Genomic DNA, 72,089 nt, shown 5'->3' on the forward strand with positions numbered 1-72,089 from the left:
TCTTGTACTCTTGTAATTTTGAGACGTTTCTCATCAATAATTGGAACCACTTTGATTGTATTTTGTACTTTTGAGCTTTTTGGTCGTTTGCGTCTTCAATTCGTCGAATCTGTCTTTTGTCTTCACCTTTTATTATTTAAACGAATATTACTTGTAAATAGGACAACTGCAACTAAAAGCTTGTCTTTCTTGAGGAATAATGCTATGAAATATATGTTCGTTTTTAGCATTATCAAATATTCCCACACTTAAGCGTTGCTTGTCCTCAAGCAATATAGTCTTGAAATATACTAGAATCACTTCTTTATTCTTCACACTTTGTACATCAGTGATTTCTTTACGGCGGTATAAACAATGGTAGTAATGTTGTGGTTTACAGTCTCACATGACTATAAAAATTTAGATCCATTAAGGAAATTGGATCTTTATGAAAACATTTGATCTTTTAAAAATTGAATCTAGCTTTTACCCTAGATAAGTTTTCCGGAATAACCCTTCACCGGTGTTTGCAAATTTTTTTTGTGGGTTTGGTGGGTTTCAGATTTGAAAATTTTAGCTCAAAACTTGCGGTTTTGTGTCACCCACTTGCTAACCTTGTATTGGGAAAGCAACACGTCCAATATACTTGCTCTGTATATTACCTTTCGATAAACTACCGTCCGATTGTAAAGGAAAGCGTTGAACAAGCAACTGTTCAGGCAATGTCCCCTGACATGCTTTTAATTATGGTCTATAACGTGTCAGACACAATTACTATCCTTTGTAGGAGCAATAGTAAAGCTCACCCTTATAATTTTTCGGTCTGGCACAAGGTCCTGTCTTTGACCATGCTATACAACCACCGTTCTTACGGTTGACACCCGATTTGGTTCAGGTGACCTAATGAATTCCAGGTGAATTCCTAGGATTTTACGTTCAATGGTAATGAACGTATTGAAAATGGGTTTTCATAAAACAAATCGGTTTGTAATTTTGATCAAAATATTTTCTCGTTCAAGCTCGAGTTTAGATATCATCGAATTCCATGAGTTTGTAAATCTCAATCTTTAAGGTCAATCTCTAGGATTGAGTAATATCAGGCTTAAAAGCTGATTTTTGATCTTTTAAGGACATTATCCTTTCTGGGGGTCTGGTTCATTAGTCTTATCAAGCTAATTTGCACGGCATCCTCCCCATTTTACAAGACAGATCCTCTCATGGTTAGGATAAGTCTGACCACTTGGCGACCCTATTTGATGCTGAGGTCCGTGGATTTCCTGCTACTTTTAGAGATGACTTTTCTAGATTTTTCGTCAACCTACAGTTGGTCTGGACGACAACTTCATGACCTAAATCAAGAAGCGCGTTTCTTTTTCGGAAGACTTTACTTTCTTTTAATGATGGAATTGATTCATCATGTAGATCCATCTTTCATTCAGTAAATCGGGTAAAACTATTTAGTTTAGTCCAAAGCAAAAGTATCTTCAATTATTTGTTACAGAAATATGTGACATATGTTTAAGATAACTTGGTAAATTTTCCCACACTTGGCTTTTATTTTCTTTTATTTGCCTTTTTATTGTCCTCTATTCCATTTTAAATGAATTCTAACATTTTGGTTTGTTTCTCAATTTATGTCCTTTCCGAGGTAACAATAATTTCGGTGTTAACACCTAGTTTTATCGTTCATAAATATGTATAAACATGATTTTGAATTCATTTAATTGAAAATTTTGAAAATTTTTACTAGAAGTGGGTAGTCAGTATATAAGACTAGGGCTGTTCTTTGTTATCAGAGAGCACTAGATTCTAATACAACTACTACGTTACTAGTATTTTTAATGGTAACCAAGTGTTTAAGTTAAAAATTTTAAAAATCCGAAAGAATTTAACCCCTTCCCACACTTAAGATCTTGCAATGCCCTCATTTGCAAGAAATCAGTAACAATTTAAATTATTGAGGGTGATTAGCGTAGAAAAATGATTAAATTTTACCAAAGTTTCCAAACATATCGGCATTTTTTTTTATTTATAAAAAGGTTATAATTTCTAAAACATAAATTAATAAAATTTTAAAAATTTGTTTCTTTTTAGGAGCGAGGGCATTTCGGATCGTTGTCCTAGTCCGTCCCTCGACAAAATTTTAAAATTCGTCAATTCAAAGCGCGGTTTTTAAAAGTAAAGATTTTTGGGTTTTTTTTTAAAATGTTTTTGGCATTACTTTAATTCAATAAGATTAAAAATAATGATAATAAAAGTTCTCGTCCCTCCCTCGGGTAAAGCAATTTCGGTTCAACGACCTAGTCTTCAACTCACGACGAATTTTAAAAATCATATTTTTAACTTAGCGAAATAAAGTAAATTTTTGTTTTTATAATCACACCAAACTTAAATTAAAAATGCATAAAATTAAAAATTCACACCAAACTTATATTATATTTTTGTTTTCATACATTTATATTAAAAATATTAATTTTTCAAATATTTACAATTTTAAAGAAGTTTACAATATTAATTTAATATTTATATATTAATTTTAAAAACGTGGTAAAAATAAAATTAAAAATCTTTTTGGTCTTTTATCCCACTTTAATCAATCAAATATCATCAAAAATATACGCCCCTCTTTTCGGTAAAGTAATTTCGGTTCAACGACCTAATTTAACTCATGACGAATTTTTGAAATATTTTGGGTTGATTGATTAAAGATATTTATACCTTAAGAATAAACGTTAAATTTCGCAGTGATGTAATAAATTTTTGTATGATATCAATAATTTCGATCGCAAGACCTAATTTTATTGAATACCAATTTAATACTTTATAGCGAACAATTTAGCGTTTATTATCAAAAAGTTAAAAATAAAAATAAAAATAAAAATAAAAATAAAAATAAAAATTAAAACTGTACAAACTTACCTGTGAAATATATTTCTTAGTGATATGCTCTAGCCCACTCATAAGATAGTCGGACTAATTGGTTTTCCATAGCTACATAGGCGTAACCTCGAGCATTTATCATTTTTTCTTCTAAACATATTAACGGTCCGTCTCTGCATAAAGTAACAAATTCGGTGTTTGAATAGGTTTGATTATTTGAACATTTACCTTCGTGTGACCATTTTTCGCATTTGTGACATCTTTCAAGGTGCCGTACTCTTCTTTTCGCTGCGGATTTTGATTTTCCTTTACCAAATTGTAACTTATTATCTTCGCATCTGGATTCTTTTCTTACTCCGTCCAATTTACCTCTGATTAAAGATACTATTTCACTTGAAAGTGTGTCATTATTACATTTAGTGATCAAAGCGTGTAGCATTAGACCATGGTTTAGTTCACAGGAAGTCTTCATTTCGTAAAACCTAAAAAAAATAAAAATTCAGAATGGGGGGAGAAGACTAGTTCTTTAGGTCTGCTAGGGAAAGACCATTCGGGTTCCATTTTCGAGAACTACATGAAAACAGAAAATCTAACTCTAACAGAAATACATATTATCCTTTAAAAACTTGATTCTCCCCACACTTAGTTAGCTGTGGTATCGAAATTATGATTAACTTCGTTGTCAACTTCCATTGGACTATCTATGTAATGTTTAACTCTGTGACCATTAACTTTAAATTCAATCCCATTTGAATTTATCAATTCTACTGTTCCGTACGGGAAAACTCTTTTGACTATGAATGGTCCAGACCATCTTGATTTCAATTTTCCAGGAAATAGCTTGAATCGTGAATTGAAAAGAAGAACTCTATCTCCTTCTTTAAATTCTTTTGAACTTCTGTTTCTTTTATCATGCCATTTCTTCGTTCTTTCTTTATAGATTAACGAATTTTCATATGCTTCATGTCTTAATTCTTCTAATTCGTTTAGTTGACTTAATCGTAGACGTCCGGCTTCATGTAAATCAAGATTACATGTCTTCAAAGCCCAAAATGCTTTGTGTTCAATTTCTAATGGAAGATGACATGCTTTTCCGTAAACGAGTTTAAAAGATGTGGTTCCAATTGAAGTTTTGTAGGCTGTTCTAAAACCCATAGTGCATCCTCCAATTTCATGGACCATTCATTCGGATTTGATCCTACGGTTTTCTCTAGAATACGATTTAAAGCTCGGTTGGTATTTTCAACTTGTCCACTTGTCTGTGGATGATAAGCAGTGGAGATTTTATGAGTTACTCCATATCTTTTAAGAACTTTCTCAAGTTGATTATTACAAAAATGAGTACCCCGATCACTTATTAAAGCTTTCGGTGTTCCAAACCTTGCAAAAAGACGTTTTAAAAAGTTGACTACAACTCGTGCATCGTTAGTTGGGAGAGCTTGTGCTTTCGCCCATTTAGATACATAATCAATGGCTACGAGAATATAGAGATTATTATGAGATTTTGGAAATGGACCCATAAATTCAATACCCCAAATGTCAAATACTTCACATACTTGAATGACATTTTGTGGCATTTCATCACGTTGACTTATTTTTCCGGCCCTTTGACATGCATCACAGGATTTGCAAAGAAGGTGTGCGTCTTTGAAAATTGTAGGCCAATAGAATCCAGCATCGTAAACTTTTCTTGCTGTTAGTTGAGCCCCATAATGCTCTCCTGTTGGTCCTGTGTGACAATGGTTTAAGATTTTACTAGCTTCCTCCCCGAATACACATCGGCGTATTATTCCATCTGGACAACTTTTAAACAGATGTGGATCTTCCCAGAAATAGTGTTTTATATCACTAAAGAATTTCTTTCGTTTTTGGTACGATAATCCTTTTTCAAGGAATCCACATACTAAGTAGTTTGCATAGTCTGCAAACCATGGAATTTCATTATAATCTATCTTCAATAGATATTCATCAGGAAAGTTGTCTTGTATGGCCGATTCATTTAGAACTTCTAATTCGGGATTTTCAAGACGAGAAAGATGATCAGCTGCGAGATTTTCTGCTCCTCTTTTATCTCGAATTTCAATATCAAACTCTTGTAAGAGTAAGATCCAACGGATTAATCTTGGTTTAGCATCTTGTTTCGAAAATAGGTATCTAAGAGCAGAATGGTCGGTATAGACCACCGTTTTAGCTAGAACGAGATATGATCGAAATTTGTCGAAAGCAAAGACAATAGCAAGGAGTTCTTTTTCAGTAGTTGTATAATTTGTTTGTGCTCCTTGTAACGTCTTACTAGCATAATATATAGGGTGAAATTGTTTTTCAATCCTTTGTCCTAAAACGGCTCCCATTGCAAAATCACTTGCATCGCACATAAGTTTAAATGGTAGATTCCAATTTGGTGTTATCATGATCGGCGCATTAGTGAGTTTTTCTTTAAGAATATTAAAAGATTTGATACATTCATCTGAAAAGATGAATGGAGCATCCTTTTCTAGGAGTTTATTCATAGGAGTGGCAATTTTAGAAAAATCTTTTATGAAACGTCGGTAAAAACCGGCATGCCCTAGAAAACTCCTAACTCCTCTAACATTGGTGGGATGTGGAAGTTTAGCAATTACATCTACTTTAGCTCTATCCACTTCAATTCCTTCCTTTGAAATTTTATGACCAAGAACGATGCCTTCTTTAACCATGAAATGGCATTTCTCCCAATTAAGAACTAGATTTGATTGTTCACATCTAATAAGCATTCGTTCAAGATTAACTAGACATGATTCAAATGTATCACCGAAGACTGAAAAGTCATCCATGAAAACTTCCATGCATTCTTCATTCATGTCGTGAAAAATCGCCATCATGCACCTTTGAAAGGTTGCAGGGGCATTGCAAAGTCCAAATGGCATGCGTTTGTAAGCAAAAGTACCATAAGGGCACGTGAATGTGGTTTTCTCTTGATCCTCGGGTGCTATTGGAATTTGAAAATATCCGGAAAAACCATCAAGAAAACAATAGTAACTATTTCCGGCTAATCTTTCCAACATTTGATCAATAAAAGGTAAGGGAAAGTGATCTTTTCTGGTGCGTCATTTAATTTTCTATAATCAATACATACACGCCATCCTGTTACAGTCCTAGTAGAAATAAGCTCATTTTTCTTATTTGTAATGACAGTCATGCCACCCTTCTTAGGCACGCATTGAACTGGGCTTACCCATGGACTATCAGAGATTGGATAAATTAAACCTGCATCAAGCAGTTTAATAATTTCTTTCTTCACAACATCTTGCATATTAGGATTTAGTCTTCGTTGGCGTTGCACATATGTTTTATGACCTTCTTCCATAAGGATTTTATGTGTGCAATACGAAGGACTTATTCCTTTAATATCATGAATTTTCCATGCAATAGCTGGTTTATGAGCTTTTAACACAGAAATAAGTTGAGATTTTTCATTTTCAGTAAGAGAAGACGATATTATTACAGGTAATTCAGATTCACCATGTAAATAAGCATATTTCAAATGGTTTGGAAGTGGCTTTAACTCTAATGTTGGTGGTTCTTCTATTGATGATTTGTATCGATATCTGTCCTCTTCTTTTAGCATTTGAATTTCTTCTGTTGTTGGTTCATATCCATTAGCCATAAGTGTAGCTAACATTTCAGTTTCATCAATTGGTTCAGTTCCTTCTCCTAAAGAACATTCTCCTGTTCCTTGTAATTCTGGAAATTCTTCTAACAATTCTGCATGTGATTCTATAGTTTGAATATAGTAACATGTATCATCTGCAGATTGCGGTTGTTGCATTACTCTATCAACTGAAAAGGTAACACTCTCTTCCTCTATACTTAGGGTCAATTTCTTACCGAACACGTCTATCATTGCTTTAGCCGTGTTTAAAAATGGTCTTCCTAATATGAGAGGACCTTGAGAATCTTCTTCCATGTCCAGAACAACAAAATCTACTGGAAATACTAAAGTACCAATTTTAACTAGCATGTTTTCCATTATCCCTCTAGGATATTTTATTGATCGATCGGCTAGTTGTATGCTTATTCGTGTTGGTTTCAATTCTCCAAGGTCTAGTTTAGCGTATAGTGAATACGGCATTAAATTTATACTAGCACCTAAGTCTGCCAATGCTTCTATTGAACTAAGACTACCCAGAAAACATGGAATTGTGAAACTTCCTGGATCTGATAATTTTTCTGGTATCTTATTCAACAGCACTGCAGAACAATTAGCATTCATAGTAACAGCCGAGAGTTCTTCCATTTTCTTTCTATTTGAGATTAGATCTTTCAGAAATTTAGCATATCTAGGCATTCCTGAAATCACATCAATGCAAGGAAGATTTACATTTATCTGTTTAAACATATCCAAGAATTTGGATTGCTCGACTTCAAGTCTCTCTTTTCTCATTTTACTCGGGTAAGGAAGTGGTGGTTGGTATGGTTTAACATAAGGTTTAGCCTTAACTGTGTTATCTTCATTAAATTTTTCAACTACCGGTTCTTTTTCCTTATCTTGTTCAGGTTGTGGTTCTTGTGGAGTAGGAATAGCTTCCTCAGAAATTACAGGTATTTCAGGTGGTTTAAGTGTAATACCACTTCTTGTGGTAATGGCTTTAGCTGTTTCATTTCGGGAGTTAGCATTTGTATCACTAGGTAGACTTCCCGGTTTTCTTTCACCTATTAACCTTGCTAGGTTGCTCACTTCTTGTTCCAGATTTTGAATAGAAGCTTGTTGATTTCTAAATGCTTGAGCATTTTGTTCATTCGTTTGTTTCTGAGATGTGAAAAACTGTGTTTGAGATTCAACTAGCTTCGTCATCATGTCTTCTAAATTTGGCTTTTTATCATCGGTTTGTGGTGGTTTGTTTTGAAAATTAGGTCTTTGCTGGTTGTAAGTATTATTAGATACTTGTTGATTGCTAGGACCTTGTTGGTTGTTGTATGGAACATTTCGGTTATAATTCTGGTTTTGGTTGTAAATCGGTCTTGGCGGTTGATAATTATTCTGATAATTATTTCCAGCCCTTTGGTTTATGTATGAAATATTCTCTCTTTGTTCCATTGTTAGTTCAATACTGAGACAATCTTTTGTCAAATGTGGTCCTCCACACTGCTCACAACTAATTCGTATTGAGTGTATATCCTTAGTCATCTTTTCCATTCGTCTCTCGACAGCATCTATCTTTGCAGAAATGGAATCTAAGTCATGGCTAGAATCGGCTCTAGCTGCTTTAGATGATCTAACGATATCTTTTTCTTGGTGCCACTCATGTGAGTGGGAAGCAGTGTTATCAATAATTTTGTAAGCATCAGTTTCGGTTTTCTTCATAATGGAACCACCAACTGCTATATCGATGTCTTTCCTTGTAGTGATGTCGCATCATTGGTAGAATATTTGTACTATTTGACAGGTGTCTAAACCATGTTGCGGACATCCTCTCAATAACTTTCCAAATCTGGTCCACGCCTCATATAGAGTTTCATTTGGCTTCTGTGTGAATGTAACAATTTCTCCTTGAAGTCTTACGGCTTTAGATTCCAGAAAGAATTGTTTAAGAATTTTTTCAACTAAAACGTCCCATGTATCAATCGCCCCTTCAGGTAACGATTCCAACCAATCTTTGGCTTCTCCCTTTAAAGTCCAGGGAAATAACATGAGATATATCTGTTCATCCTCAACTTCTCTTATTTTAAATAGAGTGCAGATCCTATTAAAGGTACGAAGATGTTCATTTGGATCTTCCTTCGGCGCACCACTAAATTGGCATTGATTAGTCACCATATGTAGAATTTGTCCTTTGATTTCATAATCTGGCGCATTAATGTCTGGATGAGTAATTGCGTGACCTTGGCCAGTGCGTTTAGCTCTCATTCGGTCTTCCATACTTAGAGGTTCCAGATTCTCCATGATTGAATTTGTTGAATCTGAATCACTGGAGGATTCTGATTTAATGGTTCGTTCCTCAACAATCTCTGTTTGAATGATTGGTGGTTCCGGAGGAAAAATTAATGGTTCAGGATCTATGAATTGTCCTTGAATATTCTCCGGATTCTCAATTGTGAGGTCGGGTTCAAAAAATGGATTATCGGAAATTTGAATTGGAGTACTTGGTCGACTGGATGACGATTCTAAAGAAAAATCAACGGCGACAATATTTGCGAGATGTCTTGATCGAGTTACAGGTGGTGAATGTACAAAAGGTGGTGAACGTTTTGCTCAGTGCATTCACTGAATATCCTATTAGTTTTTAAAAAGGAAGAAAAATTATATAAGTTATCCAATTACTAGACTTTTCTGATTTTGCCCACGTTTCGAATAGCCAAAAGATGCAGCAGAGGGGCAGGATTCGTTTGGTCTCAATATAATTGAGTACTGTTTGGCTCCAATAACCCGGTCCACGTACAAATCCAACTGTTACTACGAACCAGAAAATTTTGATGTCTATCAATTTAACCGCTTAAAATAATTTTTCGTTTGAAATTTAAAGAAATTTCGAGAAGAAGTAGAAAATTCTATGTCCTAAAAACTAGAATGGCGAGAAATAAGAAAGAAAAAGAGCGCGTCGGTATTAAAATTGGAGAAATAAGAAAGAAAAAGAGTGACTTATAAAACTTTAAAACACTCGACTAACCCAACCTTATTATTATCACTAACTTAAAATTAAAATTGCAAATTGAGATTACTAATTGGAGTGATAATTGATACATAGGTAAAAGGCGTCGAAAAATAAAAATAAGAAAGTAGCGCGTTGAAACTTAAAAAGGAACTAAAAACTAAGAATTAAAAGTTGCGTCTAAAAATATTAAAGCTTACAAGTAAAACTATATCCCAAATGGCAATATCTTAAAAAGGTACTAAAAATTAAAAACGACGTCGCAAAATTCTAAAGCACATAAATCTTAGTCTAAAGAAAAAGCACTTAAGAGATTTTACGGCAAAGCCTAAAAATCTAGAAATAAAAATAACTATGGCTAAAACTATATTTAAAACTAAAAACGAGCGAAAAATACAAATATTACGCTAAAACAAATAAAAAGAGACAAAATATAAAAATAAACTAAAAGTTGTAAAAAGTACAATTTTTATAAAAATATTATTTTTATATTATTTATTTAATAAAACTATTAATTTTATATAAATTAATTAAACTAATTAAAACTAAATAATACAAAATAATAAAATTAAAACTAAATATTATAATAATAATACCCTAATTAGGGTTTAATTAATAATAATAATAATAACCCCGTATTTAATGCTGTTTAGGGTTTTACTGTGGCGTGCCAGAAGACCTCCGCGAGTGCGGATAGTCCCAGTTCAAAAGCTCCGCGAGTCGCGGAGGGTCAAATTTAAGCTGAGAAAGGGTTCGTTTTTGCACAGGTTCAGTTTTTTTTTGTTTTTTTTATTTTTTTTTATGTTTTTCTGTTTTATCAAATATATATATATATATATATATATATATATATATATATATATATATATATATATATATATATATATATATATATATATATATAAATAGTTCTATAAAACAATAAAATACTTATATTTAAACTCAAAAATAAAAATACTTTTTAAATTTATATATTTTTTTAACAAACTCTTTTTGTATTTTTATATTTTTATATTTTCAAAAACTTATATTTTTATACGAAGAACTTAATAAAAACTTTTACAAAATTATATATTTTTTTATATCATTAGCGTTGCGCTTTCGGCGTTTAAGTTCTCTGGCAGCGGCGCCAAAAATACTTGATGTTATGCGAGGTGTATATGAAATAGCTTAAATTTACTAGAAAAAACTATTAAATATGATACAATTTTACACAAGATATTTATTAATTTATAGAACGGATATAACTAAACCTTGCTACAACACTTATAGGCAGTGTACCTAATCGTACAGTAGTGTAGTTTTTAGTAAGTCCGGTTCGTTCCACAGGGAATCTTTTAAACAAAGCTTAACGCTATATTAGTTTTAATTTATAAAAATACAAATATATATAAGTAATATTATTATTATAAAGGGGGTTTTTACCGTTTAATGACCGGTTTGTCGATTTTTAAAACTTTAGTCGCAGTTAAAACCTAATGTAAAATATTAAATAAATAAAAGACTTAATTTAAAGCGTAAAGTAAATAACGATAATGAAATTGCAATAAATAAAAGTGTGATAAAATAAAATTACGATAATTAAAGAGTACGAAAATTAAAAGTGCAATTAAATATGAAAATAAAGAAATTATGCTTATTTAAACTTCCGTAATCATGATGTTTGACGTGTTGATTTTTAGTTTATTCCCATGGGTTAATTGTCCTTTGTCCTGGATTGTTTAATATGTCCGTCTGGTTTTGTCCATAACAGTCCATCAGTCATAAATATAAAGTGCGAGTGTCCTCGTCAAATTATCCTTATACCCGAAGTCAAATATTCCAACTAATTGGGGACTTAAACTGTAACACAAGGTTTTAATACTTTGTTTAATAATTACACCAGGTTATCGACTTTGTGTAACCCAAGGTTTTAATACTTTGTTATCAATTATGCCAAGTGTCCTTGTACATGATTTCACCCCTGTTTTAATAATTCCATAGACTATTAATCAATTCCCGTGTCCGGTTAAATGAACGATTATTCGTACATATAAATATCCCGCCCATCGTGTCTGATCGAGTGTATATGGTTATTTATAGGTATGTCCAATTGTAAATCTTTATATTTGTGATGACCCGGAAATTTCTGACCAAATTTAAACTTAATCTTTGTATGATTAACATTTCCGACACGAAAAGCAAAGTCTGTAAACTGAATCTCAAAATTTTTAAACTACTTTCATATATTCAAATACCTTTCGGTTGTTCTTGACAATTCGCGAACAATTATATGTATATAGATACATATATATATATACTATAACTTGAAAACGTAACAATGTATTAATTGTTTAATACCGTACATTAAACTTATTGGTTTAAATATTTATTTGAATATATATGATAAGTTGGAATATTAATTGTATGAATAACTTGCGACGTATATTTTAAAACGTGTTTAAAAATATTGAGAATAGATATTAACTTGGTTATGAAACGTTTGATAAATACTATTATATTAATAAATAACGAGACAATGATTTATAGAAGTAAATGACCAAAACACTCGAATGATTAAGATATACTTTGAGTGATATAGTTTATGGATAATTTAAAGAGATAATTTTAACAAAGGTACGTGTCACGAAACGTAAAATGCAAGTTTTCTAAGTGTACGAAAATGCATTTGAGAAACCGAAACCGGGACATAAGTTGAGTAACAACGTACGAGTCATCGGAACGAAAATTACAGGTCAACTATGCACATGAATTTAATATAATATATAATTAATTATATAAATTAAATATATTATATATATTTAAATAATATGTCGACAAACAAGAAAACAAAAGTTTGTGAGCTGGATCAGAGGGCCATGCGATCGCATGACCTTGAAGCACAAATCCCATGCGATCGCATGGGGTGCTTTTTCAAAAAAAGTTCTATAAATTGCACGATTCTGGTTCAGTTTTCTCACACTTTATATTACTCCGTATTACTTATGTTATTTATTTAATTTATTATTTATAATTATTATAATTATAATAATAATAATTATTATTATTATTATTAATATTAAGATTATTATTATTAATCTTATTATTAATAGTATTAGTATTATTATTTTTACGATACAAAAATAATAATATATATATAATATCACGACGGAGGGATGTCCAAATGATTTCGAAACGGGTTTTCGAGCAAGCTAGAGCTAAGGAAATTATGGGTTATTGTCAAAGAGGTTATGGGTAATATTCGGGGGTATATTTGTGAATCAAACCTAGTGTTTATCATCTCTGTTGCATCTACGTAATTTCCTACAATATTAAATCTCAATATTGGTACGTAAGCACTCATATTTTATCTTTTATATATTAATTGTGTATCCATATCTAGTGCTCGAGTATATATATTTATACATGCTTGTATGCTAAATTTCATCGCCAAACAGTTTATAATGATTCACGAATTAAATACATATATTACTGGTAAAAGGTATACGATATACATGTTTTTGGAAAGCTGGCGAAAAATCAATAACTTTTCATTTAGATATCGAATAGTTTCGATGAACGGATTAAAAGATACGATCAACTGAATTATGATTGACGTTAATTGGAATTGCTTTTGAATCTGCAATTAATATTTAAAACAACTTGTTTGCAAGATTGATAAATTGGATTTTTGAATATTACCAACCGAGTAAATGAATCCTTATATAAGGTATGTCTCGTTTTGTTGAACTATTGTCAAAATTGACTTTTTGAAACGACTTTGGATAACTTTTGTATGTCGATCTCGAGCATTAGGATTGTGATACACTATGACCTGACCTAGCTTGATAGACATTTATTGACCAACATATGTTCTCTAGGTTGAGATCTACGGTTATTTGGTAATCCGAGTTTCATTTTGGTGAATGACCTTATGTGCTGCTAAGGTGAGTTTCATTTGCTCCCTTTTTAAATGCTTTTGCAATATATATTTTTGGGCTGAGAATACATGCACTTTATTTTAAACAATGGACACAAGTACATACTAAATTCTATACTGAGTTTGAACCGAAAATCCCTTAGCTTTGGTAACTAGTAATTGCCGGTTATAAGAACTGGTGGGCGCGAGTAGTGGTATATGGATCCATAGGGCTTGACATCCCCGTCTGTTCCAGGTATAGAAACCCTAGCCTGAACTATAAAACAGACGTATGCTATTTGAGTTTAGTACACGTTGGTTTGTGTGTATTGTACATGTTGGTTGCATGTATGTTAAAACAGGGGTACTTATTATAACGTTAAAGTTTAGTTACCAGGGTGCTCAATCTTGTAGAATATTTTGATAAACGTTTCTGGATGAAACAACTGAAATCTTGTGATCCATCTTTATGTACAGATTATGCAAAACATTAAAACTATGAACTCACCAACCTTTGTGTTGACACTTGTTAGCATGTTTATTCTCAGGTTCCCTAGGAGTCTTTCGCTGTTTGCTTATATGTTAGACAAGCTATGTGCATGGAGTCTTACATGACATGTTTATCAAGGAAACATTGCATTCACCAAATCATCACCGTGTATCTTATTTTGACTGCATTGTCAATGGAAGTACTATTGTAAACTATTATTTACGGTGATTGTCTATATGTAGAAATCATCAAATGTAGAAAACCTTTGATTTAAATATTCATTTATGGTGTGCCTTTTCAAAATAATGCAATGTTTACAAAACATATCATATAGAGGTCAAATACCTCGCAATGAAATCGATGAATGACGTGTTCGTCCATATGAATTTGGAGCGATCTTCACAGTTGGTATCAGAGCGTTGGTCCTAGCGAACCAGGTCTTGCATGAATGTGTCTAACTGATAGTTGTTAAGATGCATTAGTAAGTCTGGACTTCGACCGTGCCTGCTTGTTAAAAGTTTTGCTTATCATTTCTTGTCAAAAATTACATGCTTATCATTCTTAAGTCTAGACACGTTTTACTGCATTGATTGCATAAATAGTGTATAGACAAAAATTCATATCTTAGCGTATCTGTTACTGTAAACTTTTCCTGACATCTTCCAAAAATTTCTCCGTGATTTATGGAATTTGGTATTATATATACATATGTAAATTATGTATTGAAGAATACCAAACTAAATTCTATAATCTATTTCATATCAAAAATCATCTATCTAATTATACAAGATGGATCCCGTATCTAGTTCAAATTCCTTAAATTTCGACAGCTATTCCGATATGGATATTCTCCTGAACTCTAAAGAAAGTGTAACTGGAATGGATCAACCAATTAGCCATCATCTATTCTGGATGAATTGGGGATGGGTTCGTAGCCTACTTAATTATTGGAGACAAGAAAAAGGCGATCCCTTCCATCCACCACATTGCCCTCTTGGCAAAGAACCTGAAGCACTTACCGGCGAACCTGTTCGTAATACCATTTTCTCTCTCATCTCCAAAATATCTCGTCATGATCATATACTCTCTCAAATTCTGGATCTTATTCATCCGCTCGTCCAAACCGCCAATCATCCCGGTGTAGTAGAAGAAGTCAACGAGCTTCGCGGTCGGGTAGTGGCTTTGGAGAATATGGTGCAAAGGTTACAAGCACCAGCAGCATCACCGGCATCAACAGCACCACCGACAACAACACCAACAGTACCATTACCACCACCAACAACATCCGCATCGCAAACCTCAACTTCACAATCTGTTTCACGAGCATCAACGTCATACGCACCGTAGTTACCAAGAAATACCAGCAACAATAACCGATGAAGTATTAACTCATTTCCCCTGAAGAAATTTTATGTATATTTAATATATATGAATTTTGAAATCAAAATAAATCTTTTCGTACCAAGTTATTACGTGTGAATCTTAACTGGTAGGTACTACTCGGTTAATTCATATTACTAATATGCTATGATGTACATACTTCGTTAATGACTTAATCATCGTTAACTACCATCTCTGTTTCCAACTCAATGAATTCCATTTCATAATAAACTAAGTATATTATTCAATTATATGGTTGATTTTATACTTTCATCTTCGATGTATTCGAAACTTTCTAGAAAACATCATTCGTACCTTGCGAAGTTAGCAAGAGTTCCATGAGCACCAACATGATTCACTGAGAAAATATCAATAAAACTGAGTATTGATTACATTAGTGAAATACTCCGTAAAGATTATTAAATCTTTAATGTTTTATTCATTTCTAATTCAAGTCAAAAAATCAATTGAGCTTAATATGATATTAACTCATCAAATCTGTATTACATCTGAAGAAAATATACATACATATATTTTCATAAAGACGGTAATAAAAATTCTTTTGTACAAAATATTACTTGTGAAATCTTTAACGGGTAGGTAATTCCCGGGAAATATTTAAGTTCACAATTAATATGTTACACTGTACATTCTTCAACTTTGATTCAAAAATTATTAACTATGCTCACAGCGATATACAATCGTTTCCATACAAATTCAATTACATATTCTGATATTGAAGGATCAGAATCCAAGTTAAGATTTAACGGGTGACATCATTCTTAGATCTCTACATCTTTCAAAGCTATACTTTGACTTCAAAAATGTGAAAGATCCTTTAGCATTGTTATTACTGAAAATAACCTTGCAATTCCTTTCCAAAAGTATCCAGTATTATCAACCGTTCAACCAGTCAACGACGACCTTTCAGACTTGTAACTTTGGCATATACGTTTTTGTTACTGGGGAACCTTTCATGTTCCACCACATTAGCAGTAAATTTACCAACAACTTCATTGATCTTTGACCTTCCGAAAAATCCTTATACTCATTGAAACCGTATCATGTACTCATTCACATCTTGTAACGGCAATTGCCATACCAACTATCAGGAATTAGCAATCAGTATTTTGAAATCTTGTAGCACGTCTATGCCAACAGTTATATGTGTACATATAACGTCTACCTCTTGGACTTACATACTTCGAATGTGAAGTTTCCGAAAAACACCCCAAACTACGAAACTAGTTCTCCGAATTTTGGAAAAATGTTGATGAAGCAGCAAAAACTGTAAACGACCTTAACAGTCAAAAGTTTGATGATAAAGAATACTATGTGGTAAAGCTGAGAAAAAGAGAAAGTTTGGAACTGGAAAACGGATTGAGCAAAGTATGAAAGAGGCTGTGGATAAATCACAAGGACGAAACCTGTCTTCAAAGAATCCAAATGATTCAGTATCTATTGAAGCCATTAACGAATACCTTGCTTCCGAATCTAAACCCTTGCAGACAATATTCTTCATCATCCTCTGATATTAGAAATTCTAAGATATCATCGTATCTTTCATTATAAATATCCTCCATATTTCTGGAGATAATTTCATAATCATTCTTATCGAAAATCAATTTTCTCTTTACGATATCTGTGTTACACCATAAAAGAAACTATTTTAGTTTCTAAATTTTGAAACTTTCAAGTTTAAAATATAAATGTTTTGAAGTAATGTTGGGAATTGAAGCATGAGTTAATATAATATAATGACACTTGATCAACGTGATTATATTACAGTAAGTCATGCTGAGTTTCTAATGGAACATGATAAAGGTTCACATATCATACCCTCATCATGAACCATGTTACATAACTCTTTCATTTTATATAATCTCTAAAAATATCAATAAAATATTTTCTTAATGATTCGGTCTTTTTTGAGGTATTCTGGTAATTTGACAAGTCAGATTGTGCTATTACCATTTCTTTCTTAGAACATTAGTTATGTTCATCTGAAACTTCATACCTACGAATTCTGGACCATTATCCGCTTGACTTAAGGTCGGGAAGAGAAAACGAAAGCATGAAGCTCCGAAATATAATGGAGAATATAAAGCCCGATAACAACCCCAAAATTACAAACCGTATATATCAATGCGTATAGCAATATAAAGACACGAGAGAATGAAAAACACTATAACCCCAAGGTAATAGTAGAAGAAAATAACTTCCTTTGGTGGTAGATGAAAAAGAAGAATGACAGATATGAAAGTTAAAAGTATATCAAGAATCAGAACTGGATGAAGCATTTCACAATCTTTTGAAGTATGAAATGAGGAAGAAGATGTAGGAGTGGTGAAAATAATGAAACGGAAGTAGTTAATTTATAGCGAAATATCAGACATAACAATCGAGGCAGATTACGCATTTAATCAAAGGAAATCATAATTTCCTTAAATTTCGAAGAATCAAATCTTATTATGAAGATTTTCTATTCCTTAAATTTCGGAAACCAATCGATACTACGTCAAAAGATAAGACGAATCTCTATTTCCCTCTATTATGATAACTTCTCTCATACGCTTCGAGTAATTGGATTGTTTTATCCATATTATTCAAACAGTGATAAAACTCTATTTATCGACTCATATACGGCATGAAAACATTTTTATTGTTAGTCATGACGACCTCACTCAAATTTCGGGACGAAATTTCTTTAACAGGTAGGTACTGTGATGACCCGAAAATTTCTGACCAAATTTAAACTTAATCTTTGTATGATTAACATTTCCTACACGATAAGCAAAGTCTGTAAACTGAATCTCAAAATTTTTGAACTACTTTCATATATTCAAATACCTTTCGGTTGTTCTTGACAATTTGCGAACAATTATATGTATATAGATACATATATATATATATATATATATATATATATATATATATATATATATATATATATATATATATATATATATATATATACTATAACTTGAAAACGTAACAATGTATTAATTGTTTAATACCGTACATTAAACTTATTGGTTTAAATATTTATTTGAATATATATGATAAGTTGGAATATTAATTGTATGAATAACTTGCGACGTATATTTTAAAACGTGTTTAAAAATATTGAGAATAGATATTAACTTAGTTATGAAACGTTTGATAAATACTATTATATTATTAAATAACGAGACAATGATTTATAGAAGTAAATGACCAAAACACTCGAATGATTAAGATATACTTTGAGTGATATAGTTTATGGATAATTTAAAGCTATATTTTGACAAAGGTACGTGTCACGAAACGTAAAATGCAAGTTTTCTAAGTGTACGAAAATGCATTTGAGAAACCGAAACTAGGACATAAGTTGAGTAACAACGTACGAGTCATCGGAACAAAAATTACAGGTCAACTATGCACATGAATTTAATATAATATATAATTAATTATATAAATTTAATATATTATATATATTTAAATAATATGTCGACAAACAAGAAAACAAAAGTTTGTGAGCTGGATCAGAGGGCCATGCGATCGCATGGCCTTGAAGCACAAATCCCATGCGATCGCATGGGGTGCTTTTTCAGAAAAAGTTCTACAAATTGCACGATTCTGGTTCAGTTTTCTCACACTTTATATTACTCCGTATTACTTATGTTATTTATTTAATTTATTATTTATAATTATTATAATTATAATAATAATAATAATTATTATTATTAATATTAAGATTATTATTATTAATCTTATTATTAATAGTATTAGTATTATTATTATTATTTTTACGATACAAAAATAATAATATATATTTAATATCACGACGGAGGGATGTCCAAATGATTTCGAAACGGGTTTTCGAGCAAGCTAGAGCTAAGGAAATTATGGGTTATTGTCAAAGAGGTTATGGGTAATATTCGGGGGTATATTTGTGAATCAAACCTAGTGTTTATCATCTCTGTTGCATCTACGTAATTTCCTACAATATTAAATCTCAATATTGGTACGTAAGCACTCATATTTTATCTTTTATATATTAATTGTGTATCCATATCTAGTGCTCGAGTATATATATTTATACATGCTTGTATGCTAAATTTCGTCGCTAAACAGTTTATAATGATTCACGAATTAAATACATATATTACTGGTAAAAGGTATATGATATACATGTTTTTGGAAAGCTGGCGAAAAATCAATAACTTTTCATTTAGATATCGAATAGTTTCGATGAACGGATTAAAAGATACGATCAACTAAATTATGATTGACGTTAATTGGAATTGCTTTTGAATCTGCAATTAATATTTAAAACAACTTGTTTGCAAGATTGATAAATTGGATTTTTGAATATTACCAACCGAGTAAATGAATCCTTATATAAGGTATGTCTCGTTTTGTTGAACTATTGTCAAAATTGACTTTTTGAAACGACTTTGGATAACTTTTGTATGTCGATCTCGAGCATTAGGATTGTGATACACTATGACCTGACCTAGCTTGATAAACATTTATTGACCAACATATGTTCTCTAGGTTGAGATCTACGGTTATTTGGTAATCCGAGTTTCATTTTGGTGAATGACCTTATGTGCTGCTAAGGTGAGTTTCATTTGCTCCCTTTTTAAATGCTTTTGCAATATATATTTTTGGGCTAAGAATACATGCACTTTATTTTAAACAATGGACACAAGTACATACTAAATTCTATACTGAGTTTGAACTGAAAATCCCTTAGCTTTGGTAACTAGTAATTGCCAGTTATAAGAACTGGTGGGCGCGAGTAGTGGTATATGGATCCATAGGGCTTGACATCTCCGTCTGTTCCAGGTATAGAAACCCTAGCCTGAACTATAAAACAGACGTATACTATTTGAGTTTAGTACACATTGATTTGTGTGTATTGTACATGTTGGTTGCATGTATGTTAAAACAGGGGTACTTATTATAACGTTAAAGTTTAGTTACCAGGGTGCTCAATCTTGTAGAATATTTTGATAAACGTTTCTGGATGAAACAACTGAAATCTTGTGATCCATCTTTATGTACAGATTATGCAAAACATTAAAACTATGAACTCACCAACCTTTGTGTTGACACTTGTTAGCATGTTTATTCTCAGGTTCCCTAGGAGTCTTCCGCTGTTTGCTTATATGTTAGACAAGCTATGTGCATGGAGTCTTACATGACATGTTTATCAAGGAAACGTTGCATTCACCAAATCATCACCGTGTATCTTATTTTGACTGCATTGTCAATGGAAGTACTATTGTAAACTATTATTTACGGTGATTGTCTATATGTAGAAATCATCAAATGTCGAAAACCTTTGATTTAAATATTCATTTATGATGTGCCTTTTCAAAAGAATGCAATGTTTACAAAACATATCATATAGAGGTCAAATACCTCGCAATGAAATCGATGAATGACGTGTTCGTCCATATGGATTTGGAGCGATCGTCACAATATTAAAATTAACAAACTATCATTTAGTTAAACAAATATAAAGCCCATTAATAGCCCATAGTCTAATTTCCACAAGTGTCGTTCTTTTGTCCAAACCCCAATTATGGTACAAAGCCCAATTACCCAAATTTAAATATTTAGCCCAACATCATGATTACTTTGGTATTAAATAAGCATAATAATTACTTAGCTACGAGACATTAAATTAAAAAGGTTGAACATAACTTACAATGATTAAAAATAACGTAGCGTTACACGGACAGAATTTCAACTTACACCCTTACAACATTCGCTAACATACCCTTATTATTAGGATTAAAATTAAAATTAAAATTAAAATATAAATATATATATATAAGTTTACGTATGATGAAAAATGAAAAAGGTGTAAAAAATTCGGCCGAATGCTCGGCCTTTTATAGGTGGATTTCTGACTTTCAGGGCTCCGCGAGTGCGGTGTATTTTGCTCTTCAGAGCTCCGCGAGTGCGGAGCTGTGGAATCCAGCTCACACAAGCTTGGCTCCTAGCTTGCCGACAGTTTATATAATATAATATAATATATATATTAATTTTAAGAATTAATTATATATTATATTATATTCATGTGCATAGTTAACTTGTAATTTTTAGTCCGTTGCGTCGAGCGTTGAGAGATGACTCTGGTCCCGGTTCCGGATTTTCGAACGTCCAAGCGTTCAATTTAATATCTTGTATTTTGTGTTTCGAATCTTGTACTCTTGTAATTTTGAGACGTTTCTCATCAATAATTGGAACCACTTTGATTGTATTATGTACTTTTGAGCTTTTTGGTCGTTTGCATCTTCAATTCGTCGAATCTGTCTTTTGTCTTCACCTTTTATTATTTAAACGAATATTACTTGTAAATAGGACAACTGCAACTAAAAGCTTGTCTTTCTTGAGGAATAATGCTATGAAATATATGTTCATTTTTAGCATTATCAAGGTTGGTGATGATGCTGGTGTAGTAAATATAGCTTGTAGATCACGCACCATTCTTGTCAGGGTTTCTATCCTACCCTCTATCATTTCTATCCATCCACTCATCTGATTCGATAGATCTTGATTATCAATTCGAAGTTTCCTAACTTCTTCTAATATTCCCCTTCGATTGGTATTCAGAAGTAGAGGTTGAATATTTTCTGAGATTGCAGTAATGCGACCTTCGAGGTGGAAAACTTTAGCAAGAAGGGTGAATACAGTGTTGCGCATAGGTTCACCGGTGAGTACATCGTTTTCTCCGATGTTAGGAGGTAAGTTTGGTTCACGGTAGGGCTCGCCTTTTTCATTTCTCCATCGAGTGAGTAAGTCTCGGACCCACCCCCATCTCCTCCAGAAAGAAAAATAGCTAAACGGTGGAGACACTTCGGGTTCATTGACTTCGGAGTCTACTTCAATACGCATCTCAAAATTGCTTGCGGAACTAATGGAATCCAAGCTAGGTGTAGGATCCATCTATTATGATCAGTTAGAGGATTTTCGATATGAAATGATTTTCGGTTATCGGATAATATTCTAATTATATAGAATATCTAATATAGTACAGAAGATCCCGTAGATTACGAAGGGAATTAAGGAAACGCGTCAGATAAAGTCTACAGTAACAGATACGCTAAGATATGAATTTTTGTCTATACACTATTCATGCAATCATTGCAGTAAGATGTGTCTAGACTAAAAATAATGAGCAGGTAATTTCCTAAGGATGATAAGAAGATGATTTTCGACAAAAATGATAAGCAAAACTTTTGACATGCAGACACGGTCGAAGTCCAGACTCACTAATGCATCCTACCGACTATCAATTAGACACACTAATGTAAGACCTGGTTCGCTAAGACCACCGCTCTGATACCAACTGTAGAGACCCGTCCTAATCTATCCGGACGAAGTCCATATCGATTATAAACGATTCACAACAGTTGATTACATCGCGAGGTACTTGACCTCTATATAATACATTTTACAAACATTGCATTCGTTTTTGAAGAGACAATCTTTCATTACATCTAAGGTTGACGACATGCATACCATTTCATAATATATCTTACTATAATTGACTTAATAATAATCTTGATGAACTCAACGACTCGAATGCAACGTATTTTGAAATATGTCATGAATGACTCCAATTAATATCTCTAAGATGAGCAAAAGCACAGCGGAAGATTTATTTCATACCTGAGAATAAACATGCTTTAAAGTGTCAATCAAAAGGTTGGTGAGTTCATTAGTTTATCATAAACAAACATTTCATAACTTTAATAGACCACAAGATTTCATATTTCCAATTCTCATAAATAAACGTCCCATGCATAGAGACAAAAATATCACTCATATGGATTGAACACCTGGTAACCGACATTAACAATATGCATATAAGAATATCCCCAATCATTCCGGGACACCCTTCGGATATGATATAAATTTCGAAGTACTAAAGCATCTGGTACTTTGGATGGCGTTTGTTAGGCCCAATAGATCTATCTTTAGGATTCGCGTCAATTAGGGTGTCTGTTCCCTAATTCTTAGATTACCAGACTTAATAAAAAGGGGCAAATTCGATTTCGATAATCCAACCATAGAATGTAGTTTCACGTACTTGTGTGTATTTTGTAAATCATTTATAAAAATTGCGCATGTATTCTCAGCCCAAAAATATATAAAGGGTAAAAAGGCAAATGAAACTCACCTAATGTATTTTGTAATAAAAATACATAGAACGACATTGAACAAGTATAGGGTTGGCCTCGGATTCACGAACCTATATCATTTGTGTATTCATTAATATATAATCGTGATCGAATAAATATATATTATTATTAAAAAAAATATTAAAAGGCTACCTTAATGAAGTAAGCCTAAAAAAAATACACGTCCCGGCACAGCCTCGAATTCGTGACCTCCCGTAAACACACAAACACCCTTACCACCTGAGCTGCTACTCGTTTTCTGTTTTAATACCATCTTATATATATATATATATATATATATATATATATATATATATATATATATATATATATATATATATATATATATATATATAACCCGTATACTATTATCATCTTCTTCGTCAAGTTACACAATCGATCAGAGATCCATCCAGTTCTCAATTAAAGTTTGATTTAGTGTTGAAACATAAATAAAAACGATGTATTTGTAATTAACAGACACAATTTAAAAGAAAAAAATAAACAGATTACAGCAGCTGTATTTATCGCGAAAATAAATAATTGGAACTCAATTCCTGATTTCGATTTTAAAGTAGTTTCAGCCCATGGTTCCTACACAAAATACTTTTTAAAACTTTCCTAGAATCTGTATAAATTCTCAATTTCACTTAACAGACAACAACGAGTTCGAATTTTGTTGAAGAACAGGAGTTGACTTTTTGAAGTTTAAACTTTGACTCCAAAATTCTTATTTGGTACAAAAAATTAGGATTTGAAACCTTCCAGGAAGTTTAAACGTGATATTTAGAACAGAATTGCATTACTAGAATTTGAGATAAAGCATTAATTCGAAGTTTGTAGAAAAAGTGATAAAACAGAGAAGCACGAGCTGCAATCTTAATTTTCTGTTTAAAAATCCGATGTTTAGTGGCTGTAAGTAATGTAATTGTTAGTGATAGTGAAAAGGGTTTTGAAATCACTGGTTTACAACATAAATTGGTTGGTTATACAATGAATGATACTCGATTGGATATAACAGGTCAGAAGAAATAAGACAAGGAAATATAAAAGCAGAAAATGACTAACAACAGATTTTGGACTGATCCTGTGATTTTATTCGATGATTTAATAGTGTAATTGATTCTATTTGAACTATTTTGTAGAAAAAAGTACCAATCTAATATAGTGGTTGGTGATGTAAAACTGAATCTGGTATCCTTTGTATATAAATACATATTTAACTATATTTATATAAACTTATACTGTATTTATATATATATTTAACTGTATGTGTACTGAGTATTTATATGCACCATAACTGGTATATGTATATGTGTGTGTGTGTGTATATATATATATATATATATATATATATATATATATATATATATATATATACGCCTATTATGAATAATATTCATACCAACATTAAATATATTAATAGAATTAATAATAATGATAATGATAATAGTAATGGAGATGATATATCATTAATACTAATAAAAATACTAATAACAATAATATTAGGAATGTTTTATTTAAATGATAAAAATAATAATAATGATAATAATAATAATAATAGTTCTTAATGATAATATTAATAATAATATCTAATAACAATACTAATACTAATCATAATAAATATAATTTTAATTTCACTGCTAGTTATAATTATAATGATGTTAACAATATTTATAATAATAATAATAAGTAATAATCATAAATCAAATGTACCAATTTCACATATATATAATAATATTAATAATACTAATATTACTACTAATATTAATATTTATATAAGTAATAATTTTAATATAATAACTATATTTTAACTTGTATTATATATTATTAATTATGTGATATCTATTAATCATATAACATATTATGTAATAGTTTTTATTGACTCAATATTATTTATATATGTTATATATGTTGTATAAAAATAATTATACATAGAAATTATAAATTTTTTATACATAGATTCATTTTAGAATACATCATATCTATTTTGTAACTTATTTTACATGTTTTTAATGTTTAAGTTATATTTTATAAATTCAAATTACTATATATACATACAATTATATATATATATATATATATATATATATATATATATATATATATACATATATACATATTTATTAACAAATCAATCGTTCGTGAATCGTTGGTAATGGTCAAAGGTCAAATGAAATATAACAGTTCAAAATTTTGAGACTCCACATTACAGACTTTGCTTATCGTGTCAGAAACATATAAAGATTAAGTTTAAATTTGATCGAAAATTTTTGAGTCGTCACATATAGTGCTTTTAATTCTCCCGTGTCTTTATGTTGCGATAAACATTGATATACACGGTTTGTAATTTATGTGTTGTTATCGGGCTTTATATTCTCCCTTATATTTCAAAGTTCCTGCTTCTGTCTTCTATAATTATTGGCATTCCCAGTTAATGCTCTCTTTTATTTGTTGCGATTTATACCCCAATTTCTATTTTGGAGTTTTGTCCCTTCGTTTCTTCTTCTTGTGACTAAGCATTGCTTGTAATGGTCCAGAATTCGCAGATATGAATTTTGGAATGAACATTGTTAATGTTCTAAGAAGAAAATGGTAATGACACGATCTTGATTTGTTAAATTACCAGAATACCCTGAAAATGACCGAATCATCAAGAAATATTTTCTTGATATTTTAGAGATTAAATAGAATACAAGAGTCGTATGACATAGCACATGATAACGTTATGATCTTTGAATCATCACGTTTCATTTAGAAACTCAGCATGAATTACTGTAATATAATCACGTTGATCAAGTGTTATTATATTATACTAACTCATGCTTCAGTTCCCAACACTGCTTCAATAACATTTAAGTTCAAACTTTTCAGATTTTAGAAACTAAAACAGTTTCCTTTCTGATGTAACACTGATATCGTGAAGAGATAAATGATTTCAGATAAGAATAGTTATGAAAATATCTTCAGAAATATCGAGGATATTTATAATGAAAGATACGATGATATCTTAGAATTTCTAATATCGAAAGATGATAAAGAAGATTTGTTCGTAAAGGTTTAGAGTCAGGAGCAAGGTATTCGTTAATAACTTCAGCATATACTGAATCATTTGAATTCTTTGAAGGCAGGTTTAGTCTTTGTGATTTATCCACAGCCTCCTTCATACTTTGCTCAATCCGTTTTTCAGTTCCAAACTTTCTCTTTTTCTGAGCTTTGCCAGCACACTATTCTTTATTATCAACTTTTTACTGTTAAGGTCGTTTACAGTTTTTGCTGCTTCACCAGTTTTTTCAACATTCAGAGTATTGATTCGTAGACTGTTGCTTTTCAGATTTTCAGAATGAAAGCTCATAATTCTAAGAGATGAATGTTATATGTATACATATGATGTTCTAGTACAGTTTTGAATTCAAAGTATGGTATTTGAAAGATGTAAGAATCTAAGAGTGATGTTTTCTGTTAAATCTGGGCTTGGATTCTGATTTTTCAAAATCAGAATATGTAATCAAATTTGGATGCGAATGGTTGTTTTGATTTCTATGAAAGAATGTATATTGTTGTGAAAGTAGTGAGTATAGTTGATGATTTGCTGAATCAGAATCGAAGAATGTAACATATTAATTGTGAATTTATATATCTTTCAGGTATTACCTACCCGTTAAAAGTTTCACAAGTAATATTTTGTACCAGAAAATTTTATTACAGTCTTTATAAAAATATATGTATGTATATTTTCTTCAGATGTAATACAGATTTAATGAGTTAATATCATATTAAGCTCATTTGATTTTCGACTGGATTAGAAATGAATAATCTCTAAAACATTAAAGATTTAATAATCTTCACGGAGTATTTCACTAATGTAATGAATACTTCGTTATTCAATTTTATTGATATTTCCTCAGTGAATCATGTTGGTGCTCATGGAACTCTTGCTAACTTCGCAAGGTACGAATGATGTTTTCTAGAAAGTTTCGAATACATCGAAGATGAAAGTATAAAATCAAACATATAATTGAATAATATACTTAGTTTATTATGAAATGGAATTCATTGAGTTGGAACGGAGATTATGGTTAACGAAGGATGTACATCATAGCATATCAGTAACATGAACTAACCGAGTAGTACCTACTAGTTAAGATTCACATGTAATAGCTTAGTACGAAAAGATTTATTTTGATTTCAAAATTCATATATATTAAATATACATATAATTTCTTCAGGGGAAATGAGTTAATACTTCGTAACTCGTTGATATAATATACGCGTTATTGATTTGTGATGATGTTGGTGATTATGAAATTGGCGGAACTTGTAGTGCTACAGGTTTTGCCGGTGTTGGTGATACTGACGGTACTGTTGATGATATTGGTAAAACAAATCTAGCTTGTAAATTGTGCACCATTCCGATCAGGGTTTTATTTCATCATTTCTATTCACTCAATCATTTGGTTTACAATTAGAACTAGAATAAGTAATCTCTAAAACTTTTAGAAACTACATATTCTCTGCAGAATATTTCTTTGATGAAGTTATGAATCAATACTTCATCGTTTGTTGTTGTTGGTATTCCTTAGTATCTATGGTGCGTATGATGTTGATGTTCGAGGTACAGATTGTGATGTTGAGGTGTGGGATGCGGATGTTGTTGTTGGTAGTGGTAATGATACTGTTGGTGTTGATAATGGTGGTACTGTTGATGCCGGTGATGCTGCTGGTGCTTGTAATCTTTGCACCGTATTCTCCAAAGTCACTACCCGAGCGCGAAGCTCGTTGACTTCTTCTATTACACCGGGATGGTTATTGGTTCGGATGAGCGGATGAATAAGATCCAGAATCTAAGATAGTATATAATCATGACGAGATACTCTGGAAATGAGAGAGAAAATGGTGCTTCGGATAGGTTCACCGGTAAGTACTTCAAGTTCTTCGCCAAGAGGGCAATGTAGTGGATGGAAGGGATCACCTTCTTCTTGTCTCCAATGACTAAGTAGGCTACGAACCCATCCCCAATTCATCCAGAATAGATGATGGCTAATTGGTTGATCCATTCCGGTTACACTGTCTTCGGAGTTCAGGTGAATATCCATATCGGAATAGCTGTCGGAGTTTAAGGAATTTGAACTAGATACGTGATCCATCTTGTATAATTAGAGGGATGATTTTTGATATGAAATAGATTATAGAATTTAGATTGGTACTCTTCAACACATAATTTACATATGTATATATAATACCAAAATTCCGTAAATTACGGAGAAATTTTCGGAAGATGTCAGGAAAAGTTTACAGTAACAGATATGCTAAGATATGAATTTTGTCGGTACACTATCTATGCAGTAAATGCAGTAAGACGTATCTAGACTTAGGAATGATAAGCATGTAATTTTCGATAAGAAATGATAAGCAAAACTTTTGACATGCAGACACAGTCGAAGTCCAGACTTACTAATGCATCCTAACAACTATCAGTTAGAAACACTTATGCAAGACCTGGTTCGCTAGGACCAATGCTCTGATACCAACTGTGACGATCGCTCCAAATCCATATGGACGAACACGTCATTCATCGATTTCATTGCGAGGTATTTGACCTCTATATGATACGTTTTGTAAACATTGCATTCTTTTGAAAAGGCTCACCATAAATGAATATTTAAATCAAAGGTTTTCGATATCTGATGATTTCTACATATAGACAATCACCGTAAATAATAGTTATAATAGTACTTCCGTTGACTATGCAGTCAAAATAAGATACATGGTGATGATTTGGTGAATGCAACGTTTCCTTGAAAAATATGCCATGTAAGACTCCATGCACATAGCTTGTCTAACATATAAGCAAACAGCGGAAGACTTCTAGGGAACCTGAGAATAAACATGCTAACAAGTGTCAACACAAAGGTTGGTGAGTTCATAGTTTTAATGTTGCGCATAATCTGTATATAAAGGTGGATTACAAGATTTCAGTTGTTTCATCCAGAAACGTTTATCAAAATATTCTACGAAATTGAGCACCCTGGTAACTAAACTTAACGTATATATAATTTATACCCTTGTATAATCATCTTAATAATACACGCAAACCAACGTGTACGCTTCTCAAATAGCATACGTCCGTTAAAAGGCTAGTGCTCTAGCTCGGACGGGGATATCAAGCCCTATGGATTCATATACTACTACTCGCGCCCACCAGTTCTTATAACTGGCAGTTACTAGTTACCAAAGCTAAGGGATTTTCGGTTCAAACTCAATGTAGAATTTAGTATGTACTTGTATCCATTGTGTTTAAAATAAAGTGCATGTATTCTCAACCCAAAAATATATATTGCAAAAGTAATTAAAAAGGGAGCAAATGAAACTCACCTTAGCAGCATATAAAGTCGTTCACCAAAATGTGACCGAAACTCGGATTACCAAATAATCGTAGATCTCAACCTAGAGAACATATGTTAGTCAATAAATGTCTATCAAGCTAGGTCAGGTCATAGTGTATCACAATCCTAATGCTCGAGACCGACATGCAGAAGTTTAACAAAAGTCATCTCAAAAGTCAACCTGACCCAATATGATCTTTAAATCTATACATGTTTATTAACATAGTATAAGTCTTGATAATTGAACGAATTTATAGTTTATCAAACTCAAAATATTATTTATTTCAGGTGCTATATTATATTTGAATTATCATGGCAATCGAACATGATTTTCATATAGTTTTCCAATACTTGAAAAATCAGATTATAGTGTTTATAAAGCTTTAAAACATGATAAGACAGTCAACTTTGACAATTGTTCAACAAGACGAGACGTGCCTTATATAGAAATTCATTTACTCGATTAGTAATATTTGAAAATCCAATTTATCAATCTTATAAACAAGTTGTTTAAATATCAATTACAGATTCAAAAGCAATTTTAATTAATGTTAATTATAATTCAGTTGACCATAACTTTTAATCCGTTCATCGAAAACATACGATTTCTAAATGAAAAGTTATTGATTTTTCGCCAGCTTTCCAAAAATATGCATATCATATACCTTTTATCAGTAATATATGTATTTAATTCGTGATTCATCATAAACTGTTTAACGAGGAAATTTAGTATACAAGCATGCATAAATATATACACTCGAGCACTAGACATGGATACACAATTAATATATAAAAGATAAGATATAATTGCTTACGTATCAATATTGTGATTCAATATTGCAGAAAAGTACGTAGACGCAACGGAGATGATAAATACTAGTTTGACTTGCGAACAATACTCACGAACATTACCCATAACCTCCATAGTTATAACCCATAGTTTCCCTAGCTCTATCCCGCTTGGAAGGCTTGTTTGAAAATAACTCGCTCATGACCTCGTCGTAGTATTTTATGTATAATAATACTAATAATAATACTCCTAACTATAAGATTAATAATAATATTAATCTTAATAATAATAATAATAATAATATAAATAATAAATATAAAATATAATACGGAGTAATATAGATATTAATATGTGTGTGTGTTTTGAGTAAACTGGCCAATTTATAGAATGTTTCTGAATTCTGACTGCCATGCGATCGCATGGGTTTTATGCCTATTTCTCATGCGGTCGCATGGCCCCAAAATCCAGCTCACAATTTTTTTGTTTTCTTGTTTGTCGACATATTATTATATATATAATATATATAATTTATATTAATTATATATATATTATATTATATTCATGTACATAGTTGACTTGTAATTTTAGGTCCGTTGACTCGTACGTTGATACTCGACTCGTGTACCACTTTCGGTTTTTCGAACGCACTTTCGTACGTTTAGAAAACTAGCCTTTTACGTTACGCGACGTGTACCCTTATTAATAATTTGACTTACTCATCAATAAATTACCTTACACAAAATGTAACTTATAAAATTGAGCGTTGTGGTCATTTGCTTCTATAAATCAGTGACTCGTTGTTTATCAAAATATATTATTTTAAATCAGGACGTTTTTTTGACTAAGTTAATATTATATTTTTGTAAAAAAAAAATTATATATATATATATATAGGGGCAGGATCAATGGGGAAGTAAACAATCGGGGGGAAGCAAAAAAAAATTTTTTTTTCGTTTTTTTTGGAATTTTTTTTTCCGGCATCAAGATCACACGAAAATATGAACATTTAGAAGAGACACTTCGTGATGAATGTCATTATTTAGGCGGGAAAACGATCGACAAAAATAACATTCAAGATAATATTGTTCGTGAAGAATATGAACGTCTTTTTTTCAGGTTTTGTGAAGTAAAATTTAGCCCGATTTAGAGTTTAGGGTTTAGGGTTTAGGATTTGGTGTTTTGGGTTTATTCCATAAACCCAAAACACCAAACCCTAAACCCTAAACCCTAAACTCTAAACCGTTCGTGTTAAAAACTCAATCTAAATTCTAAATCTAAACCCTAAATCTAAACCCTAAACCCTAAATTTCTAAACCCTAATATCTAAACCTTATAAACCCTAATATCTAAACCCCAATAGCTAAAACCTCAACATATGCTCGAAAAATACGATAATTGTTATATATTACTTCTTCGAGCGTTTTTCCGCCAAAATAAAAACATTTATCACAAAGTGTCTCTACTAAATGTTCATATTTTCATCTCATCTATAATGTTCGTGAACAAAGTTTTTTCAAAAAACAAAAAAAAAAAAAAAAATTTTTGCTTCCCCCCGTTTCCCCCCGAATGGTTACTTCCCTCTTGATCCTACCCCTATATATATATATATATATATATATATATATATATATATATATATATATATATATATATATATATATATATATATATATATATATATATATATACACGTATATTTTTCAATCCAATTATAATGGTTCGTGAATCATCAGGGTTTGGTCAAGGTTAAATGAATGTATGAATACAGTTTACACTTCTTGAGATTCAACTTAACAAACTTTGCTTATCGTGTCGGAATAATATAAAGATAAAGTTTAAATTTGGTCAGAAATTTCCGGGTTGTCACATATTTGTTATGTGATTACTTTTTCAGTTTAGGGCTGCTTATGGAGAGTAGAAATAGAGTCCTCAAATCGGCATCTTTTTGTGCGTTTTTATTTGAGGTTATTTTTTATTTATTGTTTATCTATAGTATTTATCTTTCAGTTATGTACTCAAATTACATTAATTGCATAAATGCGTTGGCTGATTGATCGGGCTGTTGGTTTGTAGGCTGAAGATCTCCAGTTAGTTTGGAATTGAAGCGCGTTTGGTTATTGGTTCCAGGTGTTTCTAGTGGTCTTTTAGGATCAACTGAAACCTCGAAGCTATATTCTATAATCTATTCATCTCTTTTTTTATTGGTGCGTTAAACACGTTATATTTGTAGGTTGAGATCCCAAGACCAGATAACATCATTCCAAGATTTTAGATAATAGTAGTACTATTTCTATTGGAAAAGCTGTTGCTTATTACAAGACGTAGGATTATTGGTTACCTTTTGATTAAAATTTCTTCATGATTTGTTTGATGACATTGCTTTTTTGTATTTTTTTCATGATTAGTTGCATGTTTTTTTTGTAGAAACACAAGTGGAGTTCTCTAAGATTTGTTCACTGTCACTTCTTTAATTTTTTTCAAGTCAATCATAGTCCACTAGTACCAATAGGTAACATAGGGGAAGAAGCATTACACCTGGAAATTAACAACACGAAAACTTTGTTATAAATTATCCCTTTCTTTAGCAGCTTGGGACTAAAAGAATGGCAGAAGCTATTTGTTTAGCTTTACATCCGTTCCAAGGTATCTTTTCGAATACATCCGTGAGACAGACTCGGACACACTGAGAACACCCGATACATATATATCATAAATATTTAGTGAATGCGACATTTGATCTTAATATATCTCCGTCAGTATCTTGACTAATGATTAACACGGATTTAGTGTCACGCCAAACACCGCGTTAATGGCGTTAGACTCCGTTATAATTTGCTATGTAGGCACTTTAGGCGTTACTAACGTCCGGATAATGGCGGTTTTATGGTGGGTGTCAAATTTGAGTAGGTGTCACATTTTTATTTTACTTTAATGTATAAATATAAATAAATAAATAAATAAAATAGATTTAGGTAATACTCCGTAAATAAATTTTATGATACAACGGTCATATTCCCCCATTTAACGATACAAGGAAAAACAGTTTTACCACAGTATGTAACAGTAGTCTTAAGCTGAATTCTTAAACGGTCATATTCCCCACCTCCGTATCCATACGTATAATCCATCTATCCATCCATACATATCTACAAATAATAAATATTTCAACCAATCCCGGTGCTCTACTCACATGGTCGTTCTTTTCATATGGTTTTTCATTTGATTTTGTTACGAAATTAGGGTTCTTTCTTTCGTTTTCTTTTCAACCCTGTACGTTCTTTTTTTTTTTTTTTTTTTTATCAGGGTCTTCTTTTGATTTTGTTAAGCTATTTCCTCCGAGGTTAGGGTTTTTTTCTGGTTGTTAAATTTCTTAAAATCTAGTTATTCTGATTCCGATACAATTCTTAAAACTAGGGTTTTTTTGTTTCTTATTTTGTCGATATTTTTATTTCAGATATTGTTTAGTTTTTTGAATTTCAGGAATTTTTATTTGATATTGTTAAGATGGTTAGACACACCGCACACACTCTCCCTTCATTTGAAATCAGGGTTTTTTTTCTTTCTGATATTGTTAAAAACTTTAAAAAGTGTGTTTTTGTTTTTGTTTTTTTTTCTTTTTAAATTAAAGGGTTTTCCGATTATTATTATGTTTACAGTTAAATGAAAGGAATTTTTATATAATTCTGTCAAGATGCTTAGGAACACATCACACACTTTTCTTATACGCTGCTGAATAGTGCTGATATTATCTCAACTCTATCGTCGGTGTTTTAATCACAAGGGTATGTCATTTTCTTTTATTTTCTTTTTTTTATCAGGATCTTTCCTTTGATTTTACTACGAGGTTAGGAGTCCTTTCTTCTTATGTTGTTAATTGTTTATAAAATTAGGGCTTTTTCTTTTCATGTTCTTAAATAATAATACGAAATTAGGGTTTTTTTTTTTCCCTTCTCACTCTCTAATTTCCTAAAAATTAGAGATTTTGGCTGTCTCTGAGAAATTGATTCTGTATTGTTTAATTTAAGGTAACAGGTTTAAATTGCCACCTTAATGGTAAACTTACAGATACATAGTGGCATTTTGTACACTGATCAGAAGCTTCTCTCTAAATTAGAACCAAGAGGCTAATAAGGTGAAGTTTAAGCCATGTTGACAGGTAATTATTATGTAGTTGTAACTGTAAGGGTTATATAGCATGCGTATGTAATTGTAAGAGTTTATGTTCTGCTTTAACAAAAGATGTTTTGGTTTATTTATATTATCATCTTTGGCATTGCATTTATTGTAGTTGTGGTGGTGGGCGGCAGTAGGATTCACTTTCATTGGTCAGATGTTACGTTACTGTTGAGGACAAGTATTAGTCATTGGTGGTGGTGGGCGGCAGTAGGATTCACTTTCATTGGTCAGATGTTACGTTACTGTTGAGGACAAGTATTAGTCATTGGCAAATGTTCATGGAAGCATTGATATTGGGTTTGGATCTTTACATTTACTATCTTCTTTCACACAGTCCATACTATCTGTTTTTTATTTGTTCCTTATTAAAGTTTTGTATTTGAAACACCTAATTAAAGATGTCAAATTGGCAGGTGGGGTAATGGGTCAAAAGTCAAAACAGGTAATCTATCTATTGGTGCAGGTCAACCCTATTCTGGTCAAATGTTTGTAACAGATTTTTTTAAACTATTGAGTGTATATACGCTACAAATAGGTACATAATACTTCTAATTATAATCTATATCTTTCTTTTACAATGGAGTATAATTTAGGAGGTTTTTATCAGGAGACTTCCAACCTGCTTGATATATTTCTGTCAAGTCAAATTACTGATTTTACGTGTATAAATCGTTGAGGGATATATCATAACAAGAAGCGACCCACATTTGAGTAAGTACTTCTAAATTCCCACTTCTACCACTAATCAATATACTTATAGTCATTAAATGACCTTATTGGACCCTATGTGAATGGGAAAATGTATGCGTGGAAGTAAAAGTAGTGTCTATATTATAGAAGAAATAGATTAAGCATGCCCATATTTGGACAAGAATGTTATGTAGAATTGTGAATGATTTGTTTTTACCTAAATTGCATAAAGGCTCTTGTTCCTTTCGTATTGGTCTCGGAGGGCTCTCACCCTAAAGGGTTAATGGCATAAAAGATTGATGACTACTGAAAATTGCTCACTGGAGGGCTCTTGCCCATACCTTTAAAGCTTTTGATAAAGGGATATCTATTCTTCTGGAGCATAATTATTTATCAGTGCATCTACACGTGTTGACAGTCCCAGATTTACATCTTATTATATAATGTGGAAAATTTGAACTTCAAATGTGTGTATGTAAAATAACTTCAACTTCTGTTTTTACAGATTCTTATTATTATTATGCTTTTGCCTCTTATAATATGCCAGAGAAGGAGTTGCTAGAGGTATGGGCCAAACAGGGGAGTTTATGTGGAATGTGTTGATGTTGATGAGAAAGAATGGAATACATCGAAAGCAGTGGCTAGAGAAGTAACAAATGCTGCTGATAGAGAGAATAGTGTCGAGTTTGATAGTGAATAAACGAGGAAAAGAAGGAGGCGTTTGTAAGTCTTTTGCTCAGTATAGTAGCAATGCTCCAAAACGTCCCAGGTTTTGAAGGTAAAATCTTGTTAGCTCTTAATAGTTTATTGCAGTTGGAGTAAGCTCTGGTGGTTTTGTAATTTAAAAACTAGTTGTATGTGGAGTCAAGATTGAAGTTTAATCTGTTTTGCTTGGTTGTAATTTGTTGGGTTTGTTAGAGGCATTTGTTCATTACACCGGTGTTTATTTAGTTTGGAAAGTAGTTGTGAATCTTTAAACATCAGTTCCTTTATGATATCAACAAAGTTTCGAGCATTTATCAGAAGTCATTATCGTTGGTGGAATGATCACATACATGATTTATTATTGATCACATAATATACATTATGTGACTGTAACAAGTGTATGTTATCATTAACGAACGATAATTACCTTTGATAAATGATCAAAATCCAGTTTCGGAGTCTTGCTGATATCATCATAAAAGGAATTAAGTTTAAAGTTTCGCAATTGCTTTCCAAACTAAACAGACACAGATGTAATGAATAAGTACCTCTAACAAACCTAAAAATTAAAAACAAATAAGATAGACTAAAGTATAATCCTTCTTGCCTTCACATACTACTGCTTTTCAAACTACAAAACAACCTGCACATACTCCAACTACAATAAACTTGGGATGTTTTGAAGCACTACCGCTATAACGAGCAAGAGACTTACCAAACGCCTCCAAATTCCTTCTTTTTCTTGCTTTTTCATTATTAGACTAGACACTTTCTCCCTATCAACAACATTTAGCCTCGAAATTCCATTCTTTCTTATTAGCATCATTACATTTCACTGACTTTTTGACCTCCAAATTCCATTCAAAGTTTGCCTTGGAATCCTCTTTTGATGGTGCATCATTGAATCACTGATTTTTTTTTTTTATTTCAATAACAACAAATTTCCGTTTTAGCTTGTCCCGCATATAGTTTTAAAGCTGACGTCCTTATATGTCTATAAGCATTTATTCTATTCCTAATTCCTTAGTCTATAAGCATTTATTCTATTCCTAATTCCTTAGTTTATTAAATCTTGTTCATCTATTATACTAGTTAATTGCATTTTGGTTGCCTTGTGTCTGTCTATATGTGATTACCTACGACATGCTCTTTGCTCATGTCTTTGGTGTCCGTCTAACTTGACGTTGGTATGGTTGCCTTGTTTCAGTAACAACTCAAGGTTTTTTATTAATTCGTATTAAGGTATTCTAAAATTGCGTCTTTCAACTTTATAAGCATTTTCTTGTTATATTCCTTGAATCCCAGTTCTTGAAACCTTCTTCTTTTTAGGTGTTTCGTTCTTTTTTCATGTTGTTTCATGTTGGTGTGCCTATATAAATCAATAGAAAAGAGACATCATATCTGATATCTTATGTCTGATACTTTTGAGGTAGAAGATGGACTTTTTGATTTATTTAGGCTATTCAATCATGTTTATTGTTATATCAATTGCATTAGTATTAGTTTTCAAGTAATAAACCTCGGAAAGTGGAAAAGATGTATTCTTCTATAAGGACTAAGGTATTGTGATTCCGTTTCTTTGTTATTCATCCTCTGCTACATTTGTACTTGCAAGAGTCGTTTATGGTTTTCCTTTCATCACATTCTGTAAGTTCTTGCGATCCTGTTTCGTTGTTGTTCAGTTAGTTGTAATATAGTTTCTGGACTTGAAAGTTAGTAAAGTGTTAATCCTCTGCCACATCTAGCAATACTCATTGATGGTGTTCCTTGTACACTTTCTGTATAATCTACTCGTTCTAAGGGGCTCTGATCATGTTCTCAAAGAATGATGAATAATCAGCTGGTATCTCTTTATCTATATCTTCTGGTCCTTTATAGTTATAATAATGAGAATACGTCTCTCTATAAACATGAATATATGTTGCAGTTGTTTTGTTCTCTTGTTAATAGGACTAACAAAACTTGTGTGTGGACTGAGATATTAGCTTCCTGTTTTATTTTCTTTCTCTTTTAACGTGGGATCGAAGATAAATGATATAATCAATTCTACTAGTTAGATAGCATAAATCCAGAAATCTTTGATTTGGCTCCTCTGTTTTGTTTAGTTATTTCATGTCAAGAGACGGCTAGAGGTTGTTAAGTAGATAGCATAATTCCAGAAATCTTTGATTTGGTTTTCTTACCCGGCAGTTTCTGTTGTGCATGGATGGTGCGTATGTTAGTTTTTGTTTGATTCGAGGTTTAGAGTTTGATGTTTTATTTTCCTTAGATTGTTTGGATTCAATTTAGTTTTTTGTTATTTGACGGGGTTATCTTTTTTTTATATATATAATAGGTACTAAAAAGCGTCCAGCTGATGACGCTTGTTTTCGATAATGTCAAGGTTCCTGATTCATATTCCAACCATATGCTTACATTTAATTTGACAATATGGAGGGCTGTGTAGAGCCTTTTTTCCTTAGATGTAACTTGTAAGTACTCTTGTTTTTATGTGTATTCTAATTCTAATCTTCTTCTTGTCTTGGATGTTCTTGGAATGTAGATGGTTGCACATCGTATTTGTAAAAACAACGAAGTGGAGTTCTGCAGTTGATCTTTGTCATTTCGCTAATTAAATCCTTCTCATTTTTCTTAATTTCTTATTGACTATGTTCTCAGGCTTTTAAGTTTGAATTTTGTTCAAGTGTGTAGGCTTGAAGGGTGCTGGACAACAACATTGTCATGGTGATATGGTTACTCTTTCTGGTTTTTTATCTCATGCAACTTTTTAAATAATATTGGGAATATGTCTTGATCCTGAAGTTGCTGACGTTTTGTTTGGCTTTCTTTTCGATAGGACTAACGTAGCATGTATGTTGAGTGAACTGTTCCTTTTCTGGTTTATTTCTATCTAACCTTGGATTTCTTATGGGAAGCAAAACCTGATGCATTTCAGCTAATATACTTTTCCCTAACATATAGAACATATAATTATTTATTTTTTTATACTAATCAAATCAAATGGTTTTCTTGAAGTGCTAACTACTTCATGTATTTACTGTCCGGGTTGGCATATAAGGCTTGTATCATGTTACTTTCGATACACTTGATCATTTTTTGTTTCCATCTGCAGTTTGATTGATTCAGTGTAGATGGTTGCATGCTCGCAAAGCGAGTACGGAACTCGGGACCGAAAGGGAACCAAAAGAAATGTAGATGGTTGCACTGCAGCTTTATTTTTGTCATGTCGCTTCTAAAAACTTTATCTCATTTTCTTGGTTCCTTTCTCGCTTTTATCTCAAGTTTTTAAGTTAGGATTTTCTTTGGTCTGTAGGCTTGTCGGATGCTGCACATTATTTGTTGTACAATATGGTAACTCTTTGTCTGGCCTTATATATATATATATATATATATATATATATATATATATATATATATATATATATATATATATATATATATATATATATTGGTAATATGTTTTGATCATACGTCACTTGTGGTTCATGCTCATGTCGCTGCTACTGTTTCCATTTCGGATTCGCCTGCACCTGATGATGTTTCAGGTTCTGTTAAGTGCACCTTTGTGCCTGGTCCTACTGCGGTTTATGAAGCTCCTGATGTACATGTTGATGCTTCCGGTTCTGTTTTGGGTAAAGAGTGTGCGGAAGGGGAGGGGCTGGAAGACAACAGGAGGTTAGTAACGTTTCTCCTTTGGCTCCTCGAAAGACAAGTACAAGAAAAAGAGGGATAGAGTTTCGTTCGTACTTCGGGATGAAGATGAGGAGGATCATCCGAACGACGACGGTAAAAGTTTCTTCCAAGGAATAGTGGATGATCTTGCAGATAGTGGAGTGATTCTACCTTATGTCCCGGGTAAGATTCTCAACGGTAATGCGGCCGAGGTTAGTTCCTTCAATTTCTATTCTAGAAGCGGTAAGGGTATACACATTGACAAGGTTGACGGAATGACTTCCCGTCCTGACGAGAGAAATAAAATCGCTCGTCCAAACCCGGTTAATCGGATTAGTTTGTTTTGTTGCTCATGGGGTTGTTTTGTGGTTTTTGTGCTTTGATCATTTTGGCAGTTCTGATCTTGGACTTTTGTGTTTTGATAGGTTATTTTGTGTTGTGTTGTTTTCGGCATAGTTGGGCTCGTATTGAGTTAGCGTTTGTTTAGATTTGTGTAGGTTGGTTTGCTCTCTTTCGAGCCTATCGTCGTTTAGTTTGTTTCTTTTTCTTGTATCGGTTTAGGATTCTTTCATCTATTGATGAAGTTTCCTTTTATTTTAATAGTATTCGTTATTTTAGCCACACAAAAAAAAAATTAAGATAAAAAAAAATACGTCACTTGTTGGAAGCAAACGTGATGCATCACAACTAATTTCTTTATAATATAGAAGATGCAATTATCTCTAATTCTCTACTGGTCAAATCAATAGGTTTTCTTGAAGTGCTAACTACTTCATGTATTTCATTTTCGAGTTGACAAATAATCAATGGGTTTTCTTGAAGTACAATTACTTCATGTATTTCATTTTTGAGTTAACAAATAAGGCTTTGCAATATTACTTTTGTAGGATCACATGCCCTCAAACTCAAATATTCAAACTCACAAATATAAAATGTATGAAATAAATGAGGAACAATAGGTTCGGCGAAGAAAAAATAGGATAAAACTTAACAAATTGTTATTCCATATGAGAGAAAATTGTTCGGTTGATCCATGTGGTTTAAATAAAATGGGGTGTTTGGTCCCTGAACTTCATTTTCGGGGTTATTGGTCCCTGTGATTTTCAAAACACGTGTGGTTGGTCCCTGTCAGGGACCAACAACCCCGAAAATGAAAGTTTAAAACAGGTGTAGTTGTTCCCTGTCAGGTACTAACCATACGTGCTTTGAAAATCACAGGGACCAACAACCACGAAAATGAAGTTCATGGACCAAATACTCCATTTCATGTAAACCACAAGGACCAACCACACAATTTTCTCATTCCATATGACAGCCTATAAATAGGGCTTATAAGACATGCAAATACCGACTTATTTTACGTTCATGACTACACTACCCCTATTCACACACGAGCTAACGGTCATGAGTTCCTAAGATGTCACTCCATCATTCCTTTTGGAATCGGTATACCATCCACACATGCCAATTCCATATAAGTAACAAAGTAATTAATCTATTTAAACTAAAACTAACTACTAAACTTTACTATATAAAACATGACAATTAAAATATTAAATCCAAAGTAGCATAAACTGATTAATCCAACAACTTTTGATACAGTCGGTCATTACTTGCAGATATATGCATGCCTAAATGCTATTGTATGACTAAAGGTTTATTTGTAAACTTACAAAATGTTTCACGGTTTAGGTGTTCTCATCTTCGCGGTTGATGTCTTTAACGATTCTACATGCATATTGCGAATAAGCCACTACATCGGGTAGAACCGTTGCAGTGAGATTAATATCACGCTACGTACTAACACCCTCTTCTCTTTCCTAGAGCAGCATGTCACTCCTACATTTGCTTCTTTTGACACTTTTTTCTTTTTTTTTTTGGAAAAAATAATGAGAACTTTTATAACAACCGAAAACGTTTTCGAAAAGAAAACGAAATCAACTAGAGGTACAAAAGAGAAAACCGGCGAGACTCGTACCTAGAAAGCAAGATCAAACAAACTATCTATACCGAGTCATGCCTAACCTAAACCGAAATTAAATAAAAAACAAGGAAGCAAACTAAGCGACGAAATACAAGCGCAAAAGAATACAATAAAACAAGAACATGTGAACCGGAAAAAGTAACACCTTCATTTCATATAAAAGTAACAAATTAATTGTATGAAGAATTGGTACTTTTAGTTGTTCATTTTTTTATTTTTTTTTGAACTGCGATTTTTTGGCATCAGTATATCATTTCTTTTAACGACCCTCATCATTTACACGTAGCACACACGTTCGGGCGGAAACCCGAACCCGATCGACGGTACCCGGAAACACATCCATTCTGGCAGTGTTCCTAAGTAGAGGTCCGTGAACGAATCCGGTAAAACCTCCCTATATGGTCAATATATACCACCTCTATTGGTGTTCAATTGTTTTAAATAAAATCATGTCATCCCTAAGGATCGAACTCATGACCTCTCCCTATCCCATGACATAAAGTACATGGGGAGAACCGTTGGACTATGTCCGCAAGTTCTACTTTTAGTTGTTCATGATATCATAAACTGTGTTGATTATGTGATTCATTTACATGAAATGAGTTGATATACTTATATACTATTCATTTTGATAAGTTATCAAATCTATGACCTTCTCACCAAAGTTTTTTTTTTGGAAAAGCAATAATTGTATTAAACTCGATGGGCTAATGTGTGAGCCCAACCCATGTACACAATACAAGATCAGGAGCATTTTTGCAAGCATCTTAGCCTCGACTAACAGTACCTAACTTGCAAAGTCTGCAACTAAAAAACTATACAAATGCAATGTAGCTAGACTAATAACTGGTACAAATAAAACTCGAAAACAAGAATAGCTCAAAGGACATAAGTACTCGGATTATGTAACCACGTTAACCAATTGATCTTCACATTCTTGATGCGCGAGGAAATCCATTAGAAAGATTTGAGTTGAATTTCCATTAGCGCCCTAGGCATGGTTGCAAAACTCGGCCTGATCGGCCGATTAATCGGCGACTAATCGTTCTGAAGAACAAAACGAAAAATCGGCCAGGTTATCGCTAAAAACTCGGTCAACAAAAGTCAACGCGTCTAAAATATCAGATTGATGAGCGGAGTCGATAGATCAGTAAACTTACCGGTTTAGACTATCGATGGTTGCATTGGAAGAGCTGAGGAAGAACGTACAGAGGAGCACTGGAAGAGATAGATCGATGAAAAGATAAAAAAACATAGATGGAAGAGAGAAAAAAAAGCGGCTGAGTCTATTAGGGTTTTGACCCTGTTTTATTATTATTCAATTTACATTTAAACCCCTCAAAGTTTAATTGTCATACATTTTAACCCCTCATGTTTAATTTTCATTTCAACCTCACTATTAAATAGATACAATTTAATCCATCCAAGTAAAATTAATGTTTATATGTAATCAAATTTTATATATTTGACATATATATTTATTTGTTGCTAATATATGTATTATATATCTATATAAATTAGAAAATATGTATATATATATTAAAAAGTCAACGAAAGTCAACATCCGAGTTCTTCCCCGAGTTCTCCCCGTGTCGCCGATAACTCCTCAAAAACCTCCTGCCGAGTTCTCCCCGAGTCGCGAGTTTTACAACCTTGGCCCTAGGACCATTCCAACTTTTATTCGTAAAAACCTTTTGATTTCGATTATTCCACACAAGGTAAGCGCACGTCCATTCCGTAGCTTGCCAAATTTTCGAACCCAAAAAAGACCACCTCACCAATTAACAAATGAAAATAGTACATGTCGTCTAGGAGAATACTTCATTTACTATAAACAAAATATCATAATCATATTTAATCGACTGAATCACGAGACAGTAGTTAGTAATTGAGTCTGTCTTAATACTTGTAACACCTATCATAAGGTTACTGTAGTTATCATAGAACCACATAATGGAGACAAACTGAGTCAGTTTAACTGACTAGTCTCAAGAAATACAGAAACCAAGTAATCTCAACATAAGTTTCTAAAACATCATACCTTGAATATCACCACAAGCTGAAAATTACTTAATGTCAACTTATATAATGTTATTTACGTAGAGGTTGACATTATGTAGAAAAATCTAAGATTACTAGTGAAATGACCCGTGAAACCACGGGTTTGTTTAAACGAAACAGTTTAATGATAGGTATTAAGTGAACGTAAATGTTAAAGTTATTTAGTTTAATGACCCGTGGAACCACATAGTCGAACTAAGAAACTCGTCAGCTGAACATTTCATCAAACACCTAAAATACATATTTAACAATCCACATCCAATCATAAGAGATAATATTGGTTGTCATTTTATTTTAAAAATTTAAATTAAAATATTAAAATATAAATGTTGAATTGGTTTTCTTTCTGCCTAACTTTTATACCTTTTAGTACTCAATTAAAAATAATTAATTAAAATTATTTAATTTTAATAATTAAAATAATTATTAATAAGATTTAATAATAATTAATTAATTAACAAGATTTAATTTTAATTCAAAATTATTTAGATTAATGACATCACCCAACATGCTTAGATTTTTTTTTTCTTTTTGATTTTTTTTTAACAAAAGAATTAGCCTAATAATGACATCATCATTTTAGCAATATAATAGAAACTATAGATAGCAGATAATGTTACTCGTATTTAGGTAGAAGTTGACAATATGTAGAAAAATCTAAGATTATAGCATCACTACAACAAAATTATCAATTGTACACACTTTTTTCTTCACACTTGGTGAGAGTGTGAAAAAAGTACTTACACTTATAAGCCCAAATATTTGTTTCCACATTTATTAGTGCGAAAATGTCATAATCATTAGTAAAATTCACATTTATAATTATGAAGAAAAATGTTCGCTTCCCGTTATCAGGCAAACGTTATACTCGGATTAGTGATGACGGTGTCAAACTAAGCAAACTTGATCGCTTCCTTGTCTCGGAAAATTTCATTCACACTTGGGGTGACATCTCGGTGATTGCTTTAGATAGAGGAACTTCAGATCACTGTCCTTTAATTCTACAAGATAAAAACTCGGACTTTGGACCCAAACCATTCCGAGTTTTTGATATCTGGTTTGAGGACAAAAGTCTAGAGCAAACAGTGGTCAATGCTTGGAAAAAACATGTGGGTGGTAATAGGCAGGACTGTGTATTCCGTAACAAATTAAAAAATGTCAAAGAAGCTCTTAGGGAATGGAGCAAAACTCGATACGGCCCACTGGATTCTGAGATCGATAACTGGAAAAAAATGCACTTGAATTCGAAAGTAAAGCAGATAGGGACACCTTATCTGACGAAGATCGAGTGAAATGGATTCAGGCCAGAGCTGAATGGCTACAGAAAGAGAAAGAGAAAGCATCAATGTTGCGACAAAAGGCAAGATTAAAATGGGCTTCAGAGGGTGACGATAATACCTCGTTTTTCCATTCAGCAATTAAAAGAAAAAAAACCAAATCGAACATTAGAGGCCTTTACATTGACGGTGTTTGGGAAGAACGTCCTGATAAAATCAAGAATGAGGTACTGAATTTCTTTCGAAATAGTTTCGAGCAACAGACTGACTTGAGACCAAACTTCGAATCTCTCAATACACTGCATTTCAGCCTCCTCAGTCCCGAAGATGCAGCAAGTTTAGAAGCCCCCATCCACGAATCTGACATTTGGAACGCCATCAAAGATTGTGAACCTTCAAGAGCGCCGTGCCCAGACGGTTTCAATCTCAACTTCTACAAAAAGTTTTTTTGGCTAGTGAAAGACGATCTAAAGAAGGCTATCGATTGGTTTTGGCTTCATAAAGATGTCTCTAAAGGATGTAACACCTCATTTATTTCGTTGATCCCTAAGAAAAATGATCCTTTGAACCTTCGTGACTACCGCCCAATTAGTCTCATCGGGAGCTATTACAAAATCATTTCGAAAATTCATCAAACCGGCTCCAAAAGGTGATACACAAAATAATTGGTGTGGAACAAAGTGCCTTCATCAAAGGCAGATACATACTTGACGGTATTTTAGTGGCAAATGAATCCGTAGACAATCAGAAAAAACAAAAGTGGAAAGCCCTCATTTTCAAGGCCGATTTCGAAAAGGCTTTTGACACGATCAATTGGAAGTATTTACTATTGATTATGCGCAAGATGGGTTTCGGGAATAGGTGGTTATCATGGATTGAAGCGTGCTTGAAATCCATTTCTATTTCTATCCTAGTGAATGGGTCTCCAACCAAAGAATTTTCGCCACAAAGAGGAATACGCCAGGGTGACCCATTGTCACCATATTTGTTCATTATAGCCGCTGAGGGACTGAACGCGCTTGTTAAACAGGCAATGGATTTGAACCTCTACAAAGGAATCGAAATTGGAAACAACAAAATAAGGATATCACAACTCCAGTACGCGGATGATACCATTTTTTTCGGTGAATGGAGTAAAAGAAATGCAGGGAACCTCTTCAAACTACTTAAATGTTTTGAAATCTTCTCAGGCTTAAAGGTAAACTTCTCGAAAAGTTGCCTTTTTGGTATTGGAGTGAAAAAGGAATCGATAGATGAAATGGCCAGTTACATTGGATGTCGATCGGGTTCATTTCCTTTTACCTACCTCGGGCTCCCAATCGGGGAAAGAATGAGCTGCTCAAGAAACTGGGAATTCATCATAAGCAAAGTTAAGTCTAAGTTAGCGGATTGGAAAGCAAAATCGATGTCTTTCGGGGGTCGTCTTACTTTAATCAAATCGGTAATTAGTATTGTGCCATTATATGCCTTCTCCCTATTCCGTGCTCCATCGAATGTCATTAACACGCTCGAAGGTATGAGATGAAATTTTTTTTGGGGCGGGTCAAAGGATAACTCAAACATTACCTGGGTAAAATGGGAAACAACACTACTACCATATAAAGAGGGCGGGCTAAACATCGGGTCGTTAAAAGCAAAAAATTTGGGATTATTGGGAAAATGGTGGTGGAGATTTCGTAACGAAGACGAGGCTTTATGGGTGAAAATAATCAAAAGCTTATATGGGCAGGACGGAGGGTTGGGGTGTCATGATTATGTGAATGTTACTAGCAGGTCGTCGATTTGGAGCACTATTCAGAAAGTAGGTGCTGAAATAGACAGTCTCAACGTCGAGTTTTCCAACTCCTTTTCGAAAGTGATTTGCAAAGGAGAAACCACGTTGTTCTGGAAAGACAAATGGCTCGAGAACCATGTGATAGCTGATAGTTTCGACAGGTTATTCAGGTTAGAATCTGATAAAGGAGTCTTGGTACAAGATCGTCTTCAAAAAAATGGGACTTCGTGGATTGTGATGTGTGAAACGTGGTATATGAATTATTGTATGGAAAATACCAGTTTTAAAGATTACACACACTAACGGGCAGTGTACCCGATCATGTAGTAGTATAGATAATGGTAAAATCCGTGTATCGTTCCAAGGACAGTTATATGTGCAAGTTAAGATTGTATAAACTAAATTGAGTTTTAACTAGATAAAATGAAATCAAACAAATACAAGATATTGGGTTGCCGTTTAACGATGGACAAATCAATAAAGGAATAAGTTTAAAGGACAATATTTTTGGTATTTTAGATTTATAAAAAATGAAAAGATAGTTTTTATATCAAATTAAACAAATATGCTCGTCTAGACTTTTTAACCTCGAATGTTGATTGTTGTTTTAGGATTAAGACTGGATTGATTGACTACGTACGAGAACTAATTAATTGGTTTACCAAGAGTAGTCTTGTGCAAACACTCAAACAGGATTACACGACGCAAGTGATGTTCTTGTCATCTAAGACCTCCTATTTGTAATCAATTAATTCAACTAGTCTAAAGACTTGAATGATGATCATGCCAATGATGTGTTGATCATGATCCACTCCTATGTCAACTAATGGTTTAGCTTAGTTCATTCCATTGGTCCGGTTAAATGCTCAATTCACCCAACCCAAGTAATCAATTAAGTGTAGTAATATGATCCCTATAAACGTCACTAGATAAGGCAAATTTCTAACACCTATTAGCTATATGGAATTGAGTAGTGAAAATATGTATAACATATTCTAGGGAATTGATTGTTCTCCTAGACAACTACACATATCAATTAAGCTATCCGAAAGTATCCACAAGAGTCGTTCTTACATTCCTATAGAGATTAACCGTTTGAACGCAACTTACCCCTTTTGGTCAAAGACGGGCAAACACTTGTCACTAGGTGTAAACCGATATACTAAATCAACAAGATGATGTTTCTTAGTTGAATAAGTATACTAACTAATTGAATCGAAAAGATTAAACTTAACAAGAATGGTTCTTTTATTCAAACATCAAACTATCATTCATAAGAACAATCAATCAACAAAAGTAAATAATCAACATCCCGGTTATTTATCTAGACAAGCATAAAAAGAACTAGCTAACAATCATAATTAAAGACAATAACAAACTGGAAACAAAGATAGAATTCATTGAACTAACAAGAATCGACCTCTTGAAGCAATCTTGGATGATGATCCTGATGATTCTTGATTCTGGATTGAAATGATGGATTAGGTGATCCTGGATTACTCCAAGGATCACCTTGAATCGTAACCTCTGCCTCTGAAAATGACTGTGTAGTGATGTATCAAGAATGAAGCTGGAAAGGGGTTTAAAAAGGCTGAACAGTAGCTGGAAAGTAGGGTGCGCCGAGCGCACAAAAGCACGTGCGCGGCGCGCACTGTTCACCTACCACAATTCCACTTTACAGCTCGAGTTGCACGTCCAGATCTGCTTTACACGTCAGAGTGCGCGGAGAAAGTGCGCTGAGCGCACTCCTTGGCGCACTCTACTATTCATGCTTTTTGACTTGTTTTCGATCCCAGAATTCTCTGATCAAAATTTGGACAAGTGAGCTGAGCGCACTCCTTGGCGCACTCTACTATTCATCGACTTTTTGAATTGTTTTCGATCTCTGAGTAGTATCATCCAAAATCTTCCATATTTCTTCAATTACACAATGATTCTAACTATTTTACAATAAAATGGAATACAAACGAAAATACTATGTTTACACACGAAATAAACAACGATAGAACTTGATATTGCGACTAAAGATATGTCTAATTTGAGCAATATCAGATTGCCACTTGGAATTGGAGCCGAGAACCATCAGGTAGAACCCAAGATGAGTTTAATAGCTTAGTTGAATTGCTGAACAGTTTCAAATTTGAAGTTAAAGAGGTAGATTACTGGAGATGGAAACACAATAGTAACGGTGTATATACAACAAAACGGCTACGAACTTTAATTGATGCGCAATTATTAGCAACTCAAACACCACAAACAGTGAACTCCATTACTATGCGCAATCCTTTAATTCCGCAGAAGCTTTGCATTTTCGTCTGGAAAGCTCAAAGAAGTCGATTACCGGTCAGACTCGAGTTAGATAAAAGGGGCATAGATTTAGATTCGGTTCGATGCCCTGTTTGTGATGAGGATGTTGAATCGGTTGAGCATATATTGATAGGATGTTCGTTTGCTAGAGACCTTTGGTTACGGGTGTATCGATGGTGGAATGGAAACAATCATATCAACGTTTGCATGGACAATATTTTTCGGGGCAAACAAAACTCGTATCGTCAAAATCAATTCTCCTTGTTATGGCAGGCGATCGAATGGACGTGTGGATACATTATTTGGCAAAATAGAAACGCAACACTCTTTCGTAAGAAGAAAGGAAACGTTCCAATGGCGCTCAATGAAATACAACTAAAATCCTTCGAATGGATCTCAAATCGATCGCGAAAGCTTACAATTGATTGGAACCAATGGCTTCTCAATCCTAGCATCTACGACGACAATGGCTAATCGGTTAAAGGGTCACATTTAGGCTAAAACTCCGAATGTAATATTTTGTTTGTTCGTTTGTTTTGAGTTTTCTGTAAGTGCCAAAAGCTTTTCTCCTCAAGCTTTTGGCGAACGTAATAGTTCTAATTTTCTTTAATAAAATGGTTGCTTTTCAAAAAAAAAAAAAATGTTCACTTTATTGAGTGTGAACATATTTTGGTCACATTTATGAATGTGTAAAAATATTTACTTTGTGAACATGTTAAAATGTGAAGAATCATAATTATATTTTTACATTTGTGAAAGATTATATCTAAATCGTCACACATTTAAGCGTGACGAAAAATTGAGGCTAACATATGTATTTCTCACTAAATAAAGAAAAATCACGCTTTTAAGTATGTAGATACTAGATATCAAAGTCAACTCAAATAAAGCTCACGCTTTTAAACACGTGCCAATACTAATTATTTTCGTAAAGATCATTTTTTTGATAATATATAAAGTCTCGCTATTGAATAACCCGCATTCACATTCTACTCGTTTACCATTCTGTGAATGAATGGCCCTAATATAGGCGCCTAACAATTTGCAATTGAACCTCAAATTCTAGGGTTTATCTTCTTACAAATTGATTAGAAGAAGATATCATAAACGAATTCGTTCACGAGCAATTGGAAACGTATAGCGGTCATCCAATCGTTCATCGAGCAGCTCAGGTGTTCTGATCAAAATCAAAAAACGATACGAGTATGTAGAATCATTATTTTGTTCTTGAAATTTGTTCACATGCTCGATTATGTTTCTGTTCGTTTAATTCATTTAGTTGTGTGCAGTTGTAATCGAAGCTAGCCCTTGCTTCTAATGAAGCGCAAATTGTTCAACCACTAACCCTAATCCTTTATTCCTTCGGTAATTTTTGTTCTCTATGATACGCTAGAAGAATTACTGCAAAATATTCATTGTCTTTTAAGTAAATCGACCTATCTGTTCAAATTTCAATATATATATTTGGTTAATTTTAGGTCAATCACTAGCTTTGATTCTCTGTATGTCAATTTTAACTTACATCCTTGTGTTTAACCTTAGATGATTCTTGTGTTATCGAATTTGTATATCTGTATATGTATCCTTTTCAAAAACAAAAACAAAAAAAAGTATATGTATATAACTAATATGTTGATTATGATGAATGTAATAGTTTAACATGATAAGGCATTTTGTAGATAGCTTAATCTTGTCCCTAGTTTGTTTGATAATTTGTTAGATAAAAATCTTGTTCCTATGGACTGGCCTGGGGCCAAATGTAGTTCATAATGCTAGTATAATAATTGCTACCATATTAGTAAGTTATGATCAAGTGATTTTGAGATGATTATTGTGTTTTGCTATTTTATTAGCTTATGGTCCACCCATAAGTAAACTTTTACTAGTGGTTGAGTGGAGCAGTTGTTAACCTCTAAGTTGATACAATGTTTATATGTTACCAGGAACCATCTGCTTACTATCAAGGCTTCATCTAAAATTTTGGAAGGATAGGTTCTTAGTATGTCAACATGTTTCTGACTTTGGAGAAGGTAGATATATACTCTATTTATATCACCATCTTGATTTTATTTACTGCCTTTGTCCTGTGAGTTTTCATTTTTTCCTCACCTGGAATCTGTTGTATTTTACTTTTTGATGGCTTTTTAGTCACATAATGAATTGTGTTGGTTAAAATGATTACTTGTTAATATATAAGTGTGTAATTTTTTTAATAAAGGTCAATTAATCCTTTCGAACCATGTATGTCTTTAGTCAAAGTCTATATATTTGTCATAAGATTCTCTATTTTGGTGCATATTCTCAATTATAGTTGTTGCACATGATTGTTGATAGCACAACTGTGGTTTGTCTTTTTGAAAAACTTATACGGAGTAGATGTTAAGTAGCAAATTAAATGTTACATTATATATGATCTGATGCGGAATGTTTAGTGTTTGTTTTAAACATTATCTAAGTCAATTTTATGAATGTGAAACTTTGCCCTTGATCAACATATTATACCCTATCCTATATGTTATCTAAGACCTCACATTTTAGTATGTTCATGGTAAAACTGGTCTCAACCCAACCCAACCCAACCTGGATTTGACCTGGCTCGTTCGATAATTCCAACAAATCTGACCCATTTGAACCTGACTCATTTGGACCCTTATTCGTTTTGACCTAACCCAAACACTATATTTCATCCTTTTCGAACGTCATTTAAGCTAATATTTGCAATTAATGTCATAACTTATAGACTCAAAAGATTAAACCTGATGTTGATATATGTCATTTTATTTGGCAGAAAAGTTCTACTTTGCGGGCAGAGGACTACATCTACGTTTCGAGATCGAGTAGCTTTTAGCATGATTAGAAGAATACATCAGTCGAAAATTAAGTTGATGCTTTGTGAAAGATAAAACTTTTAACATCTTAGATACAAGAATCTGGAATGGTTTTGATGAGAAGATTATTTGTTCTAGTTTGAGTTTGAATACATGTTTATTATAGTTTTTATGTTTGATGTTTGATGCCGCAGGGTACACCTGAGGTTTACTTATCTGCTCTTCGCAACCCATTAAGAGTTTGAAGATTGTTCCAAATGGTAAGATTTTAATGTTATTGGTAATTTTGCGTGTGAGTATTGTGAATGTACATACAATGATCAATTATAAAGTCAACATATTTGAGAAGTAGTTGACCTAGACATCAAACATCTTGACTTGTTGGTTCATGTATGGGTCATGTTATTATGAAGATATGGAAGAAACAGTACGAATACGAACAGGAATGTGGTGGAGAACTTGATATTTTCAGCTAAGAATAGGCACATGACATGTGACTATTTAGATTTTATTATTTGTTACATGTGTCATATTGGCCGGGTTGGGTAACTTGTGTCAACATGGGTGACGTTAAAGTATTTTATGTTCACCCTTGTTCTCAGTAAGGATGTAACATGCTAAATTGGGCGGGTTGTGAACTCCAAACACTAAACTGTTAGTTTGAAAGTTAAATAGATTTGAGGAATTGCAAAAGGTTACATTAAAGAGAATATCTTAAAGGTACGCCTTACTGCCTTCCATTAGTATCTCATATGTACAAATCAGGTCATCTTTATACATCCTTCACTTGCAATGTAAAATGTTAGTTTGAATTAAAAGGTACGCCTTCAGTCTTTTAACTATAATTTGCCTTCGCTTATGCATTGTACAACAGATTTTTTATTGAACAGAGTTGCAGATTTTGAATTTGCTGCAATTCAATGATGTACATGGCAATTTAAGTTATGCTGTAGCTGTGGTTTGAAGACAGTAGGTTGAGGAGGAAGTACAAGAAGATAGTGATGGCAATGGCCACCCGATCCGGTGGATATCCACCCGATCCACCCGGTTCGTGATGGATATGGACGAACCTAAATGGATATAGATACGGATATGGATGAACCTAAATGGATATGGATATGGACATGGATGAAAAGTTTCATCCATGGATATATTCATTACCATCCGAAATACATACAAAAATACATAAATATAGATATATGCTTACATATTTACAATTACAAGTTCATTTACCGTTAGATTTATATTTTGCTTTCAACCTTATAATGAAATAACTATAATATATTACAATAAAACACGCATATCTAATAAAATGAACTTAAAATTTTCATATTTAATTTTTCATAATCCATGTTTCATAGTAAAATTTAACAAATTTTGTTATATCTTCGACAAAGATTACACATTCTTATGGATAGATTTTAAATATGACATGTTATATTTATTTCTGCTATACTACATTTTTATTTTAATCGCATATTAGAAAATATCATTACATTTTTTTAAATATCCATTAACCCGCTTAATCCACTGGATATGGATATGGACGAATGACCTGAAACTAAACGGATATGGATATGGATATGGATGAACAAAAACTAAATGGACGTGGATGTGGATACGACATCACCCGCTCCATATCCGATATATTGTCATCCCTACAAGAATGAGACAGTACAAGATGAGGCACTACAGTGATTCAATTCATGGGTACATGGCAATTTTAGTGGGAGGATTTGTTGGTGAGTGGTTGTAAGTTTGTAGCATATTGTCTAGCAAAGTGTACATTAGTCTATTAATCTAGATGTACAACGTTGAATTTGGTTATGGGATGCCTACATACATGTTACATTATGTATATTTAATCAATTATTAATTATATTGTTATTTTCTGAAAATATTCATTAATATATATATATATATATATATATATATATATATATATATATATATATATATATATATATATATATATATATACTAGTTTTATGAGCCCGTCCGTTGGACGGAAATGTAAAAAATACTCCGTATTATATAATCAATTATAAGAACAACAATACACAGTTTAAAAAAAAATAAAAGATGTTAGTTCATTCTTGAACCAAAGATATTAGAAAATTCAATGCAAATAGTTTTATGAGCCCGTTCGTGAAACAGAAACGTAAAAAATGCTAAATAATCATCTTATAAGAATCACAATACATGGGTTTTATAAAAATAAAAAAGGTTAATTTATTTGTCAACCAAAGATTCTATATAAAACTCAATGCAAATAGTTTTATAAGCATGTTGTAAAAAATATTTAAAACTTAGAAAATTCAGATTTTAGATAATAAATATTTGACTTATCTCATTTTTGAAACTTATTTCCTCAAACAATTGACCATAAAATCGTTGAATTCCTTTCCTTATCCTAATATTAATTAAACGTGATACTAAATCTTTCATTTATGATATATATACGGAATATATTTTATTAACATCAATTAAGGAAATTAATATAAATATATAAATAAATATTGGAATTTATGGGATAATGTATATATCTCTCGGTTAGTTATCTATTCTATTTTATAAATTTGGGATGTATTAGTAAATTAAAAAATTTAACATAAGTTCATACAATGAAAGTAGGAAAACTTCTTTCATATTTAAATAATGCCTAAGTAAATATTAAATACAAATTTTATATTATTGTTTTAAACACAAGACGAATATGGAAATAACTCAATACGAATTTAGTGGATATTATCATTAATAATAGTTTGTTGTTAAATTAGCTACGTTCAAGGTACGTAATTTATGAATAACGAGTTTTTAGAGTCAGTGCGTTGCACGAGTGTATAAAAAGTTGTGCAAAAATAGTAACAAATTATATCATCCAAGTATGTAAATAGCGAAGTAAATAAGATGTTAGAGCTCGTGCGTTGCACTTGTGGGTAAAATAATCGTGCTAAATTAATTGATTTTTTCAAAAAATTATTCTTTTAAATTTTAGAGCCCGTGGTGCACGGTAATGACAGATTATATGCAAGCTAAATAATGTACTTAGTATGAGCTCGTGCATTGCACGATAATAGCATCTCTTGTAAGTGTCTATGTATGAGCCCGCACGAATTAAAAATCAGTAAAAATAAATTCGATCGTAGAAAAAAAAATGATGAAATAGTATATTATGAAATAGAATTATATTTAAGATACAACACATTTTTATATATTTAAATATTTTAATGCACTCAGTTTATGTATAAAAATAATAATAATTTCTAACACTTTAAAGTTAGAAGAGTTTATACCTCTGTATCATTATCTTTTATGTGTGAAATAATCTATTTTAGAATAATATATTTTAATCATAATTAAGATATATAATATGCATAGATAGAATGGTAGTTCAGCAGAATATTATATAACTTGATAATGATAATGAATTATTTTATTTTTTATTTTATATATTAAATTATGTTTAAGTTAATTTTGACCAAATCTTTTTAAGATCTAGTTAATTATTTAATTAATTTTTTTAATAATAAAACGACACGTAAGATTCCGTATTTGGTTAGGATTGATTAATAAAATGACACGTAGGATTAATTTAATTCAGATTAATAAGAGAGTGACACGTAGGATTAATTTAATTCAGATTAATGAGAGAGTGATACGTAGGATTAAAGGGATGCACTTTATATATATGTATAGATTATTTTTATGAAAGATATTCTGATGTTTAAAAATATTTTAATTCTTATCTATTACTATCTTATAAAGCACTATTTGAATGAGATCATAAATAGCTCTTTTCTTTTGTTAAAAAAAATAAAAAAAAAAATAAAAAAAAAAGATAAAGAAAAAATTCTAAGATATCTGCATGATGTCATATATCAAATTAATTTTGAATTAAAAAAATTAATACATTACCCAATAAAAAATTCATAATCTGTAAAAAAAAAATATATATATATATATATATATATATATATATATATATATATATATATAAAATATTAAAAACTGATCGCCTTTATCTGCTATCCCTGCTTGATAATTCAAAATTTTTAAAATTGCCTTGGAACTATCATCTCCATCTTTCACAATCACTTTTTCTTTTTCTGTTCAATACTCAATACTCAATACTCAATACTCCGTAACTTTCTTTCTTACATTTGAAATCAAAATCAAAACCCTAAAGAAAACAATCAGACCATCACCATCGCCTAAACAACCGCTACCTCTATCTATAGCCGCCACCATCTCCGGGTTCTTAAACTATGGCATCACCACCACCACCGCAAACAGACACCACCACCAAATTCAATCAGAAGGTGCGATTATATCGAGATTGTTTTAAGCTTCAACAGGTAATAATTTTAATTTCATATTCAACATTGATTTAGAGTTTTTTTAAATATGAGTCTTGCAGTTATGTTCATAGATTATAAATCATTGCATCAGTTATTATCTATTTGTTTGAAAGTTTTTATATTTATAGGATACATTATTTTGCAAGGATGAGCTGAAATTTGGTCTTTGCAAATTAGGTAATTTGTAGTAGTATCAATGGTGAATATATCTTGAATGGAGTGAAAAATCGTTTAGGAATTTTTCTGCCCGCAAAGTATTCGATGAAATGATTGTATCTCTTATAAGCCATTTTTATGCCAGTATGACAAACATATGTTGATATACTGATTAATGGTAATGATTTTATACATTGATCATGCTATTGATCTTATATATGACGATTTTTATTTTTTAGGTGTCTGTTGATCCATTATAATCAATGATGATGGTAAATCATTAGAAGAATGAAGGGTGATATTAACTATTTAATTTATAAATATTCAAGGTGAGTATATAAGCATCCAATTACTACTTTGTTTAAAGAATTGATCTTACTACTTTGTATAAAAAATGATATTAACCAGGGTGTACCAATGAATGAAGAAACTATGGAGCTGGTGATCCTTTCCAGGTAAGCTTTTAAGGTAAATTTATTTCAAAGTTTGATGAATAATTGAATATGAATATACTACATATATGATTTTGAAACTGGTACTTTTTAATAAATGCTCAAGAGGAAAAGATTACTTAAAGGTATATATAATTTTAATCCAATTTCGTGCTTTTCATAATCTGGGTATAAAATCATTTTGATTTATGCTTGGATAGAAATCTTACTAATGCAGCATCAGGTGGGAAAGGGTCGCAGAAATCGCTGGATGCTAAGAAAATGAAAAATGAGGATATCAGAAAAGTAGAACAAAGGGTAACGCCCCTCTCTCAACACAGAACCTCTAATCTTAAATTTGTAACAATAGACTGATGAATCGTTGTTAGATTGCTAGATCACGTAATGTTTGAAGGATATAAGTATACTGATAAAAAAAAAATTATGCACATGTTTCGTTCAATGCGTTTATCGGTATTTATATGAGAATAACATGATTTATTTGATTTTTGTTCGTATCTGCAGAAGGATTTTCCATGAGAACTTGAGGATTTTTGTTGAAGTTCCGGTCATTTAACGCCATTAAAACGATTTTTTTTTTTTTTTTAATCTGTAACTGCCCAGACCCAGTTAATTGCCGCGGCGCGGCTCCTTTTGTCGCGGCGCGACATATAAAGGGATTTTATCCCATTCTTAGCAGCCGTTCTGTTACCAAAATGTGTTCAATGCCGCGGCGCGGCACCCATTGTCGCGGCGCGACATATAGCGTGAGCTGGGACTGATCTGCAACACAATTACAAAACTACAAATTTGACCAATTTAACAACTCCAAACACATTATATCACCATAATACATAACCAAACTTAGTTAAATCAGTTTCTTACACCATTAAACATCACGAAGATCTTTTAAATCACTAAAACGTGTTTACACATTTCAAATTTATCATTTGGTCCCAAAAGCTTAACGACAACATAAGTGACAAATACAAAAGACTCGGTGTTGATAAGCGGTACCAATAGAGCTTGGTTCAAAATAGAGACTTGCATTACCACTTACTCTAATGCCAAAGCTCCGCTACCCTCAAATGGGTTCCTTGCCTTCTCGATGACCTTTCGTTCCTAAAAACATAAAACAACACGGGGGTAAGCTTTTACACTTAGTGAGTTATAGGCGAATAATATAGCATAATACATTGGGCATAACAATCACATTACTTATCTTTCAACCTAACGGTTGCTTACTTACTTTCAGATCCGACTCTTACTTACTATAGACATAACTTACTAGGCCGACCCTAGTAATTATGTCTAAGCTAACCATAGGCATACTCTTATGCCTAAGCTACTTAAATCACATTTCCATAATACATATGCACATAGACACCCAATGTGTCTAAGCTAAACCATCCATAGACACGATTACTAGCAATGCAATAATCTTGCCTAAGCTAAACATCAACCATAGATGCAATCATTAGGTGAACCTAATAATTCCATCTAAGCTACTCAACTAGTGCACTTAGTCGTTGCTATCGTGCACGGATGCAATCCGAGAACACTAAGTCACTCTTGACCCGCCCATTTTACCCCCTATAAACTCACCTTGATTAAACGGATTTCCTTGATCACTTGAGGCTCATTTACCTTGATTAGCACCTATACATGAGCTAATCTCATCAATAACATAATTCAATCAAAAATTACAACATTCATAAACTTTCACACCTTCATATACTTATACATTAACTTAACCCTCTATTTGCTACCATATACACATAAACACTTACATACATAGCATTTTAACTTACCTTTTCCAATATAACAACATTATCAAGCCAACATTATTTCCTTAATCATACAAATCTCTAGTTCATCTCTTATAATCATAACATGCAATTCTTTCAAATATTCCATTAAACATCAAAATGTGCATAAATCCATTTCCATTACTAGCAACCCTAAATCATCAATTATCCAAATTCCATAACTTACAACAATAACAACAATTCATACATGAACTTTCTTCTTCATAATTATCAACTAGAACACATAAACATTTCATTGAGGCATTTTATCAAACACTTAGTGTGCATGACTTGATTCTAGGCTAGAATATCACCAATTTCACCACATTCATACCATACACTCAAAATGTAAGTTCATACATGAACTAACTTTCAAAATTATTAACAAATTCGTTCTAAATCATTCAAGTGTGCACAATTTCAACAAACAACAACCTTTAAGCTAGAGATTCATCAAGAACATCCAATCTTAGTGATACATAGATACAAAAGTTCATACCTTGCCTTTAAGAGTTCAAGAACCCTAATTGTGCACAAAGAAGAGAAATTTGAAGAAATAAAACTTGCTAGAATGATTAGAGTGCCTTAGATTTTGCTAATTAATAATTGCATGAACACAATTTCATCAATTGGGGCTTTCCTCTTCTTCCTCCTTGTTGGGTCGACACATACAGTACACACATATGCACTCCTCAATTTTTGCAACTGATATTGTTTTATCAGTATTTTTGCTCTTTTAATGGATCAACTTTGTCATAATTGCACTTTCTACCCTCCCCACCAAAACTATAATGAGGGAGGTCCTTAGTTCTAACCTTGCACCTTTAGTCCCTTCTAACTTAACTAACAAACATTAACTATTAACCATTTATTTATATTAAATCATAACTTTCATGTACATAACAATAAAATTATATAAAATAATACCTTAATTAAATTGGGGTGTTACAACTCTCCCCCTCTTGGATTGTTCGCGTCCTCGCGAACCATTCTTGATGCAACGATGGATAATACTTTATAAGCCATTCTTCGGGTTCCCACGTACATTCGGAGCCCTTTCTAAATTTCCATAACACTTTCAATAACACAACCGACTTATTTCTTAGTTGCTTCACTTTATGATCCAAAATCTTTATTGGCTTCTCCGCATATCTTAATTTATTATCAACCTCTATCTCACTCAAAGGAACATAAGTTGATTCATCCGCCAAACACTTCCTTAATTGCGACAAGTGAAACGTGTCGTGAATATTACTCAATTCATCGGGCAAGGCCAAGCGATAGGCTACCTTCCTGACTTTTGCCACTATCTCAAATGGTCCCACAAATCTTGGACCCAATTTTCCCCTTTTTCTAAAACGAATAATACCCTTCCACGGGAAAACTTTAAGCATTACCTTATCGCCCACTTGAAATTCTATCGGCTTCCTCCTTTTATCTACATAAGACTTTTGTCGATCTTGTGCCGCCTTTATTCTTTCACGAATTTGATCTATCATTTCGGTGGTTCGTTGTACTACTTCCGTGCTTCCTAATTCTCTTTGACCCAGTTCACCCCAACATATTGGGGTTCTACATCTCCTTCCATACAACATTTCATAAGGCGCCATTCCGATAGTAGAGTGATAACTATTATTATACGAAAATTCAACTAAAGGTAGGTGAGTATCCCAACTACCACCAAAATCAATGACGCACGCCCTTAACATATCCTCAAGGGTTTGGATAGTTCGCTCACTTTGACCTTCCGTTTGTGGGTGAAACGCGGTGCTAACATGTAACTTGGTGCCCATCTCTTCTTGAAACTTTCTCCAATATCGTGAGGTAAATCGAGTGTCACGGTCCGAAACAATGGAAACCGGTACTCCATGTCTTGCAACAACCTCTTTCATATACAACCTAGACATTGCTTCTGACGATGAAGCTTCCCTTATTGTCAAAAATAACGCACTCTTAGTTAATCTATCAATAATAACCCAAATGGCGTCGTGTTGTAGAGGGGTCTTAGGCAACTTAGTCACTAAATCCATTGTAATGTGTTCCCATTTCCAAACCGGTACTTCTAATGGTTGCAACTTACCATAAGGCATTTGATGATCGGCTTTTACTTGAAGACAAGTAAGAAATTTATGCACATACTTAACTATATCCCTCTTCATTCCCGGCCACCAATAGTCTTTCCTTAAATCTCTATACATTTTCGTAGCACCGGGGTGAATCGAATACTTAGATTTGTGAGCTAAGTCAAGGACCTCACTTCTAACACCACTTTGTAAAGGTACCCAAATTCTCCCATATCTAAGCCTTAGACCACGAGAATCTACCACGAAATCACCAACTTGTCCCTTGATCCTTTCTTTTCTCACGTTTTCGGGTGATAATGCTTCACCTTGTGCAACTCGGATACTATCAAATATTTGGGGTGATATTACCATAGCCAAACTCGTTATCTTAATCGGTTGGTGACTCGACTTCCTACTAAGAGCATCCGCCACTACGTTAGCCTTCCCGGGGTGATACAAAATTTCACAATCATAATCTTTCACCAAGTCGAGCCCTCTCATTTGCCTATCATTTAAATCCCTTTGATCGAATAAATACTTTAAGTTCTTATGATCGGTATAAATAGAGAACTTAACACCATAAAGATAATGACGCCAAATTTTCAAGGCAAAAACCACGGCCGTTAATTCCAAATCATGGGTGGGATAACATTTTTCATGTTCCTTCAATTGTCGGGACGCATAAGCTATGACTTTCCCATTTTGCATTAACACATACCCTAAGCCTTTCTTAGAAGCATCGCAATAAACCGTCATATTCTCATTCCCTTCCGGTAAAACTAGTATAGGAGCTTGAACAAGTTTCTCCTTAAGGAGTTGGAACGCTTGTTCTTGCTTTTCTTCCCATCTCCATGGCACATTTTTACGAGTCAACTTTGTGAGTGGGGTGGCTATTCTAGAAAAATCTTGTATAAACCGTCGATAATACCCCGCTAAACCTAGAAAACTCCTAACTTCAGTGGGATTCGTAGGTGGTTCCCATCTCATTATCGCCTCAATCTTTGTCGGATCAACACAAATACCCTTCTTATTAATGACATGTCCCAAAAATTGAACTTCACGAAGCCAAAACTCGCATTTAGAGAACTTAGCAAACAACCTTTCTCTTCTTAAAGCCTCTAGTACTTGTCGTAAATGCACCGCATGCTCCTCTTCCCCTTTAGAATACACCAAAAAATCATCAATAAATACAATCACAAACCTATCGAGCATCGACCGACAAACCCTATTCATCAAATCCATAAACGCGGCCGGAGCGTTAGTCAACCCAAAAGGCATAACCACGAATTCATAATGACCATACCTCGTACGAAAAGCCGTTTTAGGGATATCTTCTTCCTTCACCTTTAATTGATGATAACCCGACCTTAGATCTATCTTTGAAAAGAAGCATGCACCTTGTAATTGATCAAACAAATCATCTATTCTCGGCAATGGATATTTATTCTTAATAGTGACCTTATTCAATTCACGATAATCTATACACATTCTCATTGTTCCATCCTTCTTTTTCACAAACAAAACCGGAGTTCCCCATGGTGAACTACTAGGACGTATAAAACCTTTATCTATCAAATCTTGTAGTTGAGTCATCATTTCTCTCATTTCCGACTGGGCTAATCGATAAGGTGCTTTGGCAATTGGCGTGGCTCCGGGAATCAAATCTATTCTAAACTCTACCTCTCGTTCGGGAGGTACACCGGGCAATTCATTCGGAAACACATCCGGAAACTCATTTACTATCGGTACATCACTTATTTCGACAACCTTATTCGAATTATCAACCACATGTGCCAAGAACGCACAACACCCATGAGACAAAAATCTTTTAGCCCTAGCATACGTGCATGTAGGAATAGCACGCCTAGCCCGTTCCCCATAAATCCATATAACTTTCCCACTTGGTGATTGAACTAACACAATTTTCTTACGACACAAAATTATCCCTTCATTGTCATCTAACCAATCCATTCCCACAATTACTTGAAATTCTCCCATATGCATGGGTATCAAATCTATGACAAACTTTTCATCATCCAAAATAATTTCACATCCCTTAATGATACTATACACCATAACGGTTTTATTATCCGCTATCTCAACCTCTAAAGGATGCTCTAACATACTTGGAGTCATGTTAAAATGTTTACAAAAATAATAAGAAACAAATGACCGCGTAGCACCGGAATCAAACAAAACATGCGCAGGTAAAGAGTTTACAATAAAGGTACCTGACACCACATTTTGGGACTCCTTCGCTTCAAGTGCGGTAATCTGATGAGCTCGGGCTCTTTGTCGGCTATCACTAGTCTTTGGTTCCGTTTTAACCTCTTTCTTAACACTACCACTTGCCAAATCTTTCTTATACTCCGGACACTCGGCTTGAAAATGACCCTTTTCAAAACAAGAAAAATGAAGTCATGTACATGGCACATGGTGGTGATTAGGTTGATCGAGTCCAATCACCATCACGTGTCACTAGAACTTTGGTGTGAATTACCGTAATATAACCACGTTGATCGAGTGTCGTTATATTACGCTAACTCATACCTCCATTCCCACATCACTCCATAGATTCGAGTTCGTGTAACCGTGAAGATCTAAAATGAACAAAGTGCAACGGCATCTCTAACGTGACTCGTATTGAATCGAAAGAATTTGTGCAACTCTAAAGAAGCGTTCCCCGAGGGAAGTGTATAAATGATGGTTCAAGTCAATGCGGTTTAAGTCAAACGATAATGTATTTCGGTGCGAGAAGTGTAACGAATCATGATAACGAATAGTACACAACCGTAGTGTTAAGTATTGATGACGATACTCACCTGGAGTAGTGATGGTAGTAACACGATATGGTAGATAGTAAGGAACACCGGTGTGACACCGATAGTAAGTTGAAACGGTGGCGAATAACAATCTGGGAGACAGAGTTCCCGAACAAGTGTGACTAATGAAGTCGTCGTCATTCTTACGTGTATGAATCTTGAATTTACGTGTGTTACTAGAAAGTGGCAGAGTACGGATTCGTATGATGAAAACTTGGTACCATTAAGAAGTTCACCTAAGAATGATTCAAGTATAATGCACAAGTAGTCAAGTAAGTGCTATCTATAGCAAATGCAAGTCAGAATGCAATGATTAACTATCCGGTTGTAGTCTAGATTCACTAATGCGTCCTAACGACTCTGTCAGACACACTAATGCACATCCTAGATCCCTACAACCAACGCTCTGATACCATCTGTGGCGACAGATGGGGTAGAAACCCACCCAGTGCCTTTCCAGCTAACCGCTTGGTGACCACTGAGTGTACCTCAGACACTGATTTTACGGCCCGCATTTCTGCCAAACTGCCAACCCTCAAATTCCAAGGGATCGCAAGGGGTAAGAGCCAATGCTTCGTCACAGGTAACACTGTGAGAACCCCCTCTACGATTAACCCGCCAAAAAGCATAGTCCGTATGAGTGCCCGGCCTGACAGCCGGCGCGCGTGACTACCTTTACGGCTAAGGTTAAACCAGCTCTGATACCATCTGTGGCGACCCGACAAAATCGTCATTGACGGCGCCGCTAACTTAGGTCCCGTTACGTGGTCGTAGTCCCTATATGAGATTCGTTTGACCAAAATTATGTCGCGTCCTTTTGAAACGTATCATGCTTGCAAAGTTTAGTTTACAAGACCGTTCGACAACAATTTCAAGTTTGCAAAAGTATAAATTATAAATGAGATAACTTGCGACATAATTAGTTTAAAATCACGGTTGCTATAAATAGCGTAAGTATGTAAACGATATGTTTGAATCCAAAGGTGCTATCACTAGCGTATGTATGTATGTATGCTTGACCCCAAGCAAGAAATCAGAGTGTATGCATGTATGCTTAACTCCAAGCAAGTATGAGTGTACGCGGAAGCATATATCAAATACCCAAGTATGAACCTGAGAAACATATAGAAAACTGTCAACGAAAAACGTTGGTGAAATCATAGGTGTTTTAGTAAACGTTGTATTTGAACCACAAGATTTAGTATAAGATGATTATCAAAATCATTTGCATTCCAAAGTTGTTGTTTGTATCCCGGGCACCCAATTATCAAACTTAACTGTTTTGCACCCTTTGCGTAGTGTTAGAACATACACTAGACCCGAAAATATATTTCATCCGCTAACGGTAGCGAACCGTCCGAATGAGGATCGTCAAGCCCATGTGATCACATAATATAAGTTCACGTTTACACCCTGCAAGTGTAACTAATGATAATTGAATTGAGGCTTTTTGTTCAAACCCGTACGTGGAATGTTCGTTTTCGTACTTGTGTTCAAGTGTAAAAGTATGATACGTATATGTTTCTCATTCCATAGTTTAAAGCATAAAAGTTGTTGAAAGATGGGACTATGATCTCACCTCGAGTGCACGAGTATAAAAGTACTTCACAAAGTAAACGTGTGCATGATAGTTGCTTAGCCTTGACCTAAACAAGTAAGTTGTATCAATTAACCGGTTACGACACAAGGTCGGGCGAAATGTGTTCAATTAGTCCTATGGCTCGTTACGACTCGATTAAATATAGCATGTGAATCACGTTGTCAAGTTTCGTGCAAGAATCAAGTATAAAAGAAGATTAGAACGATTGCATAAACGTTTGGTTAAGTTTGACAAAAAGTCAAACTTTGGTCGGTCAAGGTCAACAAAAAGTCAACACGTTCGGGTCGGGTCCCGAACTATTTTCTGAGATTTTTATTCATATATAAGCATGTTAGGACAAGTTACATGTGAATCGGAGGTGCGTAGCATAGCAAACATTTTTCGAAATTTGACAAAGTAGGTCAGAACCCAAACACGGCTATTGCCGCGCCGCGGCCAGAGGTGTCGCGCCGCGACATTAGGCGTGGCCTGGTACCTGGTCAGTTTCAAAAGTTCAAGTCTTGATCCAAAATTCAATTTAGCACAAAACGCAAACCGTAAACACTTAGAATACGCATCTTATATCATTGGAAAGCTCTTTTGACAAGGAATACAATTAACTACCTTTCACCAAGCAAAAACATAAATTACAATAACCGAAAACTCGTCAATTGATCAAGAAAGGTTTATTTTCAAAGTTTCAAGTTCGTAAAACGTATTTTATGATTCGGGAATCCAATTTACACATACGATATGCCGTTTCGAAGGTAATTAAGCATACATTGCATCTAAACACTTGCTAACAACATTAACAAGCATTCAACGCATCAAAAGTTCATTTCAAAGTCTATCAAACCCTAACCAAAATTCACAAAAATCAATAATCATGTGTTTGAAGTTTTCTTAATCAACCTACGCATCAAAACGAAGCTAGTGATACTAGTAACACAATTAAAACATGAACTTTAACAATCAAACAACATTTAATCTTCCAAAATGCAAGATTAAGCAAACCCATTTCAAATGTTCAAACTAGTTACTCAAAACAACAAATCGAGCAAACAAAATATATATTCATGTTACACACGAGCCATAGACACTAACTAACACCATTTCAAGTATAAAAACACGAATTTAGAGAAAATCTAGAGTTTTAGAAATGTTACCCAAACTTGATGAAATTGGTACCAAAATTTAGAGGATGAAGAGAGGATCACGAAAATGTAATTTGTTTTGATGTTTCGTTCTTGATCCGGATTTAGATGATGATTTTATAAAGATGGGTGTTTGAGTTCTAAAATGGAAGAGAGAAAAAGAGGGAGAAGATGAAGTGAGAAATGAATGGATGAGATGGTGGGAGGTGGTGGTGACTAGTTACCAAAATTTGGCCAAGTGCCAAGATTTGTCCCTCAAGTTTCAAAGCGGGTGCGGAAATTAACCAAACGAATATTTTAAAAACGCTCGAGTAAACGAGTGATGTTATAATTAAATGACGGAATTATTATGAACGTTAGTCAACGGAAACTACGAATTTAAATAACGAAAGGTATTATTTAAAAAAAAGACGGTGTTAAAAATAAATTTAACGGAAAAACGCGGGATGTTACAGAATGTTACTAGCAGGTCGTCGATTTGGAGCACTATTCAGAAAGTAGGTGCTGAAATAGACAGTCTCAACGTCGAGTTTTCCAACTCCTTTTCGAAAGTGATTTGCAAAGGAGAAACCACGTTGTTCTGGAAAGACAAATGGCTCGAGAACCATGTGATAGCCGATAGTTTCGACAGGTTATTCAGGTTAGAATCTGATAAAGGAGTCTTGGTACAAGATCGTCTTCAAAAAAATGGGACTTCGTGGATTGTGATGTGTGAAACGTGGTATATGAATTATTGTATGAAAAATACCGGTTTTAAAGATTACACACACTAACGGGCAGTGTACCCGATCGTGTAGTAGTATAGATAATGGTAAAATCCGTGTATCGTTCCAAGGACAGTTATGTGTGCAAGTTAAGATTGTATAAACTAAATTGAGTTTTAACTAGATAAAATGAAATCAAACAAATACGAGATATTGGGTTGCCGTTTAACGATGGACAAATCAATAAAGGAATACGTTTAAAGGACAATATTTTTGGTAGTTTAGATTTATAAAAAATGAAAAGATAGTTTTTATATCAAATTAAACAAATATGCTCGTCTAGACTTTTTAACCTCGAATGTTGATTGTTGTTTTAGGATTAAGACTGGATTGATTGACTACGTACGAGAACTAATTAATTGGTTTACCAAGAGTAGTCTTGTGCAAACACTCAAACAGGATTACACGACGCAAGTGATGTTCTTGTCATCTAAGACCTCCTATATGTAATCAATTAATTCAACTAGCCTAAAGACTTGAATGATGATGATGCCAATGATGTGTTGATCATGATCCACTCCTATGTCAACTAATGGTTTAGCTTAGTTCATTCCCTTGGTCCGGTTAAATGCTCAATTCACCCAACCCAAGTAATCAATTAAGTGTAGTAATATGATCCCTATAAACGTCACTAGATAAGGCAAATTTCTAACACCTATTAGCTATATGGAATTGAGTAGTGAAAATATGTATAACATATTCTAGGGAATTGATTGTTCTCCTAGACAACTACACATATCAATTAAGCTATCCGAAAGTATCCACAAGAGTCGTTCTTACATTCCTATAGAGATTAACCGTTTGAACGCAACTTACCCCTTTTGGTCAAAGACGGGCAAACACTTGTCACTAGGTGTAAACCGATATACTAAATCAACAAGATGATGTTTCTTAGTTGAATAAGTATACTAACTAATTGAATCGAAAAGATTAAACTTAACAAGAATGGTTCTTTTATTCAAACATCAAACTATCATTCATAAGAACAATCAATCAACAAAAGTAAACAATCAACATCTCGATTATTTATCTAGACAAGCATAAAAAGAACTAGCTAACAATCATAATTAAAGACAATAACAAACTGGAAACAAAGATAGAATTCATTGAACTAACAAGAATCGACCTCTTGAAGCAATCTTGGATGATGATCCTGATGATTCTTGATTCTGGATTGAAATGATGGATTAGGTGATCCTGGATTACTCCAAGGATCACCTTGAATCGTAACCTCTGCCTCTGAAAATGACTGTGTAGTGATGTATCAAGAATGAAGCTGGAAAGGGGTTTAAAAAGGCTGAACAGTAGCTGGAAAGTAGGGTGCGCCGAGCGCACAAAAGCACGTGGCGGCGCGCACTGTTCACCTACCACAATTCCACTTTACAGCTCGAGTTGCACGTCCAGATCTGCTTTACACGTCAGAGTGCGCGGAGAAAGTGCGCTGAGCGCACTCCTTGGCGCACTCTACTATTCATGCTTTTTGACTTGTTTTCGATCCCAGAATTCTCTGATCAAAATTTGGACGAGTGAGCTGAGCGCACTCCTTGGCGGACTCCTTGGCGCACTCTACTATTCATCGACTTTTTGAATTGTTTTCGATCTCTGAGTAGTATCATCCAAAATCTTCCATATTTCTTCAATTACACAATGATTCTAACTATTTTACAATAAAATGGAATACAAACGAAATTACTATGTTTACACACGAAATAAACAACGATAGAACTTGATATTGCGACTAAAGATATGTCTAATTTGAACAATTTCAGATTGCCACTTGGAATTGGAGCCGAGAACCATCAGGTAGAACCCAAGATGAGTTTAATAGCTTAGTTGAATTGCTGAACAGTTTCAAATTTGAAGTTAAAGAGGTAGATTACTGGAGATGGAAACACAATAGTAACGGTGTATATACAACAAAACGGCTACGAACTTTAATTGATGCGCAATTATTAGCAACTCAAACACCACAAACAGTGAACTCCATTACTATGCGCAATCCTTTAATTCCGCAGAAGCTTTGCATTTTCGTCTGGCGAGCTCAAAGAAGTCGATTACCGGTCAGACTCGAGTTAGATAAAAGGGGCATAGATTTAGATTCGGTTCGATGCCCTGTTTGTGATGAGGATGTCGAATCGGTTGAGCATATATTGATAGGATGTTCGTTTGCTAGAGACCTTTGGTTACGGGTGTATCGATGGTGGAATGGAAACAATCATATCAACGTTTGCATGGACAATATTTTTCGGGGCAAACAAAACTCGTATCGTCAAAATCAATTCTCCTTGTTATGGCAGGCGATCGAATGGACGTGTGGATACATTATTTGGCAAAATAGAAACGCAACACTCTTTCGTAAGAAGAAAGGAAACGTTCCAATGGCGCTCAATGAAATACAACTAAAATCCTTCGAATGGATCTCAAATCGATCGCGAAAGCTTACAATTGATTGGAACCAATGGCTTCTCAATCCTAGCATCTACGACGACAATGGCTAATCGGTTAAAGGGTCACATTTAGGCTAAAACTCCGAATGTAATATTTTGTTTGTTCGTTTGTTTTGAGTTTTCTGTAAGTGCCAAAAGCTTTTCTCCTCAAGCTTTTGGCGAACGTAATAGTTCTAATTTTCTTTAATAAAATGGTTGCTTTTCCAAAAAAAAAAAAAAATTGTTCACTTTATTGAGTGTGAACATATTTTGGTCACATTTATGAATGTGTAAAAATATTTACTTTGTGAACATGTTAAAATGTGAAGAATCATAATTATATTTTTACATTTGTGAAAGATTATATCTAAATCGTCACACATTTAAGCATGACGAAAAATTGAGGCTAACATATGTATTTCTCACTAAATAAAGAAAAATCACGCTTTTAAGTATGTAGATAATACTAGATATCAAAGTCAACTCAAATAAAGCTCACGCTTTTAAACACGTGCCAATACTAATTATTTTCGTAAAGATCATTTTTTTGATAATATATAAAGTCTCGCTATTGAATAACCCGCATTCACCTTCTACTCTTTTACCATTCTGTGAATGAATGGCCCTAATATAGGCGCCTAACAATTTGCAATTGAACCTCAAATTCTAGGGTTTATCTTCTTACAAATTGATTAGAAGAAGATATCATAAACGAATTCGTTCACGAGCAATTGGAAACGTATAGCGGTCATCCAATCGTTCATCGAGCAGCTCAGGTGTTCTGATCAAAATCAAAAAACGATACGAGTATGTAGAATCATTATTTTGTTCTTGAAATTTGTTCACATGCTCGATTATGTTTCTGTTCGTTTAATTCATTTAGTTGTGTGCAGTTGTAATCGAAGCTAGCCCTTACTTCTAATGAAGCGCAAATTGTTCAACCACTAACCCTAATCCTTTATTCCTTCGGTAATTTTTGTTCTCTATGATACGCTAGAAGAATTACTGCAAAATATTCATTGTCTTTTAAGTAAATCGACCTATCTGTTCAAATTTCAATATATATTTGGTTAATTTTAGGTCAATCACTAGCTTTGATTCTCTGTATGTCAATTTTAACTCACATCCTTGTGTTTAACCTTAGATGATTCTTGTGTTATCGAATTTGTATATCTGTATATGTATCCTTTTCAAAAACAAAAACAAAAAAAAGTATATGTATATAACTAATATGTTGATTATGATGAATGTAATAGTTTAACATGATAAGGCATTTTGTAGATAGCTTAATCTTGTCCCTAGTTTGTTTGATAATTTGTTAGATAAAAATCTTGTTCCTATGGACTGGCCTGGGGCCAAATGTAGTTCATAATGCTAGTATAATAATTGCTACCATATTAGTAAGTTATGATCAAGTGATTTTGAGATGATTATTGTGTTTTGCTATTTTATTAGCTTATGGTCCACCCATAAGTAAACTTTTACTAGTGGTTGAGTGGAGCAATTGTTAACCTCTAAGTTGATACAATGTTTATATGTTACCAGGAACCATCTGCTTACTATCAAGGCTTCATCTAAAATTTTGGAAGGATAGGTTCTTAGTATGTCAACATGTTTCTGACTTTGGAGAAGGTAGATATATACTCTATTTATATCACCATCTTGATTTTATTTACTGCCTTTGTCCTGTGAGTTTTCATTTTTTCCTCACCTGGAATCTGTTGTATTTTACTTTTTGATGGCTTTTTAGTTACATAATGAATTGTGTTGGTTAAAATGATTACTTGTTAATATATAAGTGTGTAATTTTTTTAATAAAGGTCAATTAATCCTTTCGAACCATGTATGTCTGTAGTCAAAGTCTATATATTTGTCATAAGATTCTCTATTTTGGTGCATATTCTCAATTATAGTTGTTGCACATGATTGTTGATAGCACAACTGTGGTTTGTCTTTTTGAAAAACTTATACGGAGTAGATGTTAAGTAGCAAATTAAATGTTACATTATATATGATCTGATGCGGAATGTTTAGTGTTTGTTTTAAACATTATCTAAGTCAATTTTATGAATGTGAAACTTTGCCCTTGATCAACATATTATACCCTATCCTATATGTTATCTAAGACCTCACATTTTAGTTTGTTCATGGTAAAACTGGTCTCGACCCAACCCAACCCAACCTGGATTTGACCTGGCTCGTTCGATAATTCCAACAAATCTGACCCATTTGAACCTGACTCATTTGGACCCTTATTCGTTTTGACCTAACCCAAACACTATATTTCATCCTTTTCGAACGTCATTTAAGCTAATATTTGCAATTAATGTCATAACTTATTGACTCAAAAGATTAAACCTGATGTTGATATATGTCATTTTATTTGGCAGAAAAGTTCTACTTTGCGGGCAGAGGACTACATCTACGTTTCGAGAT

This window comes from Rutidosis leptorrhynchoides, chromosome 4 (genome assembly GCF_046630445.1).
Source record: "Rutidosis leptorrhynchoides isolate AG116_Rl617_1_P2 chromosome 4, CSIRO_AGI_Rlap_v1, whole genome shotgun sequence".
In the NCBI taxonomy this organism is placed as follows: domain Eukaryota; kingdom Viridiplantae; phylum Streptophyta; class Magnoliopsida; order Asterales; family Asteraceae; genus Rutidosis; species Rutidosis leptorrhynchoides.